This window comes from Girardinichthys multiradiatus, chromosome 13 (assembly GCF_021462225.1).
Source record: "Girardinichthys multiradiatus isolate DD_20200921_A chromosome 13, DD_fGirMul_XY1, whole genome shotgun sequence".
Taxonomy (NCBI): domain Eukaryota; kingdom Metazoa; phylum Chordata; class Actinopteri; order Cyprinodontiformes; family Goodeidae; genus Girardinichthys; species Girardinichthys multiradiatus.
The window spans coordinates 7,360,411-7,432,499 of NC_061806.1; the positions used below are offsets into that span (position 1 = coordinate 7,360,411).

A 72,089-nucleotide genomic window follows, 5' to 3' on the forward strand; every position below is an offset into this window, starting at 1 on the left:
CCCCGTTCATGTATTAATACCGGATACACAAACAGCAATTTTGTAAAGAGGCGTTGTACTACGCCTCTTTACTTTTTCTGATGTGATCTTACATAATGATCTTGAATGTGATCAAGCTACAAAAGCTACAAGCACAAAATAAAGCTCAAAGACGAGGTACCTTTTAAGCAGCGATGAAAACCTATTTATCTTTAAGATTATGAGGTGGTGAAGAAGCATCTTCAGATGCTTTTGAAGACTGGGATAATATGAAAATCCCCCAACTCTTTGAACAACGGCGATGTTTGCCTGTGCATTGACCATAGCAAGGATAACACACTGACCACAATAGATGTTTATGCTTATACTTAGTGTATTTATTCTCTTCTCCCTCTGCTAGCACGAGGATGCAAATATTGTTTTGTGTCGACTGAATATCTAAGTGAGTTAGTTTGGACTATAGGACCCACTGCTCCAGACGGCAGGTGCAGAAGTCAACACTGAAAACTATAGGCTCTGAAGACTGAGGTGCTGCCTAGTCAAAGACAGAGGAACAGGACTGATGTATATAGTCTGGGCTATTGTGAACAAGAAAAACAACTGCATCCTGACAGTGAACTGCACCTGCATAGCTTGGTATGTAATTTAGAATAATATGATGTTACAAATTAATATTAGCTTGCTTTCAATTGCTCTTCTTCAGTAAATGTTGTTTATTGTAAAAATATGTGTCTATGTGTCTAACAGATTATTATTGCTAGAAATTGATACCAGTGATTGTTTTTCTTGCAGCTTGGGGTGATGCTGCAGGCATGCTGCTAAACTGTTGCTCAAAGTCAAGCTATTGGTCAGGTATGGAAAGACCGAGCTGGCTTGTACTTCAGGGACAAACCAGAAAGGTAAAATCAGACAGACTGAGTGAAATCTGTGCAAGAAACCCCCAAAGTGGACCGACACTGGCTTACTGCAACCAATCAGAGGAAAGCACCTAAAGAAGGTACTGTCTGTGTGGAACTCGCATAGTGGTTTTGTTCATCTTTCCAAGCTAATCCAAATTGTTGTGTTATTCTCATTTGTCCATAAACTGCTGGTTTGATCTCCGTTTACCCTCCAACACATATCCTTATTTTTGATTATTAGTTTACCCCTTTTGTAGAATAGTGCATGCTTATTTAGGTGAATGTTGTTGGACCGGAATAGTTGGTTGTAAGCGGGACTATTAGTTTAATAAATGTTCACATAGATAAAGAGACGGTGTTTGTGTTTTATTTTGTGTAAGAGTGATTATCTGTCAAGATGAGGTTAGTGTTCCACACCACTCAGTAAAACAGTTGATAACACAGTGACATTTGGCTAGTTTTGGTTAATAATTATCAATTATTAATGATAACTAATTCTAAAGTGCAGTGAGCCCAATAATCACACCATTATAGTGTATTTCTGAATGTTATTTATAAGAAATTATTTTTGGGTAGAATGTATTTTTTCTAAATTATGATTTTTAATTGTAATCTTTGATAAATATTTATGATCAAAAATCATAAACCTCACAGTTTGATGATGTCCACACGCAAATCACACTCGGTATCAAGTTGGCAGTTCTTCTGTTTGAGGTCATCACGGACATCTTTTGGGACCGTAGCTTCGAAAGACAAAAAGAGACTATTAGAAATTTTACCATCTGATTTTCATACCAACTGTTGTAAACAGTTACATTCTCTATAACAATGGTCAAATAAAAGATCTAAATATGGCAAAATGATTGATACTACTAGTAAATATCCTAGTCTACAAAACATTACATGTTAACATTCAGAAAGACAAACACATACTTAGGAAAAGTCCTGGGTTGAGACGTTTGTAGTTTTGATTTAAACAGAGGTATTTTCCCTTAAAAAAAATCTAATGGATATACAGATTGTTTTGATTAGGTTAGTGTTAAGTGTTTTTACCAGTACAAAGATCAGTTTCTGGCTCCTTTACGCAATCCATTGGAGAGAAGGAAGTGGGTGTTGTCTGATGTCAATTGTTATGACATCTGCTGGGGTTTCATCCCCTCGTCTTTTTCTCTTAAATCTAAAACATACAGAAGAGAGCAATTATTCTGTACAAAGAATGAGTTACTTTTATTGGTTAAAGGGTTAGGATTTTACATCCTCCGTTCAAGTCAGTACAAATCACATACCCGGTCTTTCCAACTTTCCCATCTGAGATGTCTGCATACCATGTCTTAATGAGCTTCATGAGAAAATGTAGAAATATAGGAAATTGCATGGCCTGAAGGAGAAGAATAAGAAATATAGCTACACAACATTTCTTCTGTGCTCTATAATTCATGCTATTTGGAGTCATGCTGATTAATCAGACAACAACAAACATGGAACTGATCATATTTACCACTCCCATTTTGCATTGCCGTCTTCGCCAAACTGGATTAAGCGGGGGAAAATAGACTGTACAAAGTCAGGTCTGTCCCCCAAGTCGTCAGATGCCTCTCCTACACAAATAAAGTGCATTTCAGTGACGTATGTTGGTGGGAGGTCACTGAAGCTCACTAGCTTATGGTAACTCACATATTTTACAAAGGTTACTAAAGTTTAGCATCACAACTTAGCAAGATTTAACCAAAGTACATTACCTTGCAAGGAACCTAGGTATACTACAATTTGAGTGATTTATCATTCACATGTGAAAACATCGCTGCAGATTGTTGCAGTTTTAGTCATCTGATTGTCCGAATCGCTTCTTCTGATAGCTTGCAACCAAATACATCTTTTGTTTGCCTTAAAATAAGTTCGACTAGATGGAATTCTGTAAAACTATTGAAACGATTAGTGCAACAAGACATGATCACGTTAGTTACCAAAGTGTTAATTTAAGGGTGTGCACCCTGTCAAAATAAGGTGAGATCTTTCCATGTAATCCATGCAACATTCATTAACTGTTCACAGTTAACTCCATAAAAGTTACAAGAAATGTCCTTATATCCTTATGTGTAATCCATGTAATAATTATTATAAATACACAGTTGAAGCAGTGGAGAGTGAAACAAGCTTGTTCTCATATTCTGGAGCTGAGAGACTGGAGAGGCCTGTGTGGAGGCACATATTATCTGCCACATGTTATCTGTCTTATCTTTTGCAAAAATATAAACAAGTATATCCAAAGAAATGATGTATGATGATTTCATATTCTTTCACATGTATTGAATAAAATGTGTAATCTTTGATTAACAAGTTAAAAGATGTATGATTGAAATGTGGTTAAGAACTGAGAATTAGAGTAAAAACATAAAAAACTTTAAGGTTTGACATTCTCAATCGGCTATATATGAAAGAGATAATGTTGTGTGGTGTATGAATAAAAAGGATGAAGTTTAAGTAATGGTCTTAAACTGTAAATGAAGTAAATGCTGTAACTAAACGTTTGAGCAGCACCAATGTAAGAATTAAAGCCTCTGTTTAAGAGGAAGTGTAACGTTGAGTGAGACAGGGATAGTGCAGATGTTCAGGGATTGGGGAAGTGAGAGCTGCAGCTTATAGCACAAGACTGATGACTGATCCGGGGGCACAGGGCAAAGAAGAGGCCAGCAGACAGCTCAGGACTGAGGTGATGATGGCATGTCTGATATGGACACGACTCGGGAAATTCCATAAAATCACCTTATGTCATGGGTGACCAATGGGACAGCCATGGCAACAACCACTGGCCAATGAGCACAAAGGGTTTGGTGGAAATGCTCTATAAAATGGGCAAGAATAGAGGAACTAGTTGGTTGTTTCCTCGCAGAAGACCAGCGAACAAGATCGGAGAGACGCTACAGATGAATCAGAGGACCAGAGACACAACCCAGCTGATCGACTGCATTAAATAGAGGATCAACCCGTTTGCCTTAGAAGGACTGTGCCTCAAGATTAAGAATCTGATTTCATCTAAAGCCTTTTTATCCAGACAACAGAAGTGAACTTGATAGGTGAACAGCTGATTGCTCTAAGTTTCAGGGTTCTGGAAGTCCTGAACCAACCTTATTTATGTCTCCTGGTTTCCTTCAACTCTTCAGCCTCTGGAAACTACTGTCTTCTGAGACATATGACAACAAAGATCCTGTTTAACCATTGAAGCCTGGAGCATCAGTACCTGCCACTTAAAGGAAGAAAACTGAAGATTAAGTCGTATTCCCTTCAAGAAACCACTCGTTGTTACCAGAAGAATTCTTCTCCATCAGGTGCATGGATGAGCCTCCGTTTTCAAAGCCTCTCCAAACTCATTAGTTTCAGCATCAGGGTAAGACAGGCTGAATTGATTGATTTACTTCTATTATTGAAATTATTACGTGTTGCCGAATTGAAGCTGTTACTGACCCCTGCAAAAGCATTACTAATTAAAGAAAGCATATAAAATTCTAGTTAATTTGTGGACATTCAATTATTTGAGTCACCTTATTGTTGGTTTTTCATTGGTGGTAAAAAGTCTTGTTGCCTGGTTCTAAAATATTTTAGGAGATTTTTATAGGTTGCCTTAGTCAAGTTTGTTAAAACAGCGCCCTTGGGGCTCGTGCTGAGCTACTAAAATTAACCTAGCCCATATACCAAGAGCCAGTTGTAAATTAGGGAATGAGCAGCCGTGAACAAAAGTGACTGTTGAAGGTGTGGATGACTGCGATAGGCTACTCAGTCGCCCGGACCTCCAGTTGAAGAAGGGCGAGACTTTTGGATGAAAGCTGTCAGAGGCTAGGCGAGTCATTTCCCGACACCAGCTTAAACAGAACTTTCAGTAAACCTGCTTAGTAAGATCTTTCAGGTTTAGGGAAGACCGGACCCGTTAGATGGAGAGCTGGATTGAGCAATCCCTTTAGACATGGAGAAGTAGGAGGGAAGGGTTAGCTCATCGGACAACGAAAACCCCTATGCAACCAGGTTATTGCATCTTTTTATTTTTCAGATTTCCCTCTAACAGATTTGTGTTTTTTTCTTGAACTACATAAGATAAATTATATATATGTGGAAAGGTTTTCTCAACTGTATATTTAAAATAAAAATTCTTACTTGGAGTCTCAGTTAAAAAGATTGCCACAGCAATGATCTGTTATGTGTTTTGGGGAAAATATAGTCTTTCAAGAGGTACAACATCGCCTCTCATGTGTGTTCTTCCTACAGAGTTTTTATGAGAAGGACTCCTTGAAATGGACCTTGCCTTTGTTGTGATTATGAATCTGAGAATATTATTTAATATTAATATTTTAATCAAATAATATTTTGATCTGTTAAGGGTTGTCCTGTGAAGACCAGCCCAGTAAGACGGTGGTATTAGGACAAAATAGAAAGGTGTGAGCCAAGCTCTGACATTATTGAACAGTAAACTCTGCACACACATGGAATGAATTCACACAATTTCTTAAAATACAAGAATTTATTAACAAAAATAAGTCAACTCAAAGTCAAACATATTTCAATCAACAAACTCTTTACCATGCTAAAACAATCCAACTAAACTACCAAGCAGATTTAAAGAATAACGAAGACTAATGGGGCTATGTACAATATAAACAAGTTGATTAAAGATGATTGAAAAACATGACCAAAAGAGTGATGCAACATTACCATGCAATGTTTATGTTTGAGAACCAAAGATTATCTTGAAGAATCTGGAAATGAAGTTAAGTTAGTCTTGGAACTAACTTAGGCAATAATCAGCAGACCTTTAGACAACCATTCATAATACAAGATCAGATAAAATATTTTAATAAAATGTTTTAAGAATGATCTGGTGAATAAAACCAACCTTCTGGATGACTAATACTTAATGGTGTCTAATTAGCTGCCTTTATTTAGTAAAATAATATTTACAGAAATATTATTAAGGGAATATTTTGGAAAAGAGCCAAATCTTTCTGGAGAAATGGGGCTTAATGGTGTTTCCTTAGTTATCAGATTTAGTAAAATAATGTTTAGGGACTATTATTTACTAGCTTGAAAACTAACAACGTTTCTGTTAAATGTTCCCTAGCAGGCAAGCATGTGTTCTTAGCTTGTTAGCAGTGAAAGCTAACAAAGGAAGCTGATAGCTTAGCACACGAATCAAACACATACCTTTAAAATACCGTTAATAAAAGGGTTAAAATGCATGTGCGCGGACGGCGCGTTATGGCCGATCTTCTGTGTTTAAAATCATCCTTTAAATAAAGTTTGTCTTAACTTTAAAAACACACAAACACAGAACACAACCAGAGCACATGTGCTGCAGATAGCCTGCTAGCACTCAAATAGCTGAGTTTCACACAAACAAAACCAAACTTCATAAAATGAAAAACATTTAGATCATTTCAATCTAAATCTTTCTCTATTATTCTGCCCAAACACCACACCTCGTATGAACGTGTTGAGGTGTTGTCCGGGCAACGACGAACAAAGGGTTAGCTTCCAGTTCTGTCCGCTGACCACGCTGCACGTTACCATAGGCTTCGTAGAGACCGCGTCTCTGCTGGGAACTCTGGAACACAGTTTGCTTCTGCAGGCCTCAGAGAGAAAGTAAAGCAATGTTTATACCTTAATCTCCCTTTTATGAATGAATACCAGATTCTTTCAACAGTAATTCATCAGTAATTAACTTGTGCATATGATCGCGTGACACCCTTGGATCCAGTTTGAAAAGTTTGTCTTTTTGCCAGCAAAGAGACATTAGCACGCTGTCCCCCCTATCCGGTCCCTCTGGAGGCCTTGTGGAAGAGGCAGGATGTAGCAAGAGCGGTGCTTTTATTTGGACAGTGATGTCACAGGAAGTCTGCAGTTACCCCGTTTCCTGGCTGTGAAGGAAGTAGGTTAATGCAATTTATTTTGAAAGTTCCAGAAAAGTCTGTACTGGCCTTTCACGTTGTAACCATGGCTGTGGTCCCAACACCTTCACTGCTAAATTGAAGTAAGTCATGCATAGTTGGATCACAAGGTTTTTTGCCTGGTCTAATGCAAGTAAGATCCATTCATTTTTTTGATCAAGTAGTACTGTGCATGCTATCCCTTCACCACTGGATACTTCAGATACTTCACCACTGGTTTACTTCTTCCCAGGCTTATCAATCGGTCCTGAAGAGATGAAAATCGGAACAAAGATTAATTTGTATCTGGTCAGAAGAGTCTAATAGGCAACTTCAAGATTTATTTTCTTCATGGATTGGAATGTATTTAGGAACTCCTGCATGTATTTGGATGAACTGACGGAAACAGTGTCTGCTTATGTCTTCTTTCCTCACAAAAGAAGACATAAGCAGACACTGTTTCCGTCAGTGCATGTATTTGGATGAACTGACGGAAACAGTGTCTGCTTATGTCTTCTTTTGTGAGGAAATTATTATTTCTAAAACAAATACATTATTATTTATTCAAATACTAAGCCTTGGATGACTAAATAAGCCAGAGAGGTCATTCCACAGAACAGTGTGAATTATTATCATTCAAATATGGATAAATAAAGTGAACTAAAGAGACAGGTGAAGAAGGAAATTAAATTTGCCAATCAGGCATATAAAGATAAAGTGGAGGTCTTGCTGGTTGTTCCTAGAGTCTCTAGATGTAGAATGTGAGGCATATCTTTTAGTTATCAGGCTCCTCTCCTGTGGAACCAGCTCCCAGTTTTAGTCCGTGTGGCAGACACCCTGTCTACTTTATTTACTTTATTCTACTGTTATTTCAGCTTTTAATTTTATGTTCTCTCTCTTTTCTCTTCCTAGAAGCTACACTTGGCCTGACTTTGCATTTATCTGTGACACCTTCCTGGAGGGGTGCATCGTCCAAGCTTCTGCTGTCGACAATTTAATGCTCACCTTTTACAGATGATACACTTTGCCCTGCCTTTCAGTGTTTAACCCTGTCTCTCCTAGACGTAGCTACTGGCTGAGGTTTTACTATGACTAACTGTATGTACTCTCTTTACTCTAGACTTGAAAACTGGTTCGGAGTTCATCTGCTTAGCTGTCTTTCCATCTTAGATGAAGCCACTAAAGGAGATATTACCATTAATGTTTCACTTTTTTTTCACATTGAAAGTACTGTTGGATTAGTGCTTCTGCATTCTTTTTTTGTCTCTGTTCTCTCAAACCCCCAGCCAGTTGTGGCAGATGGCCGCTCACGCTGAGCCTGGTGCTGCTGGAGGTTTCTTCCTGTTAAAAGGGAGTTTTCCTCTCCACTGTCGCTACATGCATGCACAATATGAGGGACCGCTGCAAAGTCAGTGCAGGCCACTGTCCACTGTCTCTACATGCTCATCCAGGAGGAGTGAATGCTGCAAGTCACTGACTGGATGCAATCTGCTGGGTTTCCCTAGATTAAAATACTTTTTAATCAGTTTAAATAATAAACTGAATCCGACTGCACTGCTGGATAGTTAGGATTAATTGGAATGCATGTACCTGACTTGAAATCTGTATGACTCAATTGAATTGACTTTGTAAAGTGCCTTGAGAGAAGGTGTTGTTGATTGGCGCTATATAAATAAAACTGGATAGAATTGAATTGAACTGGGAACTGGTAGCTCAAGCCCTGCATGGAAGGGAGTTAAAAACATGATAGGGATGCAGAACAAAAAATGTGCAATCTCCTTAAATGGCAGAACTGTCCTTGAGCTCTCTGGTGAACTAAATGCGTTTTATAATAATTTTGATATACATGATTTTAGTGAGGAGGTGTCTGGTTTTAGAGATTGAGCTCTTAGTTTCGCACAAAACTATTTAAACATTGACAGAGAGTGATGGTACTGGAGGATGTGTTCTTAAAAACTGTGCTTTTTAACTTGCAGATATTTTCTGCTTTGTTTTCCAGATGTCCTTGAAACTGCAGAAGGCCCCTAGTCTGTGGAAAGACTCGATAATTGTACTGGTCCCAATATTGAAAGTTTCAAAGTCACTTAACTATTTCCAACCAATGGCTTTGACATCACTTGTTATGAAGGTATTTGAGAAATTGTTAAAGGAAATGTTGACGCAGGACAAAATGGACCCCCTCTAGTTTGCTTTTAGGCCAAACGGAGGTGTAAAGGATGCACTATGGACACTTATAAACTTGGTTTTTAAATATCTTGAGGGAACTACATGCCTGGATTTTTTATTCCTGTTTTACTAAACATGTTTTTACCTTTGCTTTTATTTGTTAGTACGCATCACTTTTTCACACATAAGAATGGCCTGCAAAATATTGTCAAGGTTTGCATTAAAATTGCTGGCATATTTCTTAATGAACTGAGTGACCTTCATTATTTCACCTCCTTAAAGAAAGCTAGGATCATTTTGGCTGATCATAGCCATCCTCTATGGGCAGAATTCTCCCTTTGACCATCAGGACAGAGATACAAAATGACATATTGTAAGACGAACAAACTATAAAAATCCTTTATCCCCACTGTTATTAGCCTGGACAATTCCAGGCCAACATTTTAAGGACAGTTGTTTTTGTGTGTGTGGCTGTTTTTTAAGTTTTCACTGCTGTCTGCACTACAAGTTTCCCTTGGGGACAATAAAGTTTACTTGACTTTAGGCACTACATTTGTGTGTTCCTTGGCTGGACTGAGACAAAACATTGGCCCGGGCATTTAGATGGAATGGTATTGATGAAAAGACGATGAAGCCTATGGTTGGAAAAAAAAAATTCTTGTGACAGCGGTTGGACACTGTCTTGTTGGTGTACATGTACCTGTCTAACAAACTTAAACCTACACCATCCTCCCAGTCCTGTTATTCTGTAAAGGACAGAAACCAAAATGCTGCTTGGTCTAGTTAACTTCCTGAACAATGTACGTACAGCGTATAATAGGATCCTGAAATTTGGACAGAGAGGAATAGAGGTGAGACATGATCATTGATGAATATTAAAATGTATAAATGGCAAATTGTGATTGAATGATATTTTCACAGACTATGAACTCATCACATCAACAAAAAGTCACCTTAGACCTCCATAACAGCAACTATTTTGTCAAACATGGAATATTTTGTCAAACAGAAACCTTTAAGAAGTGAAAGGTGACCAACAGAAAAGTAAGAAAGAATGACAGACTTGCTCAGATGATCACAGTACTGGCATCTTCACTCTAGAAAAATAGTTTGAATCATGTATTCTATACAGTACTTAATTAGAGGAACACACAAGAGGCTTCCAAAAATGAGTGATAGCCTCCTATAACAGTGAGAGGTTACAGCTGGAAGAAAACAGCTTATATAGCTCAGTTTATATATACACAATACCTCATTCTCATATTTATTTCACCTAATGTCTTATGCATTAAGACCTATTAACATACACTCATTCTAATTATTTAATCTAATCTTATCTGATGCATTATAATTGTGTTTTGATCATTTTATTTTTCCTCATCAGGCTACAAAAGCAGCTTTCTTAATAGCTCACTTTTCTCAGCTACCCAGTCAATTACCATGTTGGTGTCAAATGACATGAGAATGTCCTTTTTTAGTGGCCATCAGCATAAACATCTCCAGCTAGTTAGCGGACAAGATGCTTCGGAGTCTGCTTTTAATGAACTGTGTGTTGAGAATGTTCTTTCACAGGCCACCTCAGCTAGGGAGAGGATCAGCAGGTACTTGTATGTAAGCCCAAGGGAACGATAAGCATCTGATAGAGAATTTGATAGCAGCACAGTGGCCAGTTTTTGCAAGAATCACAGTGTTTGTTGTTGTAAATATAGATCTGAGAATATTATTTAATATTTAATATTAATATTTTAATATTTTAATATTTTAATATTTTAATATTTTATCAAATAATATTTCGGTCTGTTAAGGATTGTCCTGTGAATACCAGCCCAATAAGGCGATGGTATTAGGACAGAATAGAAAGGTGTGAGACGAGCTCTGGCATTATTGAACAGCATAAACTCTGCACATATATGGAATGAATTCACACAATTTCTTAAAATACAAGAATTTATTAACAAAAATATGTCAACTCAAAGTCAAACATATTTCAATCAACAAACTCTTTACTATGCTAAAACAATTCAACTAAACTACCAAGCAGATTTAAAGAATAACGAAGACTAATGGGCTATGTACAATATCAACAAGTTGATTAAAGATGACTGGAAATCATGACCAAAAAGAGTGATGCAACATTACCATGCAATGTTTATGTTTGAGAACGTTGGTTACGTACTGTAACCCCAGATTCTATGAGTATAGGCGCAGCCCTTTAAGGCTATCGCTAGGGGGGGGTATCACTTCGCGCGCAGCGCAGCACTGAAAACTTTAGTCCACACCCACCTGCTGTGTGGGCCCCTCCCCGGTCCGTATAAATCACGGTGAGACCGGACAAACGGCTCCCAAATAGTTTTTTCTTCAGCCATTCCGGGACCAGTGAGGCCCAGAGCTTAAAGGGCTGCGCCTATACTCATAGAATCTGGGGTTACAGTACGTAACCAACATTCTATTTCGTATAGGCTTCAACCTTTAAGGCTATCGCTAGTGGGTTAAAGGCGAAGCAGGATGTAGTCTATGCCTCACTGGGTCCATCCAGACCACAACTGAACATCTGCTCGCCTAATGACACCAAAAATCAGCCTTCTGAATGCGTCATGTTTAGCAGCTGAGCACACCTCCCTGGCGATTTATGTAGGCTGCTGCCACTCTGTTGTCTGTGTGGATCAGAACATGCTGATCCCACAGCAGAGGAGCAGAATGCTGTGTCACCTTCCACACTGTGAGAAGCTCCAGCACGTTTATGTGGAGAGACATGTGGTCTGGCCACTGTGCTCCCACCGCCTGAGACTGACACGTTCCTCCCCATCCCGACAGGGATGCGTCTGTGAACACTGAGACGTGTGACACCGGTCTGCTGAGGGGAACTTCCTCTGACAGGATGCGGGGATTTCCCCAATGGGCCAGGTCGGGTCCCACTGAAGGAGGGACTGAGATCATCCGCTTCTTCTGACGCACAGGATCTATGCGCAGGCGGATGAACCATCTCTGAAGACGTCTCATATGAAGCAGACCCAGCGGAACAACCACGTGAGCCGCTGACATCATTCCTAGTAACCGCATAAGTGACAGAGCTGTCACTACGCTCTGAGGTTTGACACGGAGGAGAAGCGCTGACAGCGTGTCTGTTCTCGGCTGAGAGAGCCGGGCTCTCAATGTGGCTGAGTTTAACTCCACCCCCAGATAAACGATCATCCGGGATGGGAAAACAGAACTTTTTTGCCAGTTTATTGAAAACCCCAGAACTGTCAGATGCGGCCAGCTTCTTTGTCTGTACCGCTGCTTCCTCTCTGGACCGAGCCAGCAAAAGCAGGTCGTTCAGATAAAAAAGGATTCTCATCCCTGCCGAGCGCAGCGGCTGCAACACCGTCTCCACACATTTGGAGAACGTGCGTGGGGCGAGAGAGTAACTGAACGGCAGGCGGTTGTATTGATATGAGATCCCTTGGTAAGCGAAACGCAGATATTTGCGGTGTTTTGGGATGATGGGGATGTGAAAATAAGCATCCTTCAGATCTATGGAGGTGAACCAGTCGTTCTGGTGAACGTTCTCCATCACCTGTCTGACTGTCAGCATGTGGAAACGTCTCTCCATGATCGCTTTGTTGAACAGGGACAGATCGAGAATCGGTCTCGTACCTCCTGTTTTCTTGGGAACCAGAAAATATCGAGAATAAAACCCCGTGTTTTCCTCTCCGCGAGGAACCCTGGAAATTACGTTTTTTATCAGGAGTTCCTGCAGTTCTGACATGAGAACGGAGCTCTGCTCTGGGGAGGACAGGACTGTCTCCAAAAATCCCTCTGAACGGTGGGGGCGGAGACAGGAACTGCAGCGTGTAACCTCTGCTGATCAGTCTGTCCATCCACCTGTCCAGGGAACATACGCGCCGCCACTCTGAGTGATGCTCTGAGAGCGGCCGCACATTTATCTGTGGTGCTCATGGATACGAGCCAGGCTAGAGCCCCTACCTCCGTTACCCGACTCGGATTCTGATCGGAGGTAACCCATGGGGGGCTCGGATCGAAAGGGCTGTAAACCAGCCTCACCAGGGGGATATTCACCCAGGCTCGCAGCTTGGTGTTGAGCGGGGGCATCCCTGGTGCGCCGCTTCGTAGGGAGCTGCTGTTGTGCATCCTTTGTGATCTCACCCACTGACAGCTGGGGAGGACAGAAGGGAGAAGGCAGCGAGCGTGGCTCTACCGGAACAGCATAGTATGCTCTTGTGGAGTCATGCTTTGAAACTGTGAGATCGTGGGGCCTCTTAAATGGTCGTTTAAAAGGGGCCGTCTCATTACGAGTGGAGGATGTGTGTGAGGAAAGCACAGCGAGATCGTACGATCTGGCTGAGCCAGAATAAAACGGAAACTTGCTCTTAGAGAAATTTATGTGTTTTATTTCAAAACAATCAGTAGTTTTACACACATCCCCCCCCCCCCCACCAGTCACTTTTTAAATCTCCGCAGTCGCTCCTGTGGAGGGTTGGACCAGGCGCACGCCAACTGCCGACCTCTGCGCTGCTGCTGCGGCTGAGTAGACGGAGCAACTCGGGGAGCTGCGGCAGCGGCCGTGGAGCGTCTCTGCTGCTGCCGCTGATCACGGCAATCCCGTCAGCGGCCGGTGGTATGGGACGACCGGAAGCCAGAGCGATTAAGAGACCCATGTCTCTTGACCCGTTCAAGTTCCTCTTGAGAGGTCTGCATCTGGCCCAGCACGGACTGGAAATGAGGACCGAACAGCCCATCCGGACTGATCGGACCCTCCAGTAACTCCCTCTTAAAATCCTCAGGGATGGAGGAGGAGAGCCGAAGCCACATCTGTCGCCGTAGCAAGGTCTGCCAGGCAGCGATGCGGGAGGAGCACACAGCCGACACCGCACAGAGGTTGAGGATGGTGTCTGCGAGATTGCAGAATTCCTCCACATCAACCGGAGGCAGCTCCATCTCCCAAGCCTTCTAGGAGATGGCGTAGGCCAGGAAGGCGGTGTTGTTGGTCGCCGCAGCGCCCTGAGCGGCACATTGGTGGGAGCGATCAGTCAGTCTGGCCGTGATCTGATCACTGGGGGAGGGGGGCAAAGGCCGTTGTCCGACGTGCCGGGCCGACCTAACCCCAAAAACTGCCGACAGACTGGGCTCCAGAGCAGGAACTGGGGGAAACCCCTGATCCGTCAGGGACTCCACCCTCGTGATGGGTGTGAAGGTGGAGACCGGTGCCTTTAGCTGAAGCGGCTCGGCCGCCGCTCCCGACAGGTAAGCAGTTACCGCCGGAAAACGGAGCCAAACCGGATCTCGGCAAGTTGAATGAGCTGGGGCGAATTTTCCCGCCAGGTTGTCAGTCGGGAGCTGGGCTAAAGGCGCGGGAACAGGGACACCTTTAGCCTCGGCTACTTTCGCGATGATGTCCGGCAGCGCGCTAACAAGTGCGCCCATCGCCGGAAAGGGGGTGGTCGCCGACATCGGGAGGCCCTGAGCCTGGACTGATTTTGTATCCGCGTCCTCCGTCCGGAGGAAGTGAGTGGAGATATCAGTCGCTGTCTCTGGGGCGGAATCGTCCGTTTCCCGCCCAACACCAAAGATGTCCAATGCCTCATCGAGGGAGCATTGGTCCGCTACGGGGAATTCCCCTTCTAGCGGGGAGAAAATGGCTAGCCGCCGTTGCTTCTCTTCCAGAGGCAGACGCCTGCAGGAAGGGCAGGTGGACTGCGGGGTCAAGGCCAGGCTTGCATGATCAGGACCGAGGCAGCCCTCGCAGATGGCATGCAGGTCATAACTCATGATGTAGCCGGTGTTACAAGCCGGGCAGAGGCGGATCGTGCCGACGCTAGCCATGGTTCTTCTTGAATCAGTGCTCTTCAGCTGTCGCTGAAGAAAAATGGGAGCCGTTTGTCCGGTCTCACCGTAATTTATACGGACCGGGGTGGGGCCCACACAGCAGGTGGGCGTGGACTAAAGTTTTCAGTGCTGCGCTGCGCGCAAAGGGATAAACCTACTAGCGATAGCCTTAAAGGGCGAAGCCTATACGAAATAGAACCAAGGATTATCTTGAAGAATCTGGAAGTGAAGTTAAGTTAGTCTTGGAACTAACTTAGGTAATAATCAGCAAACGTTAGACCACCCTTCACAATGCAAGATCAGATAAAATATTATTTTAATAAAATAATGTTTTAAATAATGATCTACTGAATAAAACCAACCTTCTGGATGACCATTTCACATCGGTGTCTAATTAGCTGCCTTTAGTTGTTGAAATAATATTCGAAAAAAGATTATAAAAGGGGTATTTTGGAAAAGAGCCAAATCTTTCTGGAGAAATGGGCTTAATGGTGTTTACTTAGTGCTGCCACGTGTTCTTACCGGCTGGCCGTTGGGCTAACAAAGAAGCTAATAGCTTAGCACCAGAATCAACACGTACCTTTCAAATACCAGGTTAATAAAAGGGTTAAAGTGCATAAGCGCGGACGGCACGTTATGAGCAATGTCCTGGTTAAAACCACCCTTTAAATAAAGTTTATCTTAACTTTAAAACATACAAAGAACACGAACCGGCCTGTGTGCTACATGTAGCATGCTAGCACAAAGATAGCCGAGTTCCACAAAACAAACTTCATAACATGAAATCGTTTAGATCATTTCATCCTAAACCTATCTGTTAATCTGCCCAAATCTAACCTCTGACCATGGTGAGTAAACGTTGTCCAAGGGCGATGAAGTTCGGATAAACGTCCACAGTCAACAAGCGGTTGGCTTTCAGCTAACCTCTGCGTTCGCTCTGTGAACAACAGCGTTAGCTCCGGAGGGCTGGGCGGCTGTTCGTTACCGTAACACGGTGGTGCAAGCTGTAGTCTGTCCTTCAGACTCGGCTTGTAGAAACAGCTTCTCTGCTGGGGATCTCTTCGACACAGTTTTGCTTCTGCGGAGCTTTGGAGAGAAAATGTAAGCAACTCTTACACCTTAATTTCCCCGCTCATGAATGAAAATACCGGATACACAGACAGTATTTAATTCTACTTAACTTTGCATATAATAGGTGATCATATGGCTTCCTTGGATCCAGTTGAATTTAAGTCTTTTTGCCAGCAAAAGACATTCGCGCGCTGGGCCTCTCCTGAACCATCCTCCTCGGAGGCCGTGTGGAAAGAGAGCGATATGTGGGAAGGGTGGGGGTCTTATACGGGCAGTGGCATCACTGGGAAGTCCTCTGCTACCCCTCCTTCCCCCTTCGGAGTTGTGCTTTATTTTGGGCAATGGCGCCACAGGAAGTCCGCAGTTACCCCCTTTCCTGGCTGTGCTGGAAGAAGGTTAATGCACTTTATTTTGAAAAGTTCCAGAAATGTATGTACCGGAGTTTTAATGTGGAAATCCATGGCTGTAGGTCCCAACATTGGTCACAATTTCACTTTCTTGTTCTTCTACAGATCCATGCTCTGCTGTTCTGGTCTTGTATTCATCCACATGTGATGTCATAAGCCTATCCCACTGTCTAGCAAAACCTTTCAGTTCTGATTGAAGGTTATTTACTGTAGCCCTGCTGTCAAATTTGATGAGACTTTTGCTAAGGTTTTGAAGTGCATTAATAGGAAGAGAAACAGTTCTGACCTGTTCAAACTTCCTGGGGTCCAGCCATGCCGAATCAGCAAGGAGAGGGCTATGTGTGACAAAAATCGTCAGTGGATTGCCTCAATAGTTATGTCCAGGATGGTGTTGTGCACTTTCACTTCATATACTTTCTCAGCATTGATATGTATCTCATCTTCGGCCATCTCTCCAGCCCCGCATTTTCTCTTTTTGGCTCTCTTCTCAGGTAGTGCAGCCTTCACTTCCATGTCAGTGTTCTCCTCCAGTTTCTCATTTGTCCATTTCACAAATGTGTCTGTAACTGCCTTGACAGTTGTGAAGTCCCTGGCGATGCTTTTGATGCTCTCTTGTGTGGCAGTCACCATACGATGGGCAGAGAGGATGTCCATCCCCTTTGATTAGAGGTACTTGGACAGGGGAATTGTTTAGAAGGAAAATCTGTGCTGTTAACACAGTTTCGTATTTCAAGAGACAATCTTTAAAGCCTCAGGCTTTGGTGCAAACAGCTGGCTTTTCTTTTTCCCGCTTTTCGATGGCCTCCAGTGTGAGCACTGCATCAATGAAGAGGCCATTCTCTGGTTTTCCAAAATGTCCAAAGATTTTATGGAGAGCATCATGCTTGACCCACCACAGTGTCTCACCAATTGGACAGAGGCGTCTGTGTCTTGTCTCTTCGTGGGTTTGTTTCTCCCACAGATTAACCCTCTGATAGGAATCTTTGACAAACACAGCTCTGTCATTAAGCAGATTGAAAAGTGATCCACTTTCAATGACAGTTTGTGTTGTGTTAGCAAGCACAAGATTAAGTACATATGCATAGCACCACACATACACATGAGTGCCCCATCTTTTGCATTACCGATGCACATGGACTTGTCCAGATTCAAATGCTCTAAAACTAAGAGCAAGTACACAAAGTACTGTCCTGTGGAGGCTTCACACCTCACTATGGCAACAAACCTCTCCTGCACAGTCTCAGTGACATACCTAAGGATTACTGAACACTGATCAGTGTCTGTTATGTCCTGAGTTGTGTCTCACTGAACAGAAAACATTACAGCTTTCTGGACATCACTGCCGATGGTCTCTGGAATGAGGTGCCCAATCAAACTGTATGCGGCCTCATTCTCCACTTGCTTATAGCTCAGCTCCCTCTTCCCAAGTACTTTGACCATATCCACAACTCGCTTCAAAACTTGCCGTCTCTTTTTCACTTGTTCCCTATGAGCTGACATCCGACTGCCGGCAAACAAGCTGCTGATGTTGCTTTTTGAGCATCTTAAGAAAAAAGCTTCAGCACAAGTCTGGTGTGCAGTGCTCTTTTCATGCTTCTCTGTGCGCAGATGTACATGTCACCAATCACTCATGTCTGTAATAAATTCACTGGTATCAGTCCTTTGCAATAAGTGAGCCACTTCCTGCCAGTACCATCTTTACAGGTAAACACCCTTATTGCACTGCTGGTGCTCTGCTGTGGGTGGTGATCTAAGAAAGCCTGTAATATGGCGGGCTTAGGCCACAAAGTAGTCTATGCCCTGGCTCTCTCTCTCCTGCTCTTCTGTCTCTTTCTCCTGATCTTATATCTCTCTCACCTACTCTTTTGTCTCATCTCTCAAGCACTGCTCCACTGGGAATAGTGGATCAACCTGGTGTAACATATAAGGATTAACAATTTGTTGAGGTTTTGAGATGTTCCCAGATAAAAAGGTGACAAAAAGCTTTGTTACAATACTCAGTAATATAACGGCCAAATTACTGTTCATTTCAAACAAACATAAACCAGGTGAAAAATAATGTAACAAATGCAATTTATTTATCTTTACTGTTTTCAAGTACAAGTCGGCTGGCCCCATACCATACTCATTGCCATACCATAGTTACAACCTCAAGGTTGAGAAATTAGCGTAGGGCCTTGGGAAAATTTTACCAAAAAATATTTTAAATTGACTGTTAACATGCCCACATTAAAGAAAATAAAAGTAATAAAGATGATATTTATGTATAAAAGACATGTATTGAATAAAATTAGTAGTCTTTGATTAACAAGTTAAAAGATGTATGATTGAAATGTGGTTAAGAACTGAGAATTAGAGGAAAAAACATTAAGGTTTGACATTCTCAATCAGCTATATATGAAAGAAATATAACATTAATCATTTGTAAAGCATGAATAAAAAGAATGAAGTGATGGTTTTGCAACGGTGTTTTAAAGTGAATGCTGAAAGCTGAAGAATGAAATGTGTAATACTGTGTAAATTCTAAAACTGAGCAGATTAGGGAAAGAACTGGAGGATGACAAGGAGTGACGAGAGCCGGCTGCATGCTGACAGCGACGGGAGGATACGACTACAGACCAGGGTGGATATTTTTGGCATCTCCAAGGCTGAGAAGCAGAATCAGTGGGTCACAATGACCATGACGAAAGTATTGAGCAATAATCAAGAAGCTGAGCTGAATAGGTTGCACAATAACTAAGAAGCCTAATAAGGGCCTGACCGGTGCAAGCATCAAGCGCTATAAAAACAATGATGAGAGCAGAAACGGGTTTGTTTCCTCGCAGAAGACCAGCGAACAAGTTCGGATGGAGAAAATAAGCTTGGATGGAAAAGGAACAGAGACATAGCCCCACTGATCGACTGCATTAACAAAGAGGATCAACCCGTGCGCCCAGAAAGGATTGTGCCTCAAAATTGGTATTGATATGGACACGACTCGGGAAATTCCATAAAATCACCTTATGTCATGAGTGACCAATGGGACAGCCATGGCAACAACCACTGGCCAATGAGCACAAAGGGTTTGGTGGAAATGCTCTATAAAATGGGCAAGAATAGAGGAACTAGTTGGTTGTTTCCTCGCAGAAGACCAGCGAACAAGATCGGAGAGACGCTACAGATGAATCAGAGGACCAGAGACACAACCCAGCTGATCGACTGCATTAAATAGAGGATCAACCCGTTTGCCTTAGAAGGACTGTGCCTCAAGATTAAGAATCTGATTTCATCTAAAGCCTTTTTATCCAGACAACAGAAGTGAACTTGATAGGTGAACAGCTGATTGCTCTAAGTTTCAGGGTTCTGGAAGTCCTGAATCAACTTCATTTATGTCCCCGGGTTTCCTTCAACTCTTCAGCCTCTGGAAATTACTGTCTTCGGAGACAAATAACAACAAAGATTCTGTTTAACCATCAAAGTCTGGAGCATCAGTACCTGCCACTTAAAGGAAGAAAACTGAAGATTAAGTCGTATTCCCTTCAAGAAATCACTCGTTACCAGAAGAATTCTTCTCCATCAGGTGCATGGATGAGCCTCCGTCTTCAAAGCCTCTTCAAACCCACTAGTTTCAGCATCAGGGAAAGACAGGTTGAGTTGATTGATTAATTTCTATTATTGAAATTATTTTCTGTTGCCGAATTTAAGCTGTTACTGACCCCTGCAAAAGCATTACTAATTTAAAAAAAGCATATAAAATTCTAGTTAAATTGTGGACATTCAGTTATTTGAGTCACCGTATTGTTGGTTTTTCATTGGTGGTAAAAAGTCTTGTTGCCTGGTTCTAAGATATTTTAGGAGGTTTTTATAGGTTGTCTTAGTCAAGTTTGTTAAAACAGCGCCCTCTGGGCTCGTGCTGAGCTACTAAAATTAACCTAGCTCATATACCAAGAGCCAGTTGTAAATTAGGGAATGAGCAGCTGTGAACAAAAGTGACTGTTGAAGGTGTGGATGACTTCCGGTGTGGTTGACTTCTGCCAAGTCCTGACCCGTTGGATGGAGAGCTGGATTGAGCAATCCCTTTAGACATGGGGAAGTAGGAGGGAGGGGTTAGCTCATCGGACAACGAAAGTATGATTAACCTATCCTTAGAAAATGGATATGTACCACAGGCTTTTAAGGTAGCTGTAATTAAACCTTTACTCAAGAAACCTTCGCTTGATCGAGATGACTTGAAAAATTACAGACCTATATCCAATCTTCCATTCTTATCTAAAATTCTAAAATAGTTGCTAATCAAATGTTTGAGCATTTACACAGCAATGACCTGTTTGAAGAGTTTCAGGCTTCAGAGCTTATCATAGCACTGAAACAGCTCTGCCGAAAGTCACTATTGATATTCTTATGGCCTCAGATAATGGACTTGTGTCTGTACTTGTCCTGTTAGATCTCAGTGCTGCGTTTGAAGCAGTCGATCACAATATTCTCTTAGAAAGGCTGGAATATGCTGTAGGGATCAGGGGAACAGCGCTTGGCTGGTTTAAATCTTATCTGTCTGACAGATTCCAGTTTGTTCATGTAAATGAACAAACTGGAATCATCTTTAAACTCCAGGGTTAATTGTCGAGTACCACAGGGTTCAGTACTTGAGCCAATTCTCTTTACTATATATGTGATTCCAATAGGTAAAATTATCAGGCAGCATAGAATACATTTTCACCGTTAAACTGATGACACTCAGCTTTACTTATCCATGAATCCTGATGAGCTCAACCAGTTAGATAGACTACAAGCATGTCTTGAAGACATAAAAACTTGGATGACTTGAAATTTTCTGCTTCTAAATTCAGACAAGACAGAAGTTGTCGTCTTTGGACCGGAGTCTTTAAAAACGAAACTGCTTAGTCAATCACTTAACGTGAATGGCATTAAATTGAGATAATAAAGTAAAAAACCTTGGTGTTATTTTTGACCAGGACATGTCAATTAAATCCCATATTAAACAGGTTTCTAGGATTTCCTTCTTTCATCTCCGGAACATTGCCTAAATAAGAAATATTCTGTCGAGGAGTGACGCTGAAAAACTAGTCCGTGCATTTGTTACTTCAAGGCTGGACTATTGTAATTCGTTACTATCAAGATGTCCACAAAATGCAGTTAAAAGCCTTCAGCTGATTCAAAATGCTTCAGCAAGAGTTCTGATGAAAATTAAAAGAGAGATCATATTTCCCCTACTTTAGCTTCCCTTTATTGGCTCCCTGTTAAATCCATAATAGAATTTAAAATTCTCCTTCTCACATAAAGCTCTTATTGATTTAGCTCCATCATACATCAGAGATCTGATTGTTCCATACGTTCCTAACAGAGCACTTCGTTCTCAGACTGCAGGTTTACTGGTGGTTCCTAGAGTCTCTAGAAGTAGAATGGAAGGCAGATCTTTTAGCTATCAGGCTCCTCTCCTGTGGAACCAGCTCCCAGTTTTAGTCCTTGAGGCAGACACCCTGTCTACATTTAAGGCCAGGCTTAAACGTTCCGTTTTGATAAAGCTTATAGTTAGAGTAGCTTGGGTTGATCCTGAGCTATCTTCCTTATTTTTTACCTCCATCTTCTTCCCTCCCTGTTGGATGGAGTAAAGGGGAGTCAGGTTTAGCCTAAACCGGCTCAGTTATGGTTGAGGTGCAGACACACCCTCCATTTCTGCTACCTGTATGACCCCCTCTCTTTTCCAATGGTTATGGTCAATCTGACAGAGAGAGGTATCCCAATCGTGGTTTTTAGTATAACAATGGCCATCAGTGGGCTCTAGAAGGACAAACTGTCTACTTTTAAGGCTAGGCTTAAAACTTTCCTTTTTGATTAAGCTTATAGTTAGAGTGGCTTAGGTTATCCTGAGCTACCTCTGTAGTTATGCTGCTATAGGCTTAGGCTGCTGGAGGACATAATGACCACTTTCACCCTCTTCGCTACATTCTCATACTACTCTCTAATTCTGCATCATTTGGTGTTATTTCAGTTTTTAACTTTATGTTCTCCCTCTTTTCTCTCCCTAGAAGCTACACCTGGCCTGACTCTGTGTCTGCATGTGACACCTTTCTGGAGAGGGGCATCGTCCAAGCTTCTGCTGGCAGCAACTTAATGCTCACCCTCTACCGATGACCCACATGGCCCTGTCTTTCAGTGTTTAACCCTTTCTCTGTCCTAGACATGGCAATTGACTGAGCTTTTACTGTGACTAACTCTATGTGCTCTCTTTCAGACTCTAACCTTGAAAACTGGGTCAGAGTTTATCTGTTCATTCTTTCTAGGTTAAACGACCAAAGGAGCTACATCCATTAACATTTACGTCTCCTTCCCATAGAAAGTACTCACGCTGAGCCTGGTGCTGCTGGAGGTTTCTTCCTGTTAAAAGGGAGTTTACCCTCTCCACTGTTGCTACATGCATGCTCAGTATGAGGGATTGATGCAAAGTCAACGCCAGTGACTGTCCACTGTCGCTACATGCTCATCCAGGAGGAGTGAATGCTACAAATCTCTGACTCGATGCTATCTGCTGGGTTTCCTTAGACAAAATACTTTTTATCCAATTTGAATAAATAACTGAATCTGACTGCACTGTTCATTGGTTAGGATTAATTGGAATTTTTGTACTTGACTTTTGTGAAGTGCCTTGAGACGACATGTGTTGTGAATTTGCGCTGTATAAATAAACTGAATTGAAAAAAGTTACTCTCACAAAGTGTCAGTTGTATGGATAATAAGGAATTGTGTCGGGATCCCTCAGCTACTTTCGTTTGGCTAATATCAACCTTTTTGGACTAAAGTGGTGATAATATAACCAACGTTCTTCCCAGGTCTTCATTGCCCAGGTCTTCATTGCCCATAACTTCTTAAATATCCACTGTCTCTGTTCTTCTGTAAGAAAATGGCAGTCATGAGTTGAAACTTGGAGCTGCATAGTGGACCTATAGTCTGTGCCCTTTTTTCTTTCCCACCTTTACCCGTGCATGACATTCCTTTGAGACATTTTTCCTTGCATTAATTTTGCTTCCTTGTTCCCAGATTGAGGCATTTACTTCTTTTTTTTCCATATTTTCTAAATATTCTTCCTTATCCTGTTATGGTGTTGTTGAAACCATGGTTAGGCTATTTTCATATTCGGGGGTAGGGGACTCATCACAACATGGAGTATAGTCTGGATAGATGATGACATAATTACAATTATCAACTTATCGTCATATATGTCCTCTTCATGGTGTGGATGTGTCTGCTTGGCATCTTCAACATTAACAAGAGTGTTTAAGGTACTGTTTGACCCTTTAGCCCTCCTGCAGTCCCATAGGGGTTGCTCGGACTCCGTGTGCGCTCCTTGAGTTTTCCCGTCTCTTTCGTGGTTTTCCTACAACCCGGGCTGCAGGGAGCCCTCCACATCACGTTTCCGACCATTGCCCTAGATTTTTGGTCCTGCAGGGGTCAGAGCGACCCCACGTGTAGTTCTTTCTGGCGCCTCCCATGATATCAGGCTCACACGGTACCAGCGCTTAGCCAGGACTGAGGGTGGGTTAGAGTCTTGGTCTGTTATATGCTACTCAATATCTTTATTAACCATCTCATTAGTTTCAGTAAATGAGCCCTGATTAGTGTCATCATTATCAAGTGCATCTCCTACCAGAACATTTCAACCATTTGAGGTGAACAGTTACAAATGTGTAACAATTATGGAAAAACTTCATTTTCTTATGATGCTTTTTATTAAGCTCCATATCTTTCTAAATTTGATCAGAAGATGTGGAAAATAAAAGAAAAACTGATTAAAAATAATGTTTAAAAAGAAAGAAAAGAGTTGACAAAAAACCTATTTCTTGTAACAGCCACTGGTTCTGAAGCTTTTGCACTCTTTGCTAAATGCTAGCTTAATGTATGTAGCTACTTTGTGGACATAAATGCTGACTGAAAAACTGAATTAAAATACTAAATATCTGTGCAATATTTAATCCCTAGCCTATATTGTGGTAATCATTATCCCTTATCAATGAGAGATGAGCCCTGAATTCTGGATGTACCTCCAGTGGCTCCAGAGTAGATTTTGTTTTTTTCTAAGGCAAACATATTGCGGCCATTACTTTGGCATCTATTTTCAGCACGTTTAAAAGGCAGATGTAAACTGGCGTTACGAACACAGGTCTGCAGTCATTCTGGCAAGAAGGAGGCATTGGTACAATGACAGATGAGAGAGAGAACTTTCTTGGTGCATGTCAACATATTTGGACGGTCAGAAATAAAAATATTAGAGGCATATCATGTATCCATTAATGCCATTTTTAGGACTGATTTGGAGCAAGTCACATATTGAAGCAATACCATATCTCCAATGGAAATACTCCTGTTAACACTGCATGTTCTTGTATCTGGATAATTCTAGTGCCCCATCACTTTGTGACACAACACTTTTGTCTGGATCGCACTGGAGGAACACTTCTACACACCGCAGAAAAGTTGCCACACTTTATAATATTGTGGAACATCCAGCAGACAACTACAATGCCATGAATTTATTTTCCCTTTGAGATTAAAAAAGTATTCTTGAATCTGAATTTGAATGGAATGTGGGGGGGGAAAGATGTCTGTGTAAGATTAATGTAACAGGCCAGTCTGATTCAAAGCCATTTTTATTGAGCCATTTGAGGTATACATTTTCTTTAAATATTTTATTTTCATAATAGAAAATAATGTATTACTCCTAATTGACCTAGAAGAGGAAAAGTCCTGTGTATTTTAATGTCAGGCAGTGATAAAGTCATAATTTATTTTTGTAGAAACATCATTATACTTAATAAGCAGCGAATGAGTAAAGCTCTGAGGGGAAAAGCAATAACAATTCCCAAAAGACTGAGAAAAATATTTCACCTGGATTACGTCATCAGTTGTTCATGCATCTTTTTATATATCTGGTTTTATCTGTGTAGCAAACTAAAATGTGAACGATGTAAAATAGCAGTTTAAACCAATTAAACGAAACGCACTTAGTTTATAGACCAGAAAAAGTGCAAGAAAAAAGATAAAGTCCAGCATGCTATGTGTTCTGTGGATGCAGAAAGAGAGAAAAAATTATGTTATCATGACTTATAAAAATGGTTGCCAAACTTAAGAAAATGAGTTTCAAGTTATAACAAATTCCACCATTATTCTCTACAAATACAAGACAAACACTAACATTTCGTTTGCATATGCAATTCAATGTAACATACTGTCATGCATTGCATTATTCTTAAAGGACATACAGTAATTAAAGATGTCCCATTTTGTACAATGGTTACATTTTTTGAGAGCTGTCACCACTTTATGGCCTTAGGAGCCCTGGTAATTTGGTTCAGAAATGTTTACAGAGAAATAACACCTTACTCCTGCACCAATCCATATGCTTCTTTTTGTAGTGGATTCAAGCACATTCATTTGGCCAGACATGGTAATTTCTTATTTTGCTGGCAAAATAAACTAAGAAAGCAAACAATATTTAAACTCTGCAGTACTGTGGTAGTGTTGAGGATGTATGTAGCTCTTCTTCTTAAACAATTATAAAGCTTAATATTAACTTGGATAGATTCCAAGTTAAAAGGCCATAGTCCCTTCTCAGCAATATTCCATTGACAACTGGGAAACTTTGGAAAATTTTACAGTTAAATATTTTTGTCCAAAATATTGTATAACCTCCTTTGTTCTCTAATCCCAAATAACTGAAAACTAAAATTAGAAAAATATTTTTTTTCTTGGTTTCCAATGTTTGAGATATTTCAATTGTCACTGAAATGGCCCAGAGCCAAAACTGTTATCCCAGTAGGAACACTGCTGCTCCAACTTGTCCAGCAGTTTGTCCACAGAGTCCTCTTTGTTGTCCAGTTTCAGATATCGCCTCCCACTTCCCAGTTCTAGTCGAGGCCAGCTTCCATGAGTTTGGTCCTCTTCAGCATCTGCCAACTCCACAGGGATCCTTACACAAACCTGGGAACTTATTTCTTTTTTATTGATTTGGTGCTGATTTGTATGATTTTCCTTTTCCAATGGGTACAGTTCTTTGTCGAAGTGCAGCCCAGTTTGGGCTGTGTAAGGCTTAGTCCTGTAGCTCATGCTGTGACAGCGTCTGTGTTGAGCAGCTGGGATATCCACTTCTTCCAACTTGAGGTTGGACATTGAGCAGGCAGACACTAGGCAGAAATTGAGTTTGAGGAGTGGGGCAGTCTGTAGACTGAAACCGTCTTTGCTCCTTAGTTCTGACCCTGTCTGTGAATTATTGTTTATCTGATTGTGTTTGGATGAGTTAAAGCAGGTTGAGGGGAGTAAGGGTAGAGGCTCTGACTCATCATGATGAAGGCCATCTGTCATCAGTTCCTGTTGATAGATGCCCTCTACACTGCCCTCCTCGTCCCTGGTGTATCTAGTCTGGAGTAGGGGCTCAGAGCATGCCACCTGCTGCAGACACAAAATATTAAGATGAGCAGCAGGTAGACTGCTCACCCATTGATAGTGGTTGGTTGCTGCTAAGTCTCTGAGACTTGCAGAGGGAACAGCTGCTGACACAGAGCAGATAACATTGCGCATTTGAGCTAGCAGCAGCTGAGTCTCTCTGTCCCTGTTTTCATACAGGACAGTGTTTGCACATATCAGGATGAACAGTCCGACTCCCATGATGATTGGGCCCAGTAGCTTCATGCAGTCACCATGAAGGAGACTAGCTGTAGAAAAGAGCCCCTTGGTATTCAGACTCCAGCCGGAAGGCTGATGATCAGAAATGCTTTCCTGTTCTGTATCTTCTAGAATGGGTGATCTTGAAAACTGGTAGGACCAGTAGCCAGCTACAGCCAGAGCAGTACCAACAGCTACCACAATTACTCCCAGTACCAGGAATGCTCCAGGCATTGAACGGATGCGAAGTTTGCCTTGAATCATCCTATCCTTCATTCTGCCTCGCAGACAGAAACGTGACTTCCGTGTGCAGGGAGGCGATGGTGGTGTAACACCTCTGCACTTCTGAGTCTTCATGGCACAGCTAGCCTAAACCATTTTCGTCCTGCTCAAACTCTGCCAGGAGTCTGTGAGAAAAGTACATTAAGAAGATTAATGCAGCTAAAACCTAAATCACCAAGTAGAACATAAAACATGTTTACAACAGCATCTATTTGAGTGTTTTTGCCAATTAAAAACAATTGAGTGAAAAAACTACTATGGTGGGAAGGATGGAACATTGGACGAATATAGAAATATTTGATCATAAGGTTTAGGCCTATCTCTATGTAATATCTCCATTCAGTCAGTCAGTCATTTTCTACCGTTTATTCCATATCTCCATTCACCTTTATAAAAAAAACTGTTGGGTAAAACTGATAGAACTGACATGATTCCATGTTGCTTTTACTGCATTTTAGTATGTTATACTCCAGGCCTTTCACTGATGCCCTCTCAGCATTTTTTTTTTTTTTTTTTGCGGTTGTTGGTTCCAGCCATGGATTACAACATTTAAAGACCAGTTTGACCTTTTCTGGAATTTAAAAAAAAAAAATCACAGTAACATACACCTAACTCAGCCCAGGAACAGGAGCAGTGGAAGTCCCGTGACAGCAGGGTGGGAAGGAGAGAGACGGCACGCTAATATCTCTTTGCTGGCAAACAGACATAACTCTTAGAACTGGATCCAAGAGTGTCATACTATCACACGATTGTATGCACAAAGTTAAGTAGGAATAAATTGCTGTTTGTGTATCCAGTATTCATTCACAAACGGGGGTAATTAAGGTACAAACGTGGCTTGACTTTTCTTTTTGAGGCCTACAGAAGCAACTGTTTTCCAGAGAGTTCCCAGCAGAGACCCTGTCTCTACAACACAGAGTGGAGCAATTTTCCCGGCCTGAAGGAAAGAACAGGACCGCAGCACCGTGGCCACAGCAGTAACGTGCAGTTCAGCCGGGCGGGCAGAATGAGCCGCCCCCACCCCGCAGTTACGGAGGTTAGCTGCAAGCTAACCCTTAGGAAGCAGTCACACGTGGATGTTTTCCTCAATGCCCAGGACAAGTTCTCCTCAGCACAGTTCATGTAAGAGGTGGTGTTGGGGCAGAGAAGATTAGTTTAGAATGAAATAATCTAAACAATGTTTGTTTCATGATGTTTGGTTTTTGTTTGTGTTAAGAAGCTCAACTAAATTAGTGCTAGCACATTAGCCGATCAGCGCATGTGCTCAGTTTATGTCTTCTGTGTTTTGTTTTAAAGTAAAGAATAACTTTATTTAAAGGGTGGTTTTAAACACAGAAGATTGGCCATAATGTGCCGTCCACACTTATACATTTCAACTCTTTTATTTGTAGTATTTTAAAGATATGTGTTTGATTCTGGTAGCAAGCTATAAGCTTCTTTTGTTAGCTCTAACCGCTAACGCCTAAGAACATGTGCTCGCCCGCTTTATGAGTCAGCTGAAGATCATTTACCCAGAAAGGTTGTTGGTCCTCATTCAAAATAATATTCCCTTGAATATTATTTTAACATTTTCTTAATAATATTTCCTCAAATATTATTTCACTAGACAAAGCCAGGTAACTCTAACCATTGAGAGTTAGTCATCCAAACATTAATCACATCTATGATATCCTTGCCTGCATACAGTAGTCATGTTCTGGTGGTGTGTGTGTATGTATATATATTTATATACAGTGCTGACACTTAAACAACACAATATAACTCCAAGTACATCAAACAAGATTAGCAAGACGCAATTAATAAAGGAATGGTTCTGCAGGTGGGGACCACAGACCACTTCTCAGTACTTATGCTTTCTGGCTGATGTTTTGGTCACTTTTGAATGTTGGTGGTGCTTTCACACTCATGGTAGCATGAGACGGACTCTACAACCCACACAAGTGGTTCAGGTAGTGCAGCTCATCCAGGATGGCACATCAATGCGAGCTGTGGCAAGAAGGTTTGCTGTGTCTGTCAGCATAGGGTCCAGAGCCAGGAGGCGCTACCAGAAGACAGGCCAGTACACCAGGAGACGTGGAGGAGGCCGTAGGAGGGCAACAACCCAGCAGCAGGACCACTACCTCCACCTTTGTGCAAGGAAGAACAGGAGGAGCACTGCCAGAGCCCTGCAAAATGACATCCAGCAGGCCACAAATGTGCATGTGTCTGCACAAATGGTTAGAAACCCACTCCATGAGGATGGTATGAGGGCCCGACATCCTCAAATAGGGGTTGCAGGATGCTTGGCATTTGCCAGAGAACACCAGGATTGGCAAATTCGCCACTGGTGCCCTGTGCTGTGCACAGATGAAAGCAGGTTCACACTGAGCACAAGTGACAGACGTGACAGAGTCTGGAGACACCGTGGAGAGCGATCTGCTGCCTGCAACATCCTTCAGCATGACCAGTTTGGCAGGGGGTCAGTAATGGTGTGGGGTGGCATTTCTTTGGAGGGCCGCACGGCCATCCATGTGCTCGCCAGAGGTAGCCTGACTGCCATTAGGTACCGAGATGAGGTCCTCAGACCCCTTGTGAGACCATATGCTGGTGCGGTTGGCCCTGGGTTCCTCCTAATGCAGGACAATGCTAGACCTCATGTGGCTGGAGTGTGTCAGCAATGGGGAATGGCCTCCCCTATCTGAATCCGAGCGGTGTTTTGTTATTGGACTTCTGTGCTAGTCACGGATTGTCCATAATGAACACCATGTTCAAACATAAGGGTGTCCATCAGTGCACTTGGCACCAGGATACCCTAGGCAGGAGGTCAATGATCGACTTTGTTGTCGTATCATCAGACCTTCGGCCGCATGTTTTGGACACTCGGGTGAAGAGAGGGGCTGAGCTGTCCACTGATCACCACCTGGTGGTGAGTTGGATCCGCTGGGGGAGGAGAAAGCCGGACAGACTTGGCAGGCCCAAGCGCATAGTGAGGGTCTGCTGGGAATGTCTGGCGGACCCCTTGGCCAGGGATGTATTCAACCCTCACCTCCGGGAGAGCTTTGACCAGATTCCGGGGGATGTTGGAGACATAGAGTCCGAGTGGACCATGTTCTCCGCATCTATTGTCGATGCTGCTGCCGGTAGCTGCGGCCGTAAGGTCTGCGGTGCCTGTCGCGGCGGCAATCCCCGAACCCGGGGACGCTGTCAAGCTGAAGAAGGAGTCCTATTGGCTGTGGTTGGCCTGTGGGATTCCTGAGGCGGCTGACGGGTACCGTGGGGCCAAGTGTGCCGCGGCCCGGGCGGTGGCAGAGGCAAAAACCCGGACCTGGGAGGAGTTCGGTGAGGCCATGGAGAAGGACTACCGGTTGGCCCCAAAGTGATTCTGGCAAACCGTCTGGCACCTCAGGAGGCGGAAGCAGTGCTTCGCCAACACTGTTTACAGTGGGGATGGGGAGCCGCTGACCTCGACTGGGGACATTATCGGCCAGTGGAAGGAGTACTTCGAGGATCTCCTCAATCCTGCCATCACGCATTCCCTGGTGGAAACAGAGGCTGGGGACTCGGGGTTGGACTCTTTCATCTCCCAGGCTGAAGTCACCGAGGTGGTTAAAAAGCTCCGCGGTGGCAGGGCTTCGGGGTTGGATGAGATCCGCCCTGAGTACCTCAAGTCTTTGGATGTTGTGGGGCTGTCATGGTTGACACGCCTCTTCAACATTGCCTGGCGGACGGGGACAGTGCCTTTGGATTGGCAGACTGGGGTAGTGGTCCCTCTACATAAGAAGGGTGACCGGAGGGTGTGTTCCAACTACAGAGGGATCACACTCCTCAGCCTCCCCGGTAAGGCCTACGCCAGGGTATTGGAGAAGAGAGTCCGGCCGATAGTCGAAACCCCGTCTTCAAGAGGAGCAGTGTGGTTTTCGTCCCAGCCGTAGAATACTGGACCAGCTCTATACCCTCTACAGGGTACTCGAGGGTTCATGGGAGTTTGCCCAACCAGTTCACATGTGTTTTGTGGACCTGGAAAAAGCATCCGACTGTGTCCCTCGTGATGCCCTGTGGGGGGTGCTCCAGGAGTATGGAATCGGGGGCCCTTTACTAGGGGCCATCTGGTCTCTGTACAAGCGGAGCAGGAGTTTGGTTCACATTGCCGCCACTAAATTGGACCTGTTCCCGGTGCATGTTGGACTCCGGCAGGGCTGCCCTTTGTCACCGGTCCTGTTCATAACTTTTATGGACAGAATTTCTAGGTGCAGCCAAGGGCTGGAGGGGGTCTGGTTTGGGGACCAGAGGATTTTGTCTCTTCTTTTTGCAGATGACGTGGTCTTGCTGGCCCCCTCTAGCCAAGACCTACAGCATGCACTGGGGTGGTTCGCAGCCGAGTGTGAAGCAGCTGGGATGAAGATCAGCTCCTCCAAGTCCGAGGCCATGGTTCTCGACTGGAAAAGGGTGGCTTGTCCTCTTCAGGTTGGAGGGGAGTTCCTGCCTCAAGTGGAGGAGTTTATGTATCTCGGGGTCTTGATCGACAGACGGATCGGTGCGGCTGCCACAGTAATGGGGGCGCTGTGCCGGTCCGTTGTGGTGAAGAGAGAGCTGAGCCGAAAAGCGAAACTCTCGATTTACCGGTCGGTCTACGTTCCTACCCTCACCTATGGCCGTGAACTTTGGGTCATGACCGAAAGAACGAGATCCCGGTTACAAGCGGCGGAAATGAGCTTCCTCCGTAGGGTGGCCAGGCACTCCCTTAGAGATAGGGTGAGGAGCGTCCCACCGGGAGGAGGCCCAGGGGACGGCCCAGGACACGCTGGAGGGACTATGTCTCTCGGCTGGCCTGGGAACGCCTTGGGCTCCCCCCGGAGGAGCTGGAGGAGGTGTCTGGAGAGAGGGACGTCTGGGCGTCTCTGCTGAGTCTGCTGCAATAATTCTCAATAGAATTGGTCACGTTGCACCACAGACTGTCCAGGAGTTGGCAGATGCTTTAGTCCAGGTCTGGGAGGAGATCCCTCAGGAGACCATCCGCCGTCTAATCAGGAGCATGCCCAGGCGTTGTAGGGAGGTCATACAGGCACGTGGAGGCCACACACAATACTGAGCCTCATTTTAACTTGTTTTAAGGACATTACATCAAAGTTGGATCAGCCTGTAGTGTGTTTTTCCACTATAATTTTGTGTGTGACTCCAAATCCAGGCCTCCATTATCCATTGGTTAATAAATTTGATTTCCATTGATGGTTTTTGTGTGATTCTGTTGTCAGTACATTCAACTTTGTACAGAACAAAGTATTCAATGAGAATATTTCTTTCAGATCTAGGATGTGTTATTTGATTGTTCCCTTTATTTTTTTTGAGCAGTGTATATATATATATATATATACAGTACAGACCAAAGGTTTGTACACACCTTCTCATTCAAAGAGTTGTCTTTATTTTCATGACTATAAATGCCAAGAGTATGCGGAGCAGTAATGAAAACAAAAGGTGGCTACTTTGAAGAACCTAGAATATAAGACATATTTCCATTTATTTCACACTTTTTTGTTCAGTATATAATTCCACATGTGTTAATTCATAGTTTTGATGTCTTCAGTGTGAAGCTACAATATTCATAGTCATGAAAATAAAGACAACTCTTTGAATGAGAAGGTGTGTCCAAACTTTTGGTCTGTACTGTAACTAAATGACATGTAAGAGATATGATGTAAAAATTTACAGCCTATATAGATAACAAAAATCTTAAGATTTTTTATGACTCTTTCAGACCAGGGAGAAACATATATCCAATCTCTTTTGAAAAAGTCAATGCCAAGCCTCTTGCACGGTGTTGGGCTGTGAGCACAACCCCTATTTGTGGACATCGGGCCTTCATATCATCCTCATGGAGTGGGTTTCTAACCGTTTGTGCAGACACATGCACATTTGTGGCCTGCTGGAGGTCATTTTGAAGGGTTCTGGCAGTGCACTCCTGTTCCTCCTTGCACAAAGGTGGTGGTAGCGGACCTGCTGCTGGGTTGTTGCCCTCCTACGGCCTCCTCCACGTCTCCTGGTGTACTGGCCTGTCTCCTGGTAGCGCCTCCAGGCTCTGGACACTATGCTGACAGACACAGCAAACCTTGCCACAGCTCACATTGATGTGCCATCCTGGATGAGCTGCACTACCTGAGCCACATGTGTGGGTTGTAGAGTCCGTCTCATGCTACCACGAGTGTGAAAGCACCACCAACATTCAAAAGTGACCAAAACATCAGCCAGAAAGCATAGGTACTGAGAACCATTCCTTTATTGATTGCGTCTTGCTAATCTCCAAAGATTTCCCCCTGTTGTCTATTCCATTTGCACAACAGCATGTGAAATTGATTGTCAATCAATGTTGCTTCCTAAGTGGACAGTTTGATTTTACAGAAGTTTAATTTACTTGGAGTTATATTGTGCAAGGATAATATCATAGATGTGATTAATGTTTGAGGGGTACAACTAATTGTCATATTTTGTGAGCTCCATCTTCTAATTCTGCATATTCCTGATTTCATCTTAGTGATGTGGTCCAGCCAGCCCTTTAAACTTGATGGATGAAAGAGGCTCACCATCCAGAAAAGACAAACCACAGGTCTCAGTTGCAGCATCCCATCCAAGTCTCTGACCTTACGAGAGATTTAGCCACACCGCCAGAAACTTTCTGTTCAGAAAGACATCTGCCTTTTTGTTCTGTTGAAGAGGTGTTCCAGGAACCGGTCACTCAGGTTGATCCTGCTGTCGCCATTGTAAATACTTGTACATAGTTTTATTTTATGCCTTTTGTCTTGTAATCTTGATCTGTTTGAATGTTCTTTCTTTCCACATTCTGTTTAAAATGCTATTTGTAATTTTCAAAATTAACTTTGTGTTTAGAAATTTAAATGAAGTTGATGTATTGTTAGGTCAAATGGAAATAAAATACATTGGAGACAAAAACAATTTAGAAATTTATAAACCAAAAGAAGTATGTTAACCACTGAACGGATATTTATGAAAGTTAGAAAGATAGGAGTTTTTTTAACTGGACATAAACTGACTGCAAAGAATGTTGTTATTGTACCTCCGAGCCACGGTGGCTGAGTTTTTAGCTCCAGTAAAAAGGTGGTCATTCTCAGCCCTGAGCTTAATAAACTGGCCCGTCTGCTCCTTTGTACCTAAACAATAAAAACAACAAAAAACCCATCTTGCTTAATATCAGTGTAAAAAAAGGCTTTTTTAATTTTACATTTGTCTTAATTTGCAGAACATATTAGAAGGTTCCAGTGTTGTGGAAGACCTCCTGTCTTGTTCCGGTACCAAAGAAAACTCACCCATCAGTCCTCAATGACTATAGACCTGTTGCCCTGACATCCCACATCATGAAGGTCCTAGAGAGACTCCTGTTGGCCCACCTGAGTAAGCAAACAGTAAGCCATCAGGACCCCCTTCAGTTTGCTTATCGCTGTGGAGTTGGAGTTGAAGATGCCATCATACACCTGCTTCAACAAACCCACTGTCATCTGGACAAAGCCAGTAGCACTGGGAGGATCATGTTCTTTGATTTATCCAGTGCATTTAATACAATCCAACCTGATTTGCTTTGTCAGAAACTCCAGAAGACTCAGGTGGAGGCCTCAACAATCTCCTGGATCAAAGACTACCTGACAAACAGACCACAGTTTGTGAGACTGAAGGGTTGTGTGTCTAACCAGGTAGTCAGCAGCACAGGAGCACCACAGGGGACTGTACTCTCACCATTCCTTTTCACTCTGTACACCTCAGACTTCCAGTACAAGATAGACTCCTGTCATCTGCAGAAATACTCGGATGATTCTGCAGTCGTGGGGTGGATCAGAGATGGACAAGAAGCTGAGTACAGGAAGGTGGTGGACCACTTTGTGGCATGGTGTGGAAACAATCATCTCATTTTGAACGTGACTAAAACAAAGGAGATGCTTGTAGATTTTAAGAGAAACAGGAATAAGTCAAAAACTATTTCTATCATGGGAGAAGAAGTGGAGGTGGTGGAGGAGTATAAATACCTCGGTGTTCACCTGGACAACAGACTAGAGTGGAGATGCAACTGTGAAGCCATCTACAAGAACGGACAGAGCAGACTGTACTTCTTGAGGAAGCGTAGGTCCTTTGGTGTTTGCAGCAAGATGCTGCATATCTTCTATAAGTCTGTTATGGAAGGTGTGATCTCTTCTGCCATCATCTGCTGGGGAAGCAGCATCAGAGCCAGGGACTTAAAAAAGCTCAACAAGCTGATAAAAAAGGCTGGCTCTGTTCTGGGGACTCCTCTGGAGATTATTGTGGAAAGACGTATTCTTCATAAAATGAAGAACATTATGGAGAACCCTGAGCACTTCATGAGACTGTCCTACAACAACAGAGTGTCTTCAGTCAGAGGCTTCTTCAGATCTGCTGTAAGACGGAGCGCTCCAGGAGATCCTTCCTGCCCACAGCCATCAGCATCTATAACGGCTCTTTGAGGAAACCCTCATAATGAGCTACAACAACATTTAATTTCCCTTTGGGATTAATAAAGTATTTTTGAATTGAATTGAATATTAAAATATTTCTATGCAAATGCCTAAAACAAGCTCTTTCAAACTTTTCACTTCTTTACTGAGATTTGCTTGCATTTGAAAGTGTATTTCTCTTCAGCTGTACCTGGAATCACGAATTATAATGCTAGCTGAATTATAAATACACTTTTAAAAACACATACAGCACATTTCTTCATCAAAAATGAATATTTAAAAGCTTATTTATTCTCAATCACACTCTCCAGCGATACGGTAGGATTACATAAAATTGTCCATTTATTCAGGTTAACTTTAATATCACCTGTAATGTCAAATCAACTTACATGAACAAATGACACAATACATTAAAATAATACTAACACAAACTGTTAGAAATCACTTGGGTTTAACGTTCACTGTGATGACTGGCAGCAGGAGCTCAGTACCGATAGTCCGGTCCGATCTCTACCGGGCTAGCTCGCCCCACCGCCGGTAGGACTGGCGAGGCAAGCCTGCAGTTACTACGGTGGGAGTGGAAAACTCCGAACACGTCGGAGCACGTTTGAAATTAAGCGATGTCTTGATAAATGAAGCAACTTTTTCACGTCTACACAGTTATATTCCCGCACTAAAAACATTGGAAAAGTTAATTTGTGTCACAGAAATTGTAATTTTTCACAATTTACTCACAGCTTTTGCCACTGTGGTCCGCCATGGCTGCCCGTTTGACCAAACCGCTTCGATCTGCAATGAATCATGGGAAACGATGGACCGTGAAGGATACACACAACTCATCCTTCAAATCGGGCAAAGAAGGACACATTAGTCTGCCGCATTTGACAGACCTTCTGCCTGGCGCTGTGACGTAATCGGCCCGCAAGTATGGACTTGGAAGGATCCAGCCCCTGAATTGGGACACACCCTCGGCCTGCACATGGATCCTCCTTCTTCCTGTTTATTGACCAATAGTAGAGGAGCTGGAGAGAAGAAGGCAGCCCTCCTCATTTGCGTAATGAAGCAGAAATGCATACAGTAAAGGAAAAAGAGAGACGAGGAAATGTAAAAAGAACAAAGGCATGTGTAAGAAAAAGGAAAAAGAAAATATTTACATTCCTTGATGAAAACGCATGTCTAAGGAAAAGGAAAAACAAAATATTTACATTTCTTGATGAAAATGCATGTGCAAGGAAAAGGAAAAACTAAATATATATATTTTTCTTGAAGAAAACGCTTGTGTAAGGAAAAGGAAAAACAAAATATATACATTTCTTGATGAAAACGCATGTGCAAGGAAAAGGAAAAACAATATATATGCATTTCTTGATGAAAACGCATGTGTAAGGAAAAGGAAAAAGAAAATATATTCATTTCTTGATGAAAATGCATGTCTAAGGAAAAGGAAAAACAAAATATATATATTTCTGCTTTTATTTTTAATTTTGTCAGGATCAGTCCTCCATAAACCTCATTTCCAAACTCCTCCTTGGTTCTCAAACATAAATAACATTGCATGGTAATGGCACATTACTCTTTTGGTCATGGTTTTCAATCATCTTTGATTCACTTGTTTATATTGTACATAGCCCATTAGTCCTCCTTATTCTATCATATTACTTGGTAGTTTAGTTGGATTGTTTCAGCATAGTGAAGAGTTTGTTGATGGAAATATGTTTGACTTTGGGTGGACTTTTTTTGTTAATAAATTCTTGTATTTTAAGAAATTGTGTGAATTCATTCCATATATGTGCAGAGTTTATGCTGTTCAATAATGTCAGAGCTCGTCTCACAACTTTCTATTTTGTCCTAATACCATCGCCTTACTGGGCTGGTATTCACAGGACAACCCTTAAAATTCTGTGAATTCATTCTGTGTGGAGTTTTGCTGTTAATGATGCCAGAGCTTGGGTCATCCCTTTTGTCCTAATACCACTTCCTTATTGTACTGGTATTCACAGGACAACCCTTAACAGACCCAGTCATTTTTAAATAAAATATTAAAGTATTAATATAAATATTAAATAATATATTCATATTTACAACATGGTAAGCATATTTGTCATTCAATTGTTTTCTCTGACAACCTTAAACTTTCAGAATCAGCTTTATTGCCATGTTTGTACAGACAAACTCTGGTACACTTTGCTCTCAGTGAAGATTTTTTAATTTTTTTAATGAGATATCTTTTAATTTAGATATCTTTAAAAATGTATTTTTATATTTTTCAAATGAGTTGCAAAAATTACCTTATTTTTTGAATAATTATGGAGGAAATACAGCAACAATGTAATAAAAATTAAAATCAATTAGTAAATGGAAAAAATTAAAATGTAAATGTAAAATACAAATTTTAATGCATAACACAACAAACTCTCAAATTTAATTCTCAAAGGCAAATCGTCAAATGTCCTATTTAATCCAGAAAAATTCTGGCCACAGAACAGGTGAAGAAATTAGTGAAGATGAGGAAAGGTTTCAGAGAGGGAGAAAGAAGACAGTGCAGAGGAAAATGATGAAGGAGAGAAGGAAGGCACAGAGTCAGGGAATCCAACCTATCCAGCTGGACCACCTGGTATGCATTTATTCTCTGTATCAATTCTAATTCCAGTGCAGAGATATTAGATGTTTCAATAAATGACATCTCTGCACAAGTCTACAGGTGTGTTATGAAGTTAGATAGTCCAGGCTTTATAGATGTTAATTGATGTTATAATAAATTCAATTCAATTCAAAAATACTTTATTAATCCCAAAGGGAAATTAAATGTTGTTGTAGCTCATATTATGAAGGTTTCCTCAAAGAGCCGTTGTAGATGCTGATGGCTGTGAGCAGGAAGGATCTCCAGTAGTGCTCCGTCTTACAGCAGATTTGAAGAAGCCTCTGACTGAAGACACTGTTGTTGTAGGACAGTCTCATGAAGAGGATGCTCAGGGTTCTCCATAATGTTCTTCATTTTATAAAGAATCCGTCTTTCCACAATGATCTCCAGAGGTTCCAGAGGAGTCCCCAGAACAGAACTAGCCTTTTTTATCAGCTTGTTGAGCTTTTTTAAGTCCCTGGCTCTGATGCTGCTTCCCCAGCAGATGATGGGGAAAATCAAATTAATAAAAGCAAATTCTACAATGCCGAAATGCAGTGAAAACTGAATTGTCACTATATATTTTTCTAGATCAATGAACTTCAATGAAGAGGTCCAACATTGCCATCCTGCCTAGACCATTTGCACCTTCTTTGCCCCCGCATGTAAAATTTTCTAGATCTGTCATTGTCTTATGTCCCCATTTTTTTTAGCATATGTTTATGTAGGGAATTTCTACATTCAACAAGGTAAAACTGAAATAGATATATTTTTTTGTTTCTTCCAAAGTTTCAGAGCGTTCAAAATATAGATGTAAATTGAAAGAAAACACTTTCAGACAAATTAATCCTAGCTCCTTACAGGCCATTCATTTAAAAAAAAGCCATGCCTTTTGTTGCCCGTAAATGTGTTTTACTAAACTGGATGATGAGAAGCCCCCAAATGTAACTCAGTGGTATGGAGAGATTTTTTCAATCTTGCCACTGGAGAGGCTTGGTGCAAAACTAAAAGGCAATGACGATATCTTTATGAGGGTATGGCGGCCTCTAGTGGAACACTTACCTCATGATCTACCTAATAGTATTCAGATATACTATTAATATTATACTATATACAGTAATTCAATCTGAAAAGACTCACAAAGAAAAGGGTTGGCAATTAGAAAAGTTTCAATGATGAGAAATTACAAAATTATATCTTTGGCACTTGGACCTGGGAGGAAGACATGAATGCTGTGAATGACATGAGCTCAGATGAACATTTGTAAGGCTTAGATTTAGAGATGTCAAATCAAGTTTTTTTGTATAGCAACACGTCACTCAAGGCGCTGTACACAAGGAAAAACATTACAATGTTACAGAAAATCAAACAACAAAGATAATTGTCTTCCCCCTGATCCGACACTGGTGGTGGATTGGCAGCCAGGGAGCGAGGAAGCCAGAGTAGATGTGAAGGAAGATGGAGGTGGGGTGGAGGAGGGATGAACTCAGCTGACAAGCGAGGAGGAACACAGCCGAAGGTCCTTTAAAAACAAGGCATCAGAAGGTGATTGGATGGAGAATCAGACGGATGGGATGATGATTGGAAGTGCCATTGGACGTGGAGACGGTGAGGGTGAGTCATTCTGAATTTTCGTTTGAACTGCATTATTCATGTGTTTCTTTGCACTGTTAAAAACGTAAGAAAGTGTTTAAAAAAAAGCCATGTCAAAAATATTCAGACCATTCTCAATGAACAATGGAAAAGTCTTTATTTATCTGTAGTACCAGATTGGTGCCCTGTGTCTCTAATTACCCCTCTGGCCTGGGGGCTGTTGTTTTTGTCTTTTGCCTGGGGCTCATTTTATCGATTGTGTGGCTATCCTGTTCCTCAGGTCCTGCTACAGTACCTGAGATAGCCACAATCCTTGGTAGTCCACGTACCCTGTGTGTTATTGGGACTGACTGTTGTGGGGCTTTCACCCTTCCTGCCACTTTAGCTACTATAGACCTGAGGTGACAAATTTGCACACACAAACACACACACAACTCACACATGCAGTAGTGTATATTTTTGGAGTGTAATACCATCTATTATCTAATTTTTCATCACTAAGTCTGTGGCGCTGTTGGCTCTGTTGTAGCCTGCAAATAGCGCACCAGCTTCCTCATATAGTATAACTGTGATGCGGGGATTGTGGAGGACCAATAATGCCTTAATTAAGAATACATACAGAAATAAATAAATGGCTTGATAGAATATTTACTGGGCCAAAAAGAAGCTAGACTTATAATTTAGTATGCCATTAATGCTGCAAAAATAATACAAAGAGGATACAATTTGAGTGTTGGTGTTCATATTGTGTGTTCATTATTGGTGTTTAGCTCTGCGGTACTGCCTTCCCAATATCTGCTGATGACAAAGAAGGACACCTTTATGTATAAGTTAGCACCCACAAAACAAACTGTCCTGTGGAATCTAGGGAGATGACCAATTCAATTCAATTCAATTCAGTTTTATTTATATAGCGCCAATTCACAACACATGTTGTCTCAAGGCACTTCACAACAGTCAGGTACATACATTCCAATTAATCCTAACAATTGAACAGTGCAGTCGAAGTTAGCTTTTTATTCAAATTGGATAAAACGTTTTTCTATCTAAGGAAACCCAGCAGATTGCATCCAGTCAGTGACTTGCAGCATTCCCTCCTCCCGGATGAGCATGTAGAAACAGTGGACAGTCACTGGCGTTGACTTTGCAGCAATCCCTCATACTGAGCATGCATGTAGCAACAGTGGAGAGGAAAAACTCCCTTTTAACAGGAAGAAACCTCCAGCAGAACCAGGCTCAGTATGAGCGGCCATCTGCCACGACCGACTGGGGTTTCGAGAGAACAGAGCAGAGACACAAAAAGAACACAGAAGCACTGATCCAGGAGTATGTTCTATGGGAAGGAAAAGTAAATGTTAATGGATGTAGCTCCTTTAATCGTTTCACCTAGAAAGAAAGAACAGATAAACTCTGAGCCAGTTTTCAAGGTTAGAGTCTGAAAGAGAGCACATAGAGTTAGTCACAGTAGAAGCTCACTCAATCGCCATGTCTAGGAGAGAGAAAGGGTTAAACACTAAAAGACAGGGCTATGTGGATCACCACGGGAATTTTTTTTTACTCAAAACAAAGATGCATTTAAAGTGCATTTTACAAAAGCCTTAAGACTAATAAAGCAACAAATTTATTATATATTTGTTATATACTGACTAAAAGTTGGATTACTGACTTACTTTAACCTGAACTTTGTGATTAAATTTAAAACTTATAATACCTTTAATGTTTTTTTCTTTTTACAAAATTAGCACGATGTGCTCTTGACTATATCTTTCTGTACTTTTATCACAAAATATCTTTTGCACCACATAACCTTACATTGTAGCAAAGCAGGGTTACCCTGCCAAATTTACCATGTAGGTTAATCTAAATGACATATCCTCATAAATCTGAGTAACCAGTGACTATTCTATGGCGTAAATCAACTATACCCAGAAAGAGTTATAAACTCTTTATAATCAAAATGAAACCAACAGCAGAGAATATGGTCATAAGAAGAATCATCTATATTTCTGAATGTAGCCAGTGTGATATATGACAGAAATTATTCTTAGAGAATTAGGATTAATGAGATTAACTACAAATCCTGAGAACTGATAACAAGATGTCTGCTATTTACATATTAAAAAACTCTGAATACATCATAATTTTACACACACAGAAATTGATAATACAACTTAGCCAACATGCTCCATATTTACTGAACTTTAATAAAGAAATATTCAGCAGTGTATGAATTGTAATGTTACCCAGCTCATTTGGCCTTGTATTTAAATGAAATATTGAAACTTGTCTTCTTTATTTGCAATAACAAACATGAATCAAATAGTAGTCTTCAGGGACCATTATAGCAAATGTAATAACTACATCCATGAGCTCTATTTGAATTTATTTATTTATTGTAATTTAATCCAAAAGCTAAATTGTAAACATTCTCCTCACCCTTGGTGGCGGCCATAGAAGACATAGTGGGTAAAGGTATGCCATTGCTCTGCTCTGTTTAGATAAAATTGAGGCAAGTAAAGTTTTAAATTCTTCACTTGAGGTTTAGGAAGCAAATACACTTGTTTTGTTTGTTACATGGATGGTTAACCAGCCTGTTGGCAGGGCAAGGCTCTATCTGATGGCAGGAAAGAGGAGAGAAGAGGTAAGCTGAACCATTGCGTGTCCGCTCTGTGTGGAGTGCATCAAGAGACACACAGGGCGGGGCACATCGTGTGTGTGTGTGTGTGTGTATGTGTGTGTGTGTGTGTGTGTGTGTGTGTGTGTGTGTGTGTGTGTGTGTGTAAAATTGCAAAAACGTAGGGCACTGGTAGGCCTTTATATTCAGAAATGTCATCTTGGGCCACACACTGCAACAAAAAGAAAAAAAGAGACTCCAGGAGAACACTTTTTTGTCCAGAGGAAAAAAGGGCAGGTGCCCTAGCACCTCCTAGTGTCTATCTGTGCACATACCTGGGGGGTGGTACAGAGAGAGAGAGGCCGGTCACCTAAGCTTCTTGCATACTGGCTGAGGTCAAGCCTCTAGGAAGTAGGTGTTGTGCCTAATTATGGCTGCCTGGTTTTAAAAAGGAACAACTCACTTCTGTCATGTTGTTGCTAAAGAAGTTTGGGGCATCGTGGATTTAGTAGTGAATGGTGCTGTTAGTAGGCATAGTTTACTGTATCCTGACTTTAACTGGGAGAATACTTCAGTTTGCCAGAGTACTAAGTATTATGGCATTCATGTTTAAATAAAAGCATGACTCTGTTTTCCAATTCTAACCAGAGTTAACATATTTGAACTTCAATGTTAAATTAGCATGTTGTAATTATGATTAATGATTAATTAATCTTTATCAATAATTATAATTAAAAATCATAATTTGACAAAATTAATTTCTTAACCAAAATCCTCATTTATGAATCGAGACCAGAGATGTCTTCTGGTGTTGTAATTGTGGCTCAACGCCTCTGATAATTACAACCGTTAAATACTCAGTAATAATTGATAACTATTACCAGAGATGTCACTGATTAATCGACCGTTTCTGCCGAAACGTGTGGAACTTCAACCTTATCTTGACTGACGAATCACTCTTGCACAAAATAAACACAGAACGCCTTCTGTTACCATCTATGTGAATATTTATTAAATCACGGCCCTGATACACTCTCTCTTCCGATTTAATAATCTTCACCTACTCAAACATGCAAAGTTCTACTCAAAAGGGGTAAAATATCTAACTAAACAAAATAAAGCAAAACAGCAGTATGGGATCAAACCAGTAGATATGGCAAAAATGATAATATGACAAAGGGGTGTGGTGGTGAGTGGAGTTGGGGGCGCAGCTCCAACTGTAACTCAGTTATACTCAGTCATAAAACTTCCCCCAACTCGGAGGTGAGCAGACAAAGGGTTATAAAACTTTTGGTGGCAAGCTAGCAAGCAGTAAGGTTGAAGACAAAGAAAATGGGGAATTTCACCATGAGGTTATTTTAACAGTCCAGTCTCACAGCGCACCTGCGCTTGCTCTCAGGTGTTCAACAACCCCGCAAAACACACACAAAGCGGCTTTCAGACCTCCAACACGGCACATTGAAGTTTCAATAAAAAGGTTACATGCACATATCATTCAGGACACATTAGATTAAATAGCGAATCTCATCGCACTAAAACCTCCTGTACCCTGCCCAGACTTTCTAAGAAAGAAATAAAATAAAGGATGGGTTTTACTTGTCGTTGTCTCCCTTCTGAGCGGGGTTGAGCGAGAATGAGGTGGAAGTTGGAAGTTACTGTGTGTCCACAGTTAACTTCAGGAAAAGCGGTCAATCTTCGTCCTCCGTGTCACGGTCTCCAGCTGAAGTGTTCAAAATGGGCGCCTTCCTATATAGCATCCTGTGACGTCAGACTTGGGGCGCCCCGTCATATCAGTCGCAATGTCCAACGGGATCTGTAGGAACGGACTGTCCTGGGTACAAAATGGCCGAAAACGTCAGGACGCCTGGTGGCATCCAGCAACTTGCAAATGGTCCAATATTCAGCAAACAAGTGGTCCAACAAGCGTCTTCAAAGATTTACAATGATACTTCCTGAAAGATATTCATTTACACATTTTTCAAAAACAAAGCCTGGTAAATATGCCCCATATTGATCACCATATAAAAAATATTTTAAAAGCAGTTCTGTGTTATTTGCTGTAATTTAATCTTTTAACTTTATGGCCTCTGTTATTTTTCTCTTCCTAGAAACTACATCTGGCCTGGCTCTGTGTTTAGCCCTGAGACCTTCCTGGAGGGGGCCATCAGCTGAGCTGCTGCTGCCAGCAACTTAATGCTCTCCTTCTAAAGATGATACACTTGGACCTGTCTTTCAGTGTTTAATCCTGTCTCTTCTAGACATAGCTACTGGCTGAGCTTCTACAGTGACATTTGCTCTCTTTCATAAAGACTTAAAAACTGGCTCAGAGTTCATTTGCTTAGCTCTTCTAGATGATGCCACTAAAGGACCTACTCCTTTCTGTAATGTTTTACTTTTCTTTCACAAAGAAAGTACTCTTGGATAAGTGCTCCTGTGTTCTTTTTGTCTCTGCTCTGTTCTCTCAAACCCCAGTGGGTCGTGACAGATGGCTGCTCACACTGAGCCTGGTTCTCCTGGAAGTTGCTTCCTGTTAAGGGAGTGTTCTTCTCCACTGTCGCTACATGGATGCTCAATATGACAGATTGCTACAAAGTCAATGCAAGCAACTGCCCACTGTCGCTACATGCTCATCTAGGAGAAGTGAATGCTGCAAGTCATTGACTGGATGCAATCTGCTGGGTGATCCCAGGATAGCGCCGCAGATGGTCGCCTCGGCGTGTTGGTGCGCATTGTTTTGTTTTGTTTTTTGCTTTAAAACGGTCTTCTGTGATGGTACCCGGAGCTCTCTCACCAGAGAAGAACTCATGAACATCAGGGCTACTACACCAGAGGAGTTATTTCCGACTTTTCTGCCCACTGCTCTGGAATTTTTGGACATCCTGGTCAAAGGTGCGCTCACCTTTGCTCACGCGGTGTAACGCCGGAACAGAGGGAAACGGGCTAGGGTGCTGGTACGTCTTTGCCAGCGTGGACTACGAACACCATTACATGGAATATTTCTCTCTAACGTGCGCTCACTTCCCAACAAAATTGAGGAACTACAACTGCTGTTGGGGAAAAACAGGGACTTTTATTCATCGGCAGTTTTGTGCTTCACGGAGACGTGGCTGTGTGGATTAATACTGGACTCTGCGCTGCAGCTGGCAAGATTCGAGCTCTACAGAGCGGACAGAGACACGGAACTCTTTGGCAAAGCGAAAGGTGGAGGAATCTGTTTCTACCTCAACAGTGGTTGGTGCAATGACATGACAGTGATTCAGCAGCACTGCTCTCCAGACCTGGAATCTTTCATCATAAACTGTAAGCCTTTCTATTCCCCCCGTGAGTTTGCTTCGTTCATCCTGGTCGGTGTTTACATCCCGCCACAAGCTAACGTGCAGGTCGCACAGCGCGTGCTCGCCGACCAGATAATGAGTGTGGAGCTGACCAACCCGGACTCCTTAGTTATCATCGCTGGAGACTTTAACAAAGGTAATCTCACCCACGAACTCCCCAAATATAGACAGTTTACTAAATGTCCGACCAGAGAGGAAAACATTCTGGATCACTGTTACACCACCATCAGAAACGCTTATCACGCCGTCCGACGTGCTGCACGGGGCCAATCCGACCACATCATGGTCCACCTGATTCCTGCATACAGGCAGAAACTAAAGCTCTGCAAACTTGTTGTGAGGACGTCAAGGAAGTGGAGCAGTGAGGCTGTGGAGAATTTCCAGGCGTGTTTAGGCTGTACAGACTGGGATGTGTTCAGGACTACTACCAACAGTCTGGACGAGGACACAGAGGCTGTGACTTCCTACATCAGCTTCTATGAGGACAGCTGTATACCATCATGCACCAGGGTGAATTATAACAATGACAAACCCTGGTTCACAGCCAAACTCAGAAGGTTAAGACTGGATAAGGAAGAGGGGGACAAAGTGGGGACAAAGACATATACAGAGAGGTGAAGTACAAGTTTGGCAAGGCAGTGAAAGAGGCCAAACGACTGTACTCTGAGAAGCTCCAAAACCAGTTCTCAGCCAACAACTGTGCATCTGTCTGGAAAGGGCTCAGGCAGATCACCAACGACAAGCCGAAAGCCCCCCACTCCATCAACGACCGACGCCTCGTCGACGACCTGGACGAGTTCTACTGCCGCTTTGAAAGACAAAGGGACAGTCCTGCAAGCATCCCCCACGACACCCCCCAACAGCTGTAGCCACAATCCACCACCCCCACCTCCCCAACCTCAAGAGGGGCCTGGGCACCTCCAACCCCCACCCTGAAGTTCCCCCCCACCAGCCCTCTACCCACGCCGGGGTCGGCTCTTTCCATCCAGGAGAGGGACGTCAAAAAACTCTTCAGGAGACAGAACCCCTGGAAAGCAGCTGGACCGGATTCTGTCTCACCAGCCAGCCTGAAGCACTGGGCTGATCAGCTGTCTCCAGTCTTCACAGACATTTTTAACACCTCACTGGAGACATGTGCCAGCCTGCTTCAAGTCCTCCATCATCGTCCCTGTTCCCAAGAAGCCAAGGACCACAAGGCTTAATGACTTCAGACCTCTGTGGTGATGAAGTCCTTTGAGTGCCTTGTGCTCTCACATCTAAAAGACATCACCGACCCCTTCCTGGACCCCTGTAGTTTGCCTACAGAGCCAACAGGTCTCTAGATGATGCAGTCAACCTAGCCCTTCACTTCATCCTCCGGCACCTGGACTCCACAGGAACCTACGCCAGGATCTTGTTTGTGGATTTCAGCTCTGCCCTCAACACCATCATCCCAGCTCTGCTTCAGGAGAAGCTCTCCCAGCTGAGTGTGCCCGACTCCACCTGCAGGTGGATCACTGACTTCCTGTCTGACAGGAAGCAGCGTGTGAGCCTGGGGAAGCATGTCTCTGACTCCCTGACCATCAGCACCGGTTCCCCCCATGGCTGTGTTTTCTCTCCTCTGCTCTTCTCCCTGTACACCAACAGCTGCACCTCCAGTCACCAGTCTGTCAAGCTTCTGAAGTTTATGGACGACACCACTCTGATCGGACTCATCTCTGATGGTGAGTCCGCGTACAGATGGGAGGTGGACCATCTGTTGGACTGGTGCAGCCAGAACAACCTTGAGCTCAATGCTCTAAAGACAGTGGAGATGGTTGTGGACTTCAGGCAGAACCCGGCCCCACCTGCCCCCATCACCCTCGGTGACTCCACAATTGACACTATGGAATCTTTCTGCTTCCTGGGAACCATCATCTCCAAGGACCTAAAGTGGGAGCCAAACATCAGCTCCCTTATCAAGAAAGCCCAGCAGAGGATGTTCTTCCTGCGGCAGCTGAAGAACCTGCCAAAGACTATGATGGTGCACTTCTACACAGCCATCATTGAGTCCATCCTCACCTCCTCCATCACCATCTGGTACGCTGCTGCTACAACCAAGGAGAAGGGCAGGCTGCAGCATGTCATTTAGTCTGCTGAGAAGGTGATTGGCTGCAGTCTACTGTCGCTCCAGGAACTGTACACTTCCAGGACCCTGAAGCAGGCAGGGAAGATTCTGGCTGATCCCTCCCACCCCGGTCACAGACTCTTTGAGACTCTCCCCTCTGGCAGGAGGCTGCGGTCCATCTGGACCAAAACCTCACGCCACAAGAACAGTTTTTTCCCATCTGTCACCAGCCTTGTTAACAAAGCCCGGAAACCACCCTGACACTCTCCCTTTCCCCCACACCCCCCCTTTTTTGCTGACAGGACACTTGCAACTCTATGCGTTACATTAACGCTCAGCTTGGACTTCTGCTTTACTTGCACAGCCATACTTGCACACTGATCACCTGCACTGTTGTACCGCTCTCGCATCTTATACTGCTCTACATACTGCTCTACATTTTACTCTCGCTCACTTAAAACTGTGCACATATATTTATATTTATATTGTAGCTATATTTATACTGTTTAATTTGAGTACTGTATTGCATCGACTACGCCAAAACAAATTCCTTGTATGTCCAAAAACGTACTTGGCAATAAAGGTTTTCTGATTCCCTAGATTGAAATACTTTTTATCAGTTTAAAAAATAAACTGAATTTTACTGCACTGTTTGATAGTTAGGATTATTTGGAAAGTATGTACCTATCTTGAAATCTGTATGATTCTATTGAATTGAGTGCCTTGAGACATGTGTTGTGAATTGACGGTATATAAATAAAACTGAATTGAAGAAAATACAATATTTGGGAGCCGATTACTCTGTCTGAGGACAATTTATACAGACCAGCTTGAGGCCCATCCAGCAGATGGGCGTAAACTAAAGTTTTCAGTGCTCACGCGCCTGAGGGATAAACCCACTAGCAAAGCCCTAAAGGCCTGCACCTATACTCATAGAATCTGAGGTTGCAATATGTAACCAACAATTCTAACAGAACTTGACTAACCTGTGACAATTTGGCCTCTTGTTTAATGTCACTATGTTTCCATATAGTTTCTGGTATTAAATCAAGGGATTCTTTGAATGTATTTTTAACTAGCTAACAAGAAATCATAGCTTTTTCCATCATGGGGGAACAGGTGAAGGAGGTGGAGGAGTATGAATATTTTGATATTGACCTATATAACAGACTGAACTGAAGACATAACAACAACGCTATATAAAAGAAGATACAGAGCAGTCTGCATTGCTCAAGGACGCTTTGGTCCTTTAATAGCCTCTTTTCCATTGCTTGTGAAAAGCCCCAAGATTTTAAAAGCCCACAGTGCGTTTCGAGACAAATGTCCCTGGGTAATCCCTTTCCAGGGGCTTTACTTTCACGGGTAAATGGTTCTGGTCTGGAGTAGATCTTTTCAGCTTTCCCAAGTATTAAAGGGGTGGGGATGTGTGCATGCAGGCATGGCACCAGCAGCTGTAGTAACGGTGGTTAAGATATAAATTAATGATTTCTCTGCCATTCATTTAACACAAAAAATATTTTTATTTTTATGTTTTTAGCTTGAAAGTAGACCTCAAACCTGTGCAGTCAGTTCATCAAGAAAGAGCCTACATTGAAATGTTTATTCAGTTTTTGGAGCAGTGGAGCTCTGCTTAGAGGCTGGTCTGCTAAGCTAAGCTAACCAAGTGGTTGGACTGGGACTTCCCTACAAACCACTGTCTGATATCAGCCTGGCACTCTGGGATTTCCCACTACCTATTATCTCTTTGTAGTGGCTGAAAGAGAATATAAAGCGTTTAGTAGGTATGTGGTAAATACCTGCAAGAACCAAAAAATAAAATGGAAAATTTTTTACTGGAAATATATATGTAATATTTTAAGTTATTGTTGGCATTAATTATAAATTGTTTCGCCGCAGTTTTGTAAGACAAATGTTTTAATGCAGTACCAATGATCAGAGCACTTTAAATTTTTTCTTGTTCATAAACAAATACACATTTCCCCAAGATTGCCTTTTTATGTAAACGTAACTTAGTGAAGTATGAACTCTTTATTATTTTAAATCTTTTTATAGTTTTATGTTGACAGCTCTGTGGGAGGTTAGACCATAGTTCCAGGTTTGGATGGAGTTTCCCAGAAGCTCTGTGATCCTCTTTACCCTCCTTTCCTACTGATTACACAAGGTATCAATTCCCTGTACTTCTGGACTGATAATAATTTTTTTTTTTTTCATAAATAACATTTCTACAAAATATTTTCTGTGGTTATGTGTTGAGTTTACCTGATGATAATAAAAATATAAGTGTCTTTATCAGTGTTTAGTAGTTATTGTAAATGAATCATGCAGTTGTAAAGCCAGAGGTTGGTAAAAAACTGAATGGAAAAAAAGGATTTAAACTTTTCCTGCTTATGGATTCAGTGAAGATTATTCATATTGAATTTTGTTCAGATCAGGCAATACAGGTAAAAATTAGAGGCAAACATATGACTACTCCGTGAAGTTGCACTTCGCCTATGGCCCAAAATTTCACTTAAGGGGACAATTTTCTGTGAAGTTTGCTAAGTTTTTGAATATGTTTACGCCTCCAAAAAAGACTATTTTGGAGAAGAAGAAGAAACATTCTAATACCTTCGCAGCGCTCAATAGGCTTTTGCTGCTCATGCCTAATAATAATAATTCTTAAAAGAGATTAGGTTTGTGTTCATAAAGGTCTTGTAGTTACCTTATTCGCCAATTCATTCAGTTATCATATAATAACTGAGGTCAGATGCAGGTAGCAAAAAATTGAATTTATTGGATTTATTTTTAAAACTCTTCTTTCAAATATATCTAATTGAGTTAACCAGTATATCCATTTGAATTTAACCAAGGCTCCCTCCATACTTTTCGCCACCTTTATGTCACTTGAGTTATAGATGTCTTAAAAAGAAATATTCAGTCATGGTGACCTTGGCTCAGTAGGAAGAGTAGTCATCTTGCAATCAGAAGGTTGTGGGTTCGACTCCAGCTTCCTCCTGCCATATGTCCCTGGGCAAGGCACTTAACCTCAAGTTGCCTGCTGATCTGCGTATCGGTGTATGAATGTGAGTGCGATTGGGTGGCTCTAGTGTAAAGCGCTTTGAGTGGTCTGCATGACTGGAAATGCGCTATATAAGTTCAGTCCATTTACCATTTGCTTGACATTTCTACTCAATGTCAAAGAAACGTGCTCGTACAAGATTTGTGTCTTTAACAAGACAATCAACTTACACCTATTGTAAAAAACCATTAGACTTGTGGGTTTGTCATGTTATATTCAGAGAACAATAGCCAGACCACATCAACTTTATTTTTACAGTAACAGTTATGAACATCCACCAACAAATACGCTACTGTATTTATGCGCTTTTACGATATTGGGTTTTACTTTACAACAAAACAATCTCAGAAAATGGGACACCTGTTCTTGGAAACCCAAGACTATCTATTTGAACAATACAGCTGTTAGTCTGGTGGTTTTATTCCAGTGCCTCCAGTGGCGGAGCAAAATATTACTAGAACAAACAAAAATGACCCTCAAATAATTTTTTTTCTCACTTGCCTTTCAGGGCAGAACAGAACAAAATTTACTTAGAAATACTTTAAACTAGATTTGTTTTTGTCACTTGCCTTTCAGGGTTTCAGTTCTGTTTACTTAGTAACTGTAAATAAATGTTTAGATGAAATTAAATCCCTTTTTTCTTGTCTTTGCTGTGGTTAATTTCTTTCCAGGTGTTTTTCCATCTCACGCCAATTGGTTAATAACCACCACAGAACTCAATTTTTTTGTTTTGTTTTTTACCTTGTTGACCTTGGACTTGAGGTTACTGTAATTTTTTTCAGCAGTGATAATCCCTGGTAAAGAACAACACATAATGGGACACAACTGAGCATAAAAAAGCTAATGCAATTACCAATGCTGTCACTAATCCATTAATACATTAATATCAAAACATTGATGGATAGGATGTTTAATTAGTTTGTGATTTATATAATGCATTGTTTTGTATTGTTTGAAGAGTTCCAATAAGGTCTTAGGTTTATGTGATTTGGATTTTTAGCAGTGGCCAGTGCCTATATCAACACCATGGAGAATATCTGTTTCATTACACTAATTACATATTTGGCACTGGTGTTTATTCATACTGATTACCAAAATCAATTAACTGATTTAATGCGTCATGGAAATTTTCATTTAAATTATTAAAGGTGCGATTTGATGTTCAACATTTCTCTTAAAAGAAAAGAATATCATTGATATTCACGGAATCATTCTTTTAGTGGTGCCATGACATATGCGCTTACATTCTGACTGTAGCATCACAAACATGTCTGCTGGAGCAGGGTTAATAAGAAGAGCTCTTTCACATCTGACATTGTTTATCTGCTAAGACACAACTTTATGATTTAAAGAATTACCATGCGTGATGGTCGCACCCGACAGCTTTCAAGACACTTGACCTCGATTGTTATACCTGCGGGAGGCAGAATTCAATGTGTCTGGGACCCATGTTCATCTTCATCATTTGCTGTTTTCCCTCCAGCGGAGGAAGGTGGTTATAAACCGGTTCGCTCCAAGAAAGCCACAAGTTGTGTCACGTGATGAGAATAAATGTTTATGGAGAGCCCGTTATCTGATGACCTTCCTGGGCGTGGAATGCGCCAGTAAAACGTAGTATTAGGCTTATATTCAATTGTGTGGTAAGCAAAAGCCTCACACGTCAATTTGCCTAACACCAGACAGAGACAGTATGAACCGTCTAAATGCGTAAAAATCATGATGAAAACTCGTATGCAGTTTATTTTTTGAAAGTAGAAAATAGTTTTGTCTTTACCTCAGCCGTGCTAGGATACCTCCTCTGATCCTGCCTTGAGACTGAGCAGAATATGTCAGTCTGTCTGAGCTGCAGCATTCCCATACTTCTGCATCCAGCAGCTCACCGCACACCGTCACTTCTGAGGCGTAATCGCCAGCAATAAGCGAGTTGATCTGATTGCAGCTCTGACTACTTGCTTCCTATACAGAAGAGGAACCTCTCTTCAGTAAATTCTGCAGCCAAGACACGGGCGCACATTTATGCATTTAGAAGCCAATCACTTGTGAAAACTTGTTTGCTTCTCTCAGATCTGTTGAAACCTGTTCTAGTTTGTTGAATCCATCCCAAATTTGGAAATAAACAATTATTAGGCTACCCAACCCTTGTCCAGATTCCAATACATCCTCAGCAGTATGAGACTAAAAAAGGACAAAGCACCGTGTCTGCCAACTCGTTGTACCCCACAGAGATCGGCCCCTCCCGTTCCGCTCAGTGCCTGCGGCCGTTGCCTCCGTGATCTGGCTCAGCCAAACCACCAACATTACTGTCTCAGTGCACATCATTTTCAAAATAAGGTCTGCGGCATTACTCAACTACAGCAATGCTGCTAATGTTCTTAAAGCAGCATCTCCCAGAAATGTTATTGATTTTCTTCCAAAAACGGTTAAATATCAAAGTTATGTGGTTCAATGGGAGCCACAAAATGTGCTTAGTTACATAGGAATTAATTAGTAAATTAGGGACGTAATCATTATTAACTTGTGAAGATGATGTGGCCGATGATTATTGGTTAGTTCGTGGTTGCTTGCTTTATGAGGAAAGAATATCTTAAGATGTATACAATAAGTGTTAATAGGTCAGGTATCAGTTGTTCATGACAGCAATGAAGATAAGAATACATTTTTGCGGGATTTCTACTGTAAAACACCAAACCTTTGCTCATTAATTAACTGATAAGAAATTTATAATTTATCTTATTTTAAATATGAATTAAGGCATTTTGCAGATTTGATTACTGAACAATAACTTTATCATCAACATGACAATGAAACAAAGCCACACAGTTCAAACATTTTTTCAGGTGGATTCACAATCTTTATTTTAGAGTGCGACTGATCCCAGTGTTGGCCCCATTTACATTTATTGGAATCCCTGCTTAATATGTGTGAAAGAACTTTAAATTCAAAATTCAACCATTGAGTGCATTTATTTATTGGGAACCCATGCTAAGAAATACTTTTGCTTGTGTTGTTGCCTGTAATGCTATTTTTTTTATATAATTTTCTGTCTTTTAGTATGGCCCTAAGAAGAACATTAAAGTTATTTGCATGTTGTCTGGATTAGGGAGACTTGTGCACACCTTCCTAGCACCAGCCTAGAAATAAGGCAACCGACTGATTCAGTTCAATTCAATTCAATTCAATTCAATTAAAAATACTTTATTAATCCCAAAGGGAAATTAAATGTTGTTGTAGATCATTATGAGGGTTTCTTCAAAGAGCCGTTGTAGATGCTGTTAGCTGCAGGGCAGGAAGGATCTCCTGTAGCGCTCTGTCTTACAGCAGATCTGAAGAAGCCTCTGACTGAAGACACTGTACAGGTCCTTCTCAAAATATTAGCATATTGTGATAAAGTTCATTATTTTCCATAATGTAATGATGAAAATTTAACATTCATATATTTTAGATTCATTGCACACTAACTGAAATATTTCAGGTCTTTTATTGTCTTAATACGGATGATTTTGGCATACAGCTCATGAAAACCCAAAATTCCTATCTCAAAAAATTAGCGTATCATTAAAAGGGTCTCTAAACGAGCTATGAACCTAATCATCTGAATCAACGAGTTAACTCTAAACACCTGCAAAAGATTCCTGAGGCCTTTAAAACTCCCAGCCTGGTTCATCACTCAAAACCCCAATCATGGGTAAGACTGCCGACCTGACTGCTGTCCAGAAGACCACTGTTGACACCTTCAAGCAAGACGGAAAGACACAGAAAGAAATTTCTGAACGAATAGGCTGTTCCCAGAGTGCTGTGTCAAGGCACCTCAGTGGGAAGTCTGTGTGAAGGAAAAAGTGTGGCAGAAAACGCTGCACAACGAGAAGAGGTGACCGGACCCTGAGGAAGATTGTGGAGAAGGGCCAATTCCAGACCTTGGGGGACCTGCGGAAGCAGTGGACTGAGTCTGGAGTAGAAACATCCAGAGCCACCGTGCACAGGCGTGTGCAGGAAATGGGCTACAGGTGCCACATTCCCCAGACCTGGGCTACAGAGAAGCAGCACTGGACTGTTGCTCAGTGGTCCAAAGTACTTTTTTCGGATGAAAGCAAATTCTGCATGTCATTCGGAAATCAAGGTGCCAGAGTCTGGAGGAAGACTGGGGAGAAGGAAATGCCAAAATGCCAGAAGTCCAGTGTCAAGTACCCACTGTCAGTGATGGTCTGGTTGCCGTGTCAGCTGCTAGTGTTGGTCCACTGTGTTTTATCAAGGGCAGGGTCCATGCAGCTAGATATCAGGAGATTTTGGAGCACTTTATGCTTCCATCTGCTGAAAAGCTTTATGGAGATGAAGATTTCATTTTTCAGCACGACCAGGCACCTGCTCACAGTGTCAAAACCACTGGTAAATGGTTTACTGACCATGGTATCACTGTGCTCAATTGGCTTGCCAACTCTCCTGACCTGAACCCCATAGAGAATCTGTGGGATATTGTGAAGAGAACGTTGAGAGACTCAAGACCCAACACTCTGGATGAGCTAAAGGCCGCTATCGAAGCATGCTGGGCCTCCATAAGACCTCAGCAGTGCCACAGGCTGATTGCCTCCATGCCACGCCACATTGAAGCAGTCATTTCTGCCAAAGGATTCCCGACCAAGTATTGAGTGCATAACTGTACATGATTATTTGAAGGTTGACGTTTTTTGTATTAAAAACACTTTTCTTTTATTGGTCGGATGAAATATGCTAATTCTGTGAGATAGGAATTTTGGGTTTTCATGAGCTGTATGCCACAATCATCCGTATTAAGACAATAAAAGACCTGAAATATTTCAGTTAGTGTGCAATGAATCTAAAATATATGAATGTTAAATTTTCATCATTACATTATGGAAAATAATGAACTTTATCACAATATGCTAATATTTTGAGAAGGACCTGTATGTTGTAGGACAGTCTCATGAAGAGGATGCTCAGGGTTCTCCATAATGTTCTTCATTTTATGAAGAATCCATCTTTCCACAATTATTTCCAGAGGTTCCAGAGGAGTCCCCAGAACAGAGCCAGCCTTTTTTATCAGCTTGTTGAGCTTTTTTAAGTCCCTGGCTCTGATGCTGCTTCCCCAGCAGATGATGGCAGAAGAGATCACACTTTCCACAACAGACTTATAGAAGATATGCAGCATCTTGCTGCAAACACCAAAGGACCTAAGCTTCCTCAAGAAGTACAGTCTGCTCTGTCCCTTCTTGTAGATGGCTTCACAGTTGCATCTCCACTCTAGTCTGTTGTCCAGGTGAACACTGAGGTATTTATACTCCTCCACCACCTCCACATCTTCTCCCATAATAGAAATAGTTTTTGACTTATTCCTGTTTCTCTTAAAATCTTCAATCATCTCCTTTGTTTTAGTCACGTTCAAAATGAGATGATTGTTTCCACTCCATGCCACAAAGCGGTCCACCACCTTCCTGTACTCAGCTTCTTGTCCATCTCTGATCCACCCCAAGACTGCAGAATCATCAGAGTATTTCTGCAGATGACAGGAGTCTGTCTTGTACTGGAAGTCTGAGGTGTACAGAGTAAAAAGGAATGGTCAGAGTACAGTCCCCTATGGTGCTCCTGTGCTGCTGACTACCTGGTTAGACTCACAACCCTTCAGTCTCACAAACTGTGGTCTGTTTGTCAGGTAGTCTTTGATCCAGGAGATTGTTGTGGCCTCCACCTGAGTCTTCTGGAGTTTCTAAAAAGCAAATCAGGTTGGATTGTATTAAATGCACTGGAGAAATCAAAGAACATGATCCTGCAAGGATCATGTTCTTTGATTTTGTCCAGATGACAGTGGGTTTGTTGAAGCAGGTGTATGATGACATCTTCAACTCCAACTCCACAGCGATAAGCAAACTGAAGGGGGTCCTGATGGTTTACTGTTTGCTTACTCAGGTGGGCCAACAGGAGTCTCTCTAGGACCTTCATGATGTGAGATGTCAAGGCAACAGGTCTATAGTCATTGAGGACTGATGGGTGAGTTTTATTTGGTACCGGAACAAGACAGGAGGTCTTCCACAACACTGGAAACTTCTTCTGGGCCAGGCTGATCATCCTTCTGCTTGAAGCCTGTGATCTTCTTCATCCCTGTCCACACATCTCTGATATTGTTCTGCTGGAGCTTGTTCTCCAGCTTCTTCTTGTGCACTTCCTTGCTGTGTCTTATCTTGACTTTAAGTTGCTTCTGTATACTTCTCAATAATTCTCTGTCTCCCTCTCTGAAGGCTCTTTTTTTCTTGTTAAGCAGGTCCTTCAGGTCACTGGTGATCCAAGGTTTGTTATTGGGGAAGCATCTCACGGTTCTGGTGGGGATGATGTTATCCACACAGAAGTTTATATAGCCGGTTACACACTCAGTCATGGCATTGATGTCCTCTCCATGTGGCTGGTACAGTCTGTAGCCTCAAAGCAACCTTGCAGAGCTTCTTCAGCTTCCTGTGACCATTTTCTCACAGTCCTCTTTATTACAGGTTGCCTCTGAACAAGGGGCTTATATTTCGAGCAGAGAAAAACAAGATGGTGATTTGCCAAGGGGAGGTCTTGCTGTAGAGATGTATGAGTCCTTGACATTTGCATAAAACAAATCCAATGTTTTGTTTTCTCTGGTAGAGCCGCTGACAAACTGTTGAAACGCTGACAATCTCCTCTCTCTTCTCTTAGCTCCTGCTCTGCATCCATGGCATCTCCTTTTCAACTCATCAGGGATTTGGGGTTGTAGTTGAAGTATTATTTGAGCTTTTGAGATATTAATCAGCTGCTCCCGGTTGTAAGAAAATATTAGGAAAAATCCTCCAAGCTGCACAGCATCTGACACCGGAGAAGACAGTTGTCCAAAAAAATATAATAAAAAATCAACTGTATCCACCACAAGAGGAATAGTTCCCAAAAAAGAATAAATCAGAATCAAAAGTAACAAAGCTACTCCAACCTGCTGCCACCTTGAGCGGCGCAATTCTAGAATTGATGCTCAAGCTTTGGCAATTGGGGCTCAGCATTTCTTCACTGCCCGGCATCGTGAAGCTCAAATGGCATTTAACAGAGCGCACCAGAATTGTGCGGACTTCCTATGATGCCACTGGCTGTATAAAAGCCCCACCTTTCCAATGGTCCGATCTCTTCTACGCGGGTCACAGAGGGACCTGGACAGAGAGACCCAAGCGCGCTAATGTCTCTTTGCTGGCAAACAGACATAACTCTTCAACTGGATCCGAGAGTGTCATACGATCATCAATCATATGCACTGAGTCAAGTACAAACGAATCACTGTTCGTGTATCCGGTAGATTCATTCATAACGGGATAATTAAGGTACAAGCCTGGCTTGACTTTTCTCTCTGAGGGCTACAAAATCAAGCTGTCTTATAGAGAGTTCCCAGCAGAAACGCCATCTCTACAAAGCCGAGTGGAGCAGTTTCCTGATCTGAAAGGACAACGGCACCGCATCACCGTGGTTACGGCAGTTAACGTGCAGTGTGGTCAGCGGACAGAGCGAGCCGCCCAGCCACTGCTCCGGAGGTTAGCTGGAAGCTAACCCTTTGTTCACAGAGCCTTCTTCAAACTTCGTCGTCGCCCGGACAACTCCTCCTCAGCACGGTTCATATGAGGTTAGGGTTTGGGCAGAGTGAGAGATATTTAGGATGAAATGATCTAAACGTTTTTCATTTTCTGAAGTTTGGTTTTGTTTGTGTTGAACTCAGCTATCTTTGTGCTAGCAGGCTATCTGCAGCACACATGCTCAGTTTTGTGTTCTGTGTTTGTGTGTTTTTAAAGTTTAGACAAACTTTACTTGAAGGGTGATTTTAAACACAGAAGATTGATCATAACGTGCCGTCCGCGCTTATGCATTTTAACCCTTTTATTAACCCTGGTATTTTAAAGGATTCTGGTGCTAAGCTATCAGCTTCTTTTGTTAGCTTTAACTGCTAACAGCTAAGAACATGTGCTTGCATACACAAGCCCATTTCTCCAGAAAGATTTGGTTCTTTTCCAAAATAACTCCCTAAATATTTGACTATTTCCTCAATAATATTTCTTTAAATATTATTTTAATAAATAAAGGCAGCTAATGAGACACTGTTGAGAATTAGTCATCCAGAAGGTTGGTTTTATTCAGCAGATCATTCTTTAAAATATTATTTTATTAAAATAATATTTTATCTGATCTTACATTGTGAATGGTTGTCTAAAGGTATGCTGATTATTGACTAAATTGGTTCCAAGACTAACTTAACTTCACGTCCAGATTCTTCAAGATAATCCTTAGTTCTCAAACATAAACATTGCATGGTAATGTTGCATCACTCTTTTTGGTCATGATTTCCAATCATCTTTAATCAACTTGTTTATATTGTATATAGCCCATTAGTCTTCATTATTCTTTATTTCTGTTTGGTAGTTTAGTTGGATTGTTTTAGCATAGTGAAGAGTTTGTTGATTGAAATATGTTTGACGTTTGAGTTGACTTACTTTTGTAAATAAATTCTTGTATTTTAAGAAATTGTTTGAATTCATTCCATGTGTGTGCAGAGTTTTGCTGTTCTATAATGTCAGAGCTTGGCTCACTCTTTTCGATTTTGTCCTAATATCACTGCCTTACTGGGCTGGTATTCACAGGACAACCCTTAACAGACCGAAATATTATTTGATAAAATATTAAAGTATTAATATTAAATAACATATTCAGATTCATAGTCACAACACACTGGTGCAGTGCGTTGTGGGTTCCTCCTGGTGCATGATAATGCCCAGTCTTGTGTGGCAAATGTATGCAAGCAGTTACCAGAGGAAGAAGGAATTGATGCCATGGAGTGGCCTTCATGCTCCCCTGAGTTAATCCAACAGAACATCTTTAGAACATCATATTTAGGCCCATCTGACACCACCAGGTTGCACCTCAGACTGTCCAGGAGCTCAGTGATGGCCTGGTGAGGATCTGGGAGGATCATCGGTCATCTCATAAGGACCATGCTAAGACATTGTCAGGCATACATAGAACCACATGGGGGCAAAACAAACTACTGAACACAATTTCCAGTTGCTGAAATTGGAGCAACCTGCCACATGAGATATTCAGTTTAAATTTCTTTGTGACTTCAGAAGGCCTCTGCGAGTTTTCATTTTCATCAAATGATGTGGAATCCTTTTCTTCCTACCATATTACCCATTCCATATCAGTATGGATATCCAGTCTGATTTTTTCCCCATTTGAGATCTGATGTGTTTTCAAAATATTCCTTTAAATTGTTTTTAGCAGTGTATACATAATTACAAATAATAACACCCTGTTTCAGGAATTTATTCCTGTTTAAATATATATTTCAGATATGCAAAATGCCCATTATAGATATGTTAATTTATTCAAAAAACGATTACGTTTGAGATATCTGAAGCCTTGATTGTGGCTAAGAAGAAATTAATTCAGGATATATGAAATTTTCTTTTTCATTAGAAAAAAATAAATGTTAAATGTATCCAATACATGTCTACAGGTCCTTCTCAAAATATTAGCATATTGTGATAAAGTTCATTATTTTCCATAATGTAATGATAAAAATTTAACATTCATACATTTTAGATTCATTGCACACTAACTGAAATATTTCAGGTCTTTTATTGTCTTAATACGGATGATTTTGGCATACAGCTCATGAAAACCCAAAATTCCTATCTCACAAAATTAGCATATCATTAAAAGGGTCTCTAAACGAGCTATAAACCTAATCATCTGAATCAACGAGTTAACTCTAAACACCTGCAAAAGATTCCTGAGGCCTTTAAAACTCCCAGCCTGGTTCATCACTCAAAACCCCGATCATGGGTAAGACTGCCGACCTGACTGCTGTCCAGAAGGCCACTATTGACACCCTCAAGCAAGAGGGTAAGACACAGAAAGAAATTTCTGAACGAATAGGCTGTTCCCAGAGTGCTGTATCAAGGCACCTCAGTGGGAAGTCTGTGGGAAGGAAAAAATGTGGCAGAAAACGCTGCACAACGAGAAGAGGTGACCGGACCCTGAGGAAGATTGTGGAGAAGGGCCGATTCCAGACCTTTGGGGACCTGCGGAAGCAGTGGACTGAGTCTGGAGTAGAAACATCCAGAGCCACCGTGCACAGACGTGTTCAGGAAATGGGCTACAGGTGCCGCATTCCCCAGGTCAAGCCACTTTTGAACCAGAAACAGTGGCAGAAGCGCCTGACCTGGGCTACAGAGAAGCAGCACTGGACTGTTGCTCAGTGGTCCAAAGTACTTTTTTCGGATGAAAGCAAATTCTGCATGTCATTCGGAAATCAAGGTGCCAGAGTCTGGAGGAAGACTGGGGAGAAGGAAATGCCAAAATGCCAGAAGTCCAGTGTCAAGTACCCACAGTCAGTGATGGTCTGGGGTGCCGTGTCAGCTGCTGGTGTTGGTCCACTGTGTTTTATCAAGGGCAGGGTCAATGCAGCTAGCTATCAGGAGATTTTGGAGCACTTCATGCTTCCATCTGCTGAAAAGCTTTATGGAGATGAAGATTTCATTTTTCAGCACGTCCTGGCACCTGATCACAGTGCCAAAACCACTGGTAAATGGTTTACTGACCATGGTATCACTGTGCTCAATTGGCCTGTCAACTCTCCTGACCTGAACCCCATAGAGAATCTGTGGGATATTGTGAAGAGAACGTTGAGAGACTCAAGACCCAACACTCTGGATGAGCTAAAGGCCGCTATCGAAGCATCCTGGGCCTCCATAAGACCTCAGCAGTGCCACAGGCTGATTGCCTCCATGCCACGCCGCATTGAAGCAGTCATTTCTGCCAAAGGATTCCCGACCAAGTATTGAGTGCATAACTGTGCACGATCATTTGAAGGTTGACGTTTTTTGTATTAAAAACACTTTTCTTTTATTGGGCGGATGAAATATGCTAATTTTGTGAGATAGGAATTTTGGGTTTTCATGAGCTGTATGCCAAAATCATCTGTATTAAGACAATAAAAGACCTGAAATATTTCAGTTAGTGTGCAATGAATCTAAAATATATGAATGTTAAATTTTCATCATGACATTATGGAAAATAATGAACTTTATCACAATATGCTAATATTTTGAGAAGGACCTGTATATAGCAAATGAATGCACTAAAACAAGTAAAAAAAAAACAACTTTAAATTGTCTTACTTTTTTTCCTTCTTCTTAAACATATTTGTAACCAGGAGTAATACTGTTGAGTATCATTACAGTTAAGGCTACTTTGACAAAAACAAGAAATATAGCTATCTAAAAGTAATTAGAGATAGGAATGTGGTTTGGTTGTTACAGCGAGCTGCCAAATGGGAAGAGCATACCAAAACAACACTAATAACTCTCAATGTCATTTAATTGCTTTTACAAAATCATAGCCATAGCAACACTAAAATATAAGTAGATCCTGCAGTTGAGCAAATGAGAAATATAGGAAGTAGAGGCCCTGCTTGTGTTTTGCCTCAGGCCACAATATGAGTAAATTCTCTTCTGTTAAATATATAATCATTTTCAGTAAGCTTGCATATGTGATCCAATGAGGCTCGTTTGGCAGATTAAAAGTACCTTTTGAAAAGAACAACCTTTAAGCGGGTGTGAAACATACATTTCAATAAGCTCACGTTTCTGTATTAAAAAAGTTCTATTGGTCTGATGCAATATTCTAATCGTAAATGTTATGTTTTCATTAACTGTAAGCAGAAAATTATACATAGAAATAAAGGCCTGTGTGTTTCACTTAGTGAATGTGGTTACTGAAATAAATGAACTTTTCAATAATATTCTTATTGATTTAATATGACCGTAGTTGGTAGTCAGTCGTTAGTGAGGCAGAACTATTATTACTTTGTATAGTATTAAGAAAAACAAAAAAGGAATCAGGATGATGGTTAACATACCACTGACTAATCATTAACTAGCAAAAAGCAAAAGTGATGCCCTCTTTTTTTCACACATGGACCAACTGACCCTGCGAAATCCCAACACAAATATACAGTCTTAATTTTTATATAAAAGTGTCTGAGAATTTTGTTTACTCAGATTTTGTTAACGCAGATGAGAAGCTGCAGGAATCCTGTAACAATTTCACATCAGGACAGTATCAAATTATACAGTCCAATTCTGAAGAGGTGTCAGTTTTTAGCACTATTGCCATGCAGCAAGGTGGTCATAGATTCAAATCCCAATCTTCAATCCACAGTCCAAAACCATAACTGTTAGGTTAATTGGTCTTTTTAAAATTGCCCTAAGGTATGAGTGTGTGCATGCATGATTGTTTTTGCCCTGTGATGGACTGGCAGTCTGTTCAGGTTGTACCCTGCCTCTCACCAAATAAAGATAGGCACTAGCCATCCAATGACAGTTCAAGAATAAGCAGGTACAGAACAATGGACGGATGAAAAATCTCTCAAAGCACTGTGACCCTACAAGACTCGAAAATATTGAAAACAAAGCAAATCCAGCATTCTATATGTTAAACATATCTTATTTAAGAAATTTATAAAAACCCCTCTGAGTGTATGAATGCTACACTGAAAAGACAAACTATACATTAAGTTTATTTAATTTTAACATAAACATAGATGTTTAGAGACCTATCTTAGTTGAAAGTATTACTAATAACGATTTGAAAGGATTAAACATTGCTCTTTGGTTCCACCTAGTGGTTGAGGACCAGTGTTACATAATCAAGTCTAAAGAATTCTCAATTTAAAAAAAAATAAGAATAAAGTAAATGCTGAGATATAAAGAACTAAGAAGAACCTATAGAATAACTGCAGAAATTATTATTACTAAACTCTCAACCAGATACACAGAACCCCACCATACATATTGGCACAAACATTCCAAAACAACACTCTGAAACCTTAAAACGTGAATGTCTCAATCTTTTTAATGCCATCAAACACTTCCACACGTTTGACATCTCTAGCCCCGAGGTGGTATATTTAGTTTGAATGACAGTCTTTTAATTGTTCTCTTTAGATTTGTGTTTTCCCAAATTCTTTTAGGATTCCTGTTGTTAAACCTTGTGCAATGAGAGGTAACACGACACCGACTATTTCTAGTTGGCTAAATTGTTTTGGAGAAGCTCGTTTTAAGGTGTTAAAAAATTTTTTTTTAACTCGCGCAACTTTTCTTAAATACATCAGTCTTATTTTACATCCAATCATAATACAGAAACAGCACCAATAAATAGTGGATAACCTTAGATGCAACAGGGATCACAACAAACCTTCCCTACTGCTATTACCAGAGCCAAGTGCACACTGTTGACCTCACCATTCCACGGGGCAGGACTGTTTGGAATCTCTAGAACTGTCCTCAAGTGGTTTAATTCAGACTAAATTTTAGGTTCCGCACCTTTTCATCTATGCATGCAACTATTAGGCAGTGTCAGGAGACATGAATTTTCACAGCTACAGTGACAACACTTAATTTGGTTTTGCCTTGTTTTGCAGGGGGAGTAATGTTTATCTCCAGTGGTATATGGGTGCAGGTCTTCAAGGGGAAATTAGAGCGACCAATTAAACTAACTGATTTTGGACTGTCGGAGGAAGCTGGAGCACCCTGAGAGAATACATGTATCCAAATGGAGAACATGCAGAAAGACCCCAGGCCAGAAGTCAAACCCATCTTTCCGCTTTAAAGAAACAGTGCTACCAACTACACCCCCTACCAAGACCAATTGATTCCATTTCAATTATTTTTCATGGCAAACTGTATAAAAATAAATAAATGTATATATAAAATGCAAAAAATACACACTCTAAAACAGATTTCCCAAAATGGGTGAAAATTTCTTTGAGCCAGAGTTTAAAACATGAAATAGTAAATCTAAATTACAATCTTGCCTGTTTACAAATCAAAAGGACAAAAGTAAATTTTCTTGAAAATTCAATTCTGTAACGTTTTACAACACAACATGAATGCTGCCAATGTAATGTGGGACAAGCATGCTCACAATTATCCTCTTCTCTTAATATGAAACCATCTGTTTGTTCAGATTTGTTACCTACACATTCAAACTTCCCATCTTCCATTTTGCAACATCCCCGAAGTATTTATTATGATTCTTACTGGGAGGCCAACATACCCCACTTACTTCAAGGTAATGCTTACCCTTTTCTTCTATAAATCAACAATGCTTAATCTACAAACATATATGAAGAATCCCAAATTTTGTAAAGCCGAGTTCTACCAGAGCTGGCATATTACATATCGCTTCAAACAATTAAAGCAACTGGAATGCAGGGGACTGATATTAAACATTTGAAATCATTACATTTTCTGAAAAAAATGTAAACAGATTACCTATATGGTTCCAACATCATTTCAAGATCCATCGTTTGTTCTGACGATATCAATGTAGTGTCAGTTAATAGCCAACATTTGGATGATACACTTTAAATGTTTAACTTGACCCCATTTACAGATATGAATACAATTTTTTTTATTTATTTCCAATAATTTCTGACAACAATAGATAATAAGTGTGTACTAGGGTAACAAACAAAAAGTAATTAAAAACAAAGTTTTATTAGCTGGAAATGGGCTCAGGCAAGTTGGAAACAATGTATTCCTGATCTGCAGAGAACTCTGGAGGCTGCCAGTGACATTCAATGAGTGCATCATACAGTTCCTCACTGAGGTACATGAAGCTCCTGTTAGCCTCTACTACATCCACCACCAAGCTGGGATCTACAACACAAGCAACAGAAATCTTTGTTACATGTTGGACAGCCACTTCCCACATAGCAGTTTTTATAAAAACTACTCTAAAGGTTTAGAGACATATACCCATTTGTCTTGTTTATTCAATATTAACAGTTGTTTTATTGTAGAAAAATACAAAAGCCAGACTGGAGTAATTAAAATGCCTCACAGACCCTTGTTCAGAGCTGATGAAAAATTTTTGTACGCAGTATATAAAGTTTTGACATATTTGCAGTCAGGCTACTCATCAGTTTACCCAAGGTATAGTTGAAGATAAGATACCTTATGAGAAGTCACATTTTGGAACAATTGTAGTATATTTTTTTCTTGTTAGTATATTGGCATTACATTATTATACTTTTAGTAACTTTAAAATAGATTTATATGTCCATAGGGTACTTTTGGGAATGCATTTCAAACATTAAAATAATATGCTGCAGGATCAATACTTGTTTACACAACTCACAAGGGCATTTGATTGATATATATTACTGGATTGTACATCGCCTATTAGCTATAGTGACGTGGGAAAGCAGGCGTATCGAGTCATGTTAAAAAAAAACATCCTGTTCCGATTGGAGATGAGCATACATCTATCTGTCACAAAACAATCGTGGCACCCTTATTTCTAATCCAATTTTTATAAAATATGGTTTAAATTAAAGCTGAGAAAATTGCCAATTTTATGATACATTGAAAGGTGTACTTTCCCAAAATCCCTACTCTCAATAAAGAGTGTGGGAACTGTGACAGGTACTGTATACCTCCTGTGCTATAATGATCGTAATGCTGTCAATTGACTTTCAACAGCTCAAGCTGCATAGTTGTGATTATTGTATCAGTTTGTTGTTTTCTGGTCTTAATGTTGGAATTTATTAATTGATATATTTGAAAGGGGGTTTATGTGACTCCTATCATTTAGTTCCAGGGACATATTCGCCATCGGGAACACCGGGACAACTCCCAGTTAAATCGGGACCAAAAACTAGGTTCGGGTCATGCTTAATTTTCTTACATAAACAATTTATGCCGTTCGTGTAGTTCACTCAGGTCTTTGACTCGGTAAAGCTTCCAGACTCCTTTCTTTTACTGAGGCTGTTTGTCACAGCAGTGGAGAGACACAACACACCAGGTTAAGTGCCGGCCCCCTTAGCTTGTAAAATTGAGCGAGAGAGATAGCCAAAGAAGGAAAGAGGAGCAGAGAGGGAAACGAAAAAATAAATAAATAAGAGCACTGCCCGCCAATGCAGCAAAGCGCTATAAATAAATATTTGTTTATAAGGATCAGGTGGTAAAGAGTGAAAACACAAGCATAGCCTATTTTGGCCTACTGCTAAAATGTCCAGGAATTCAGATTTTGTGGGCCCTTCATAAACTCCACTAATAAATAATTTTATGTGATTATTGGAATCATATGTTATTTAATTTAATCTTTATTTAACCAGGTAAAATGATCTGTTTTAGTATTTTAAAAACTGTACTACCTTTCATACATGTGTACACTGCTAATTTATTCTAGAGTTTTTCACAAATTACCTTTTATGTCAATATCTCAATTGTATTCAAACTGTCAAAGAGCACCAAATTCTCCATGTACATATGGTAGGTAAGAAATTTTAATGTAAAATAATGATTTAAACTTTTATTGCTTATGGATCCAGTACAACTTAAGAAATAATGGAAGTAAATAATCAACTGTATAACCCTAAAGCTGCTCATTATCAATTAGTTATCAGTTGAAACAAAAAAAAATATGACCTCATAGTCCTATAAACTGAGTAAAGGAGTAATGCCATCTGCTGGACTGAAGGCGTAGTACAGTTTTCCTAACAACTTGCCCATATGTCAGGCTCATTTAAATAAATGGTCCCTGGCCTCTCTGAGCAATTGAAAAAGAACGTACACAATTTGCTGGGATTTCCTATTACCCAGGTAAAACAAGTCCTGGGGCTTTAAATCTTTGGGCATTTGGTGGAAAAGGGGCCAATGACTACACCCCAATCAAAACCTTAAGATAAAAGCCAAATTTAAGACTACATAATTCAACCACAGGTGAGTCTAATTATTTATTTAAGAGGTGTCCAGCAGACAGGTGACTATAAAAGGGCATCACTTAAAGAAAACCACTTCAAATTTCATGCTGTCAGCAATGGCACCACATGGAAGATAAATTTCACAAAACCTGAGAAAGGAGGGCTAAGAGAAGATAATCAAAGCTTTACATATCAGTCAGAATACTGTAGCAAAATTGATCTTAAGAACTTAAGATGGAAGTGCAACCATCTCAAGGAGGCGTCCAGGCTGTTTATAGAGGTTCTGTGTCTGTTAAAAAGGGTTTAATGAAAATCAGAATGCAAATTCACAGCAGTGACTGTTTTTCGTGACACCATACGGTGTGCACTGCAGAGGAATGGCATGCATGGGTATCGTCCACGAAGGAAGTCTCTCCTAAAGCCCAGGCACATAAAAGCATGCCTGGAATTTGCCAGGGCCCATGCTGAAAAAGATTAAGAGTACTGGGCCTTTGTACTCTGGAGTGATGAGACAAAGATCACAGTTTTTGGAAGTGATAGCTTCAAAACTGTATGGTGTCGAAAAGGTAAGGATTCCAAAGAAAAATTCATGGTACTTATAGTGAAACATGGTGATGGCAGTGTCCTTATGTGCGGCTGCATGGCCACTGCAGGCGTCACGGAGCTGTATTACATTGATAGTATCATAAACTCACAGATGTACTGCTCTATACTGAAAGGGAATATGATACCATCACTCCGTGCCCTTGGTTTTCATGCACTTTTCCAACATGACAATGATCCAAAACACACATCTAAAGCCACTGTTGCATTTCTGAAGTACAGGGTAAAGGTGATTGAATCGAAGACCAATACTCATTTATGCTAAGCACTGTATATCGATGTGGCATACTGACTCAAAGCTGATGTTTCTGTAAAACCGTACATTCAGTCCACTAGCACCGGAATGGGGAGGCCAGGGGGCCAATGGTGGTGCAGCAGGGGAAGTGGAAAGGAGAGACGCTGCTGTCTGGACTGGATGCTCCAAAGTTTGCCTGAAGATGTTACAATTTTGGGATTTATGAGGAAGTTTCTGTCTCAGCCATGGCCATAATGAGGACAAGGACTCTAAAGGGCACAACAGCGGACTTTTGACCGCGGAAAGGTTATTTTTAGGTTGGATATTGGATATTCGTACTTCGTGGATTCAGTGGACACTTCCTCCTGTTTGATCCCGATGTAGACTGGCAGCTTCTCTCTGCAGATGCTGGTTCGCTTAAGTATTGTCAATAAATTTCTACCAAACATGATGTTTCATGGTGGTACTGTTTTGTGTGCTTTGGGGAAAATATGTTATGTGATTAGCTGAAATAGGATATTATTGAATGCAACGCCTCCCTTGCATGTAATTCAGAAAGCTGATGTGTCCTTTTTTCCTTTCAGCTTCAGGCATGATTTATGATTTGTAAATAGCTAAATTATATTTGGGTTTGACCCACTCCGGCCATTGTGGTCCTTAATATTATTGTAGTTGCTCTTAAGTTTTATTAGCTTTTCTCTGCACTACCTGTTCTCAAAACCTTCTCATTTCTGTTGGTCCCATGGCCAATCAGTGAACAGCAGGCTGTGCACATCAGTTGATTAGGGACTACTCAGCCCCGGTAATACCAGGGCTGAGTAGTAATAGCAGGGACCAAAAAACTAGATACCGCTATGCAAAAAAAAAAAAAAAAAAAAACAGTAATGGGAACGCAGAGAGTGCAGAGCAGGTTGAAGTCAAGCAGGGCCAAATCAAGCCAGCGGAAAAGGGGCACAAGTGAGGACTTTGTGAGACTGTTAAAATGCATGCCAAGTAGGGCTGCAATGATTCGATGCAACAGATTAGAGATAAAAAAAAAAAACACTGATACAAATTTTATGCATCTACGCGTTGTTTAAAAAATATAAACAAACTGGTGACTGTCTGAATATTTCAGTCTCAGCGGTGAGCACTAAAAATCACACGCTAAGGGGACCGCAGAGGACAGTATAGCCTCAATTGCCCTATCCCATGATTCATTGCACCTCGAAGCGGAAACGGCAGTAAAGAGCAGCAGAAGCCATGAGTAAAGTTTAAAAAAAATTACACTTTCAGGTGTTTTCTCCAGCACAAAAATAATTCAGTCACATGATATCCAACGGTTGATGTTATGTTTAATTCAGTGTTTGTTCCTGAGCAAATCTGTTAGGCTGAAATTAAGATTACGCTTCATAACTTTAATTGTTTACAGGAGAGCATATTTGAAAATGAGTAATTCTCTCATCTTTATTCCCTGATGTTGATGCTGGGAACATTGCCTTGAGAAAGAGAGCAAGCCTGACTGCAGAACATGACAATATAGTCCCCTTTTTAAACTGTCATTTAAAATCCTTGTAAACATTAAGCATTGTTGAAAGCCTGAAAGTTTTTTTTTTTTTTTTATACATTTGGATCTATATTTACTTTTACCAGTTGGAAATAAATATTTTGTTAAAATAAAGTTGATTTTCAAATTCATATTTTATGGGTTTTCATTTGTCAGTCAGTCATTTTCTATACCGCTTCTTCCATAGTGGGTTGCGGGGAAGCTGGTTCCTCTCTCCAGCAGTCTATGGGCGAGAGCCGGGATACACCCTGGACAGGTCGCCAGTCCATCGCAGGGCAACACACAAACAACCATGCACACACCTAAGGGCAATTTAGAAAGACCAATTAACCTAACAGACATGTCTGTGGACTGTGGGAGGAAGCCGGAGTGCCTGGTGAGAACCCACGCATGCACACAGAGAACATGCAAACTCCCTCCAGAAAGACCCATGGCCAGGAGTTGAACCCAGAACCTTCTTGCTGCAAGGCAACAGTGGTATCAACTGCGCCAACATGCAGCCTGGGTTTTCATTTGTAATGGTGTTAAATAAAGGAGAGTGAAAAACAAGAGACAACAAAGGAATATTCACAGGTGTGTGACCTGTGAATAGCGTAAAGGGAGGTAAAATGTTTTTACAAACGACTGAATGTCAGTTACAACCAGAAAGTGAAGGGGAACATAAAAATAAAATCATGATTAGTTGACAAATAGAAAACAATTATTGATAGATTATCCAAGTTGCAGTCCTAATGCTAAGATTCTCTGCAATGTTGTAAACAAAGCAGAAGGTGGGTACTATACACGATCCAAAACGTTAAACATTCTGTTGACCACATTTCCATGTCATATTGATCAGTATGTCACTTTTGTCTAACTCAAGCATTTTCTTTAGTTTTTTTTCCCCTTCTCTTTGTTACCATGCTTTAACTGACAAGACAACTTGCAGTAAAAAAAATTCCACAATACAAATACTTGCCTTCAACTGCTTCTTCCTCTTGAACTGCTTCACTTTCCTGAAAATGCAGCAAAAACATTTTAGAACGGATGCTGTCTGTAAACAGTCAGCAGCTGTTATATGGTATGAGCTGTTTAACACAGAAAGCTCACCGGTACTGGGGCATACTGTGTGTAATCATGGGGATAGCTGTAACCATACATTCCTGCAGTCTGATCATAGCCCCATGAAGAGTAATACCCTGGATATGCCTGCTGCTGGTACTGGTCATACTGGTCATAACCATATCTGTATCCTGAGTTTGACTGCCATGACTGTTTGCTTTCTGACTGCTGTTGCTGCTGTTTGTTCCGTAAACTGGGAAAGGGGGAAAAAAAAAGAACACTGCTCAACTTCATATTCATCTGTAAGCTGATGTAGCCAGATTGCAAATGACTCACTTATTAGCAGCCAGGCTCAACCTTAGAGGTTTACCACCGAGTCCCACAGCACCTTGACACTCCTCCAGTGCCCGCTTTTGGAGCCGTTCGTCTGGAAACTGAACAAAACCACAGCCCCTAAAGTGAGATACAAGGGTAGTGTTCAGCATGTTATGAAGAAGGCGCAAGGAGTAGTAAAGTGGTTCCGTGGCACCGACAGCAAATTCCAGTATGAGCCCTGCTAGGACTAAAATAAGAACTAAATTGTCTTACACTGGAATAATAATAATAATAATCTTTATTGGTCATTGCACATGTACATTACAATGAAATTTGTCCTCTGCATTTGACCCATCCCTTATAGGGAACAGTGGGCTGCTCAGGGACCCAGAGTGGCAATCTGCAGGATTGGAACCTGGCCCCTTGTGTTCCCTCTGGAATGCAAACCTCCTGTTCTAACCACTAGGCCACCACCATTTTTCCCCAAATATTTACAGTTGAGAAATTTTATATGAACACAACAATATCAAGCATAAGCTAGTCCTACACGTTCTACTGTGGTAAAATTGATGGCTATGGACTGCATGGGAAAGGGAGTAATGTCTACATTCTATAAATGCCTGATGG

At 41.3% G+C, this 72,089-nt stretch overlaps 2 protein-coding genes and 1 long non-coding RNA gene across 6 annotated transcripts in view; 1 reads left to right on the forward strand and 2 right to left on the reverse strand.

The window, feature by feature from the left end:
• The first annotated feature begins 4,203 nt into the window (after window positions 1–4,203).
• LOC124879829 lies at window positions 4,204–9,506 on the forward strand. Its single transcript, XR_007041128.1, has 2 exons — window positions 4,204–4,263; window positions 8,790–9,506. It is a non-coding gene; the product is annotated as an uncharacterized LOC124879829 (long non-coding RNA).
• Window positions 9,507–24,884: 15,378 nt separating this feature from the next.
• On the reverse strand, window positions 24,885–53,215 carry tmem200b (transmembrane protein 200B). Of its 3 annotated transcripts, none has more exons than XM_047384581.1 (2): window positions 52,729–53,215; window positions 24,885–27,320 (listed from the first exon to the last, which is right to left on the reverse strand). In XM_047384581.1, exon 2 carries the CDS (start codon window positions 27,268–27,270, stop codon window positions 26,032–26,034), a length of 1,239 nt encoding a protein of 412 aa, XP_047240537.1. In that variant the 5' UTR covers window positions 27,271–27,320; window positions 52,729–53,215; the 3' UTR covers window positions 24,885–26,031. The 3 variants fall into 3 exon arrangements, with proteins under 3 accessions (XP_047240537.1, XP_047240538.1, XP_047240539.1); XM_047384582.1 differs by lacking the exon at window positions 52,729–53,215 and adding an exon at window positions 36,384–36,601; XM_047384583.1 differs by lacking the exon at window positions 52,729–53,215 and adding an exon at window positions 34,244–34,305.
• A 9,534-nt stretch (window positions 53,216–62,749) lies between these two features.
• LOC124879384 (tRNA selenocysteine 1-associated protein 1-like) overlaps window positions 62,750–72,089 on the reverse strand; it is an 18,005-nt gene continuing 8,665 nt past the window's right edge. For both annotated transcript variants that reach the window (XM_047383926.1, XM_047383927.1), the window contains exons 6-9: window positions 71,484–71,600; window positions 71,196–71,400; window positions 71,065–71,101; window positions 62,750–65,674 (exon numbers count right to left, since the gene is read on the reverse strand). In XM_047383926.1, coding sequence (XP_047239882.1) covers window positions 65,514–65,674; window positions 71,065–71,101; window positions 71,196–71,400; window positions 71,484–71,600 — 520 coding nt within the window. In that variant the 3' untranslated portion in view covers window positions 62,750–65,513. The remainder of the gene's footprint in view (window positions 65,675–71,064; window positions 71,102–71,195; window positions 71,401–71,483; window positions 71,601–72,089) is intronic.

Excerpts from the sequence above, each read along its gene's own strand:
- tmem200b (XM_047384581.1), bottom strand. The coding sequence starts at position 27,270 with ATGAAGACTCAGAAGTGCAGAGGTGTTACACCACCATCGCCTCCCTGC.